At 44.2% G+C, this 72,089-nt stretch overlaps 2 non-coding genes across 2 annotated transcripts; one reads left to right on the top strand and one right to left on the bottom strand.

Moving 5' to 3' along the window:
• Positions 1–37,969: 37,969 nt before the first annotated feature.
• Positions 37,970–38,051, top strand: trnal-aag (transfer RNA leucine (anticodon AAG)). Its single transcript has one exon. It is a non-coding gene; the product is annotated as a tRNA-Leu (tRNA).
• A 23,169-nt stretch (positions 38,052–61,220) lies between these two features.
• Positions 61,221–61,302, bottom strand: trnas-uga (transfer RNA serine (anticodon UGA)). The gene has a single exon. It is a non-coding gene; the product is annotated as a tRNA-Ser (tRNA).
• Between the last annotated feature and the right edge of the window lie 10,787 nt (positions 61,303–72,089).

The raw sequence follows: 72,089 nt of genomic DNA, 5'->3' as shown, positions 1-72,089 counted from the left end.
AGACATTTGTTGATGTTAGATGCTGAGGTTCTGGAAATTATATGGACAGGAAAGCTGGACAATCTGTCAGAGCTTAGAGAGACAGGAACAGCAATAGAGCCTGGAGACACTATACAAAGAGGGGGCATTGCAGACACTGGAGGAGTTTTCTGTGTTAGGGATGGTTGTAGGGGAATGTAACGTTTACACAGATAGGGGTGTAAGAGCTGGAGAAGGATATGGAGATAATTAGATTGGTGGGGAGACTGGAGGAGCTTACATTGACAGGGCTGGTGTTAGCGACAGGAGGATGTTACATACAAAGCGGGTCTTGTAGAAACTGCTCGGGAGAGTCAGAAGCATTGGAGTTGGTTCCACAGATCGGGGTGTTGCAGGGACCTGAGAGGATTATGTTGATAGGGACGATTGTAGGATGCCCACATTTTCAGAGTGTTCCAGGACTGGAAAAGATTACACAGTTAAGGAGGGATGTTGGAGCTGTGGGAGTTCACAGAGACTCGGAGGTTTGAAGAGTTTGGGGCTGTTTATGGATAAAGGGATATATTTAGGAACAGTAATATGGAACACAGAGGGAGAGTTTAGATTAGATTCCCTACAGCATGGGAACAGGTACTTCGGCCCAACAAGTCCACTCCAACTCTCCAAAGAGTAACCCACCCAGACCCACTTCTCCTTGACAACTAACACTTTGAACAATTTAGCATGGCCAATTCACTTGACCTGTACATCTTGACTGTGGGAAGAAACCAGATCACCGAAGGAAAGTCATGCAGATACAGGGAGAATGTGCACACTCCACACAGCCAGTCACCAAATGCTGGAATCGACTATGGGTACCTGGCGCTGTGAGGCACCATTGCTCACCACTGAGCCACCGCGTTGCCCCAAATTGCAGAATTATACAAATAGAGAATGCTTGAGGTGCTGGGAGGGATGTAGGGAGTGGAGGAACAAACAGAGATGTGGAGTGCTGATGTGGCTTGAAAAGGATCTGGAGGTATTTATACAGATAAGGAACTCGGTAGGGATTGGAGAAGGTTACCGAGGTCGTGTGGTGCTATAGGCTAGGAGGCAGGCGTGTTATAGGGCCTGCAGAAGGTTCCAGTGATATCATGTTCTCCTGGGGCTTGAGGAAGGTACACAGGTGGGTGTTTTGGTCCGGGCTGGAGGATTTTACAGAGACGGGGGCACTGTAAGTATTGTGCAAGCCTACAGAAGTAGGGAGAATTGGACTGAGTGCAGGATGGGATTATTGAGATTGGGCATGTTATCAACACTGGAGCAATTAACACACAGGGAGAGTCGTCAGCATTGGAGTAGGTTTCAAATACAAAGAGGAAATATGAGAAGGGTGGAGGTTATAGTAACCGGAAATTTTCTGGGAATTACCAGCATTCAAGACACTGGCACAAACAATTAGGACCGAAAGGAATGTTTCCTTGTTGAATGACTCTACCCCATGACAAGAGACAGCGTGAGGGGGGAATATAGAACAGAAAGATTCCAGGTTTCAATGCCATCTCCTGGGAGAGACCTGCTTCCCCCTCTGTTGTACTGATCCTCACTAAGACAGCACAGGCTTGGATTGATAACTGTGAACTTCGTATATTGACACAGGAAGGTTCAGTACAGAGAGATGAAAATTAACAAGAGGCTGGGACCATCACGCTCTGTGTTCATTCTCCAACACTTATCTATGTCATGTCTTCTGGACCAAAGTTCGATCCCTGAAATACACTCTGTTCTGTTCACTGTGAGTGATCTTACGTCACTGCAGGATTTACTGAATGCTCCAGATCTCACTCTCCATCTCTCCGGCTGATCAACTGTCTTCCATGTGGTGATGAACAAAACAGGAATTGGGAATTCTGCTGAGTCAGGAGCATCCCGAGTACGTACAGAAGACTGAGAAACAGACAGAATGGGAAACTAGACTGATGCAGTTAGGGTTACACATGGAGAATGGCACTGATTCCCACAGAGATCTGGAATATCCCAGTCTCCATCCCTGGTCTGTGTTGACCATCTCTCTGGTATGGAGAATTCTGTGGGCTCAGGATCTGGAATAGCTGCAAAAGGTGCAGTCACCGGCATCAATTAGACTCTCACAGTGACAGATACCACATGGAGAGATACTGAGTGATAACACCAGAGTGCAGGAAGGTGTCAGGATCAAACCATGGTCAGGAAGAAGGTGCACTGGGAGAGGTACTCAAAGATGAGGGAGCAATCAGTGGGCCAGGCAATGATCTCATGTTACTCTCACTCGACTGTTCATCCAGAATTTAATGCCGGTAGCAGGGACACCCATCTGACTGCGTAATACCCTTTAAGTAAGGAAATCTGTTATAGGCTGCCGGTCTGGTGTACATATAAATCCAGACCCAGAGCAAGGAGGTTTACTCTCAACTGTCCCCTGAAATGATCTGGCAAGCCACTCAGCTCATGGGCAGCTCGGGGTGGGCATGAAATGCTGGCCAGCCAGAGATAGCAATATGCCACGAGTGAATTAAAAACAACACTGCTGGGAGCAGTATCCTGGCCAATCATGCCGTTAGGTTTATGGACACGGCTTTAAACTGACAGAGAGGATGCAGGGACAAAGTTCAGATGAAAGGAGATTTCCAAATCCAAAGAGAAAAGGTGACACATCAGAACAGCATGGGGATGTGACTGAAGACGAGCAGAAAGGATCAGGAATGGCCAGTGAATTGGGCTCTGACAGGAAATTCTGGGAAAATGTCAATTACAGGTTTTTTTGGAATTGTCAAAGTATCGGAAAGATTTGGTCACTAGTAAGATGTGGTTACAGGAGAAACTGTGCTGTACTGTTCTGTGTTCCAAACAAGGAGGGTTACAATGGCAGGAAGAGGTTTCAAGAGACTGGAGAGGATGAGATCTGAATGAATAGACACAATTAGGAAGGTTTGCTCGGAGTGCCAGAGATAACAGAAACACCTGATCTGAAGCAGATGACCCAGACTGGGATGGGTGTGGGGATTGGAGGTGCTTTCACAGGGAGGGAGGACCAAAGAGCCATAGGAGGGAACAGAGATGCAGAGAGCTGTATGGTCTGCAGGAGTTCATGGAGATGGGGAGTTTGGGAGCGATGGGCCCGTTGACAGTGATAAGGATGTTGGTTGGATGGAGCAGTTTACACAGGCAGGAATGTTTTAGGCGAATCGAGCAGATTACAGCAATAAAGTGGGTTGTATTGACTGGAGGAAGAAACAGAGATATGGAGCATAGTCATGGCTGAAGATGTTTATAGATACAGGAAAGTTTAGACTCTGCCGATTATTTAGATATGGAGGGTGGAGTTTGACAGATTTTCCAGATGGGCAGTAATTTTGGTTGGAGACAGATTTTCAGATAAGGGAGCATTAGTAACCTCCTCCAGAATGGTCAAAGTGGGTAGGGTTATAGGGGATTTTCCCTTCACACTAACAGGGACATACTGCATTCTTGAGATCACTCTTTTAAAAGCCTCCCATTTGCTAGTTATTCCTTTTCCTTCAAACAATCTGACCCATGATTTGGACATGCCAGTGTTGGACTGGGATGGGCAAAGTTAAAAATCACACAACACTAGCTTATAGGTGCAATATGTCTATTTAAAGACACTAGCTTTCGAAGTGCTGCTTCTTCATCAGGTAGTTGTGGAGCACAGTCATAAGACACAGAATTTATAGCATTGTCATGGAATGAAATATTAAACATGTTTTGATTAAGTCTTTCATCTTTTAGAATGATCCCCAGCGCTTCAAAATCTAGCACTTCCAAACACAGAGGATCCTTGATTATCCAAATATCAATTATCCAAATATCTGATTGTCCAAAGGAGATCTCGAGGTCCCGAGAGGAACATTACATCAACGAGCTGTTTCAACCCTGATTGTGTTTTTTTTTGTTCACACTGATTAATATAGATCTAGACTCACTCAAATGCTGCCGAGAACAGTCCTGGACATCGAGCACAGATACCATCTCCAATTGACTGACCTCCCACCCTCTCCCCACACTTAGCCTGAAGTTCTACACAGGGGTAAATCCTAAAACCCCCCTTCCCCAGATATTCTCTCGAATATGTTCCTGTACAGTGCAGAGGTGGAACTTTTCGAAATGTTGCAGTAAAAAGTGGTGTGTACGTGTGTGTGTGTGTGGCTGTGTGCGTGTGTATGTGTACATGTGCGTGTGTGTACATGTGTGTGCGCGCTTTTTGGAGACTTAACCACCAAAGGCAGCAGCTGTCTTACGGTTGGTGTCCTCTCCGGCTGCCCAGGAGGGGGAGGAGATGATGGGGGCAGGGGCGCACAGGTGGCACGGCAGCCGGGGGTATGGGCGTGAATGGTGGGGGGCAGAGTTGGATGGGTTTGGGACCGGGTGGGGGCAGTGTTTGACGGGGGTGGCCTGGGGGTGGTGTTGGATGGGTTTGGGGGCAGGGGTGGGTGGCAAGTGGAGGGTGGCGTTGGACGGTTTTGGTGGCGGGGCCGGTGTGGGTCGGTGTTGAATGGGTTTTGGGGGGCTGGCGGCGCGTGAGGGCTTGCCCGCCCATTTCATTCAGATAATCGAGGATCCTGTGTAAAACAGCTGGATGATAGCCTGGTGTTGTGTGATTTTTACCTGCACCCAATCAACCCCTGCTCAATCCTTCTGAATGGCCCCAACATTGGCTCTCTTCCAGTTTAAGACCTTAATCTGTGGACCTTTCTGATCATTTTCCCATGGCGATGTTAAAACGAAGACAGTTGTGGTCACTGGTCGCAACGTGCTCTCCGAATGACACTTCAGTAACTTGGCTGACCTCGGTTTCTGAGGAGAGGTCTCGTGTTGCATCTGCCTGAGTAGCATAGAGCACTCTACATCTTCGTTCAGGAAACTTTCTTAGACACATTTGACAAATTCCACCCAGTACGGGCCTTTTACACTCTGGGTGACCCAGTCAACCCAGGAGAAGTTAAACTCTCCACCAATACCACTCTATTATTTTTATAAGTACCTGAAATCTCACTCTGCATTTGCTCATCTCATACTCGCTGGCTATTTGGGGATCTAGAACACCATCCCAGCAGACTGATCATTGCATTTTTGTTTCTAACTTTTAAAAATATGGCCTCATTCGAATACCGTTTAACAATATTGTCTCTAAGCACTGTTGCTATGTCCTCCCTAATGAAAGGGACAACTTCCCCTACTCACTTACTTGTCCTTCTGTCCAGCCTGTACCTTCTGTATCCTGGAACACAGGTCTGCCAGTCCTGCCCTTCTCTCAGCCATGTTTCTGTTATGCTATAATATGCTAGAATATCCCAGTTCCCAGAGACAATCCATGCTCTGAGCTCGTCTGCCTGACCAGTCAGGCCTCGTGCGTTGAAATAAATAACCTTTAAACCAGAAGTCTTTTTCCCTCCCTTTACTGTGCCCTAGATATCCTGAATAGGAAACTTGCGCTCGATGGCTGATGTATTTTCTCCTGAGTAGTTGATGGCCCCTCTCTTATTCAGAATCTCAACTCCCTGCCAAACTCGTTTAATTCCTGCCAGGTAACACGAGCAAATTTCCACTCAGGGATACTGGTACTCCTGCTTCTAGGGCAAACCATCCCCTTGGTACAGGTCACTTCTACCCCAGAAGACATCCTATTGACCTAAGAACTGAAGAATCTTGTCTGAATAAATCAATTCAGCTTTTTGATATGGTGTCCGAAAATATTGATGAGTGCAGTGCAGATGATGTGGGTTCCATGGAGTTCATTCCATGGGAGACAAGGTAGTGAAAGGGGCTGAAGTGTTTCTGGGGGAGCACATTTGAAAAGTCACCATAATTCCATTAGTTTGAAAATAGCAATGGAAAAGGACAGCCTGTTCCACGAGTGGATCCACAACTAACCTTGCCGCAGTCCAGAAGGTATTAGACAAGACCGTCCAAACGTTGATTCGTGGAGGCTATTTGCAAGTAGAGTGGGATTGTTTCAAAAGAGAGATAAATTAAGATTTCAGGGCCAGCATATTCCTGTTAGTGTGAAGGACAATGAAGACATAAGTGCGAAATACTGGATGACTGGGGATATTGAGGCTCTGGTCAAGACAAAAGGGGAGACATATCATATACAGCCAGCTGGATGAACTCAATCCCTTGAAGAACATTGTGGGTGTAGTAATACTCTTAAGAGGGAAACCATGAGGGTCGAAAGGGGAACTGACAGAGCTTTGGCAGAGAAGGTTCAGGAAAATCCAGAGAGATTGTACAAATATATTAGCAACAGAAGATTAACTCGAGACATAATGTGACAACTTAAAGTTCAGTGAAGCCATCCATGTCTGGAACAACAGAAAATGGTGAGATCCGAAACAAAAATTTCACGTCAGAACATACTGTGGAAAAAAACCCTGGAGAAGCCGGGAAATAAACAGTGATGTACACAGGAGATGCTAAAGGGTTTAAAATGCATTAAAATTATACAACTCCCTGGGAACTAATCAAGTACATCCCAGGACATTGGGGTAAGTTAGGAATCAAACTTACAATGATATTTCTATCAATGACAGCCACGGGGAGTGAGTTGGGTGCTTGGATCATGGCTCATGTTGTGCCAGTATTTAGGAAAGGCGGTGAGGCAAAGTCAGGGACATAAACACAAATTAGCTTGATGTCAGTGGTGTGAGTGATGTTGGAAGTGACTCTGCGGGACAGGCGTTACATGCATTTGGAAAGGCAATGATTGATTAGAGATAGTCAGCACAGCTTTGTGAGTATAAAGGAGTGTCTCTCAAACCTGATATAGGTTGTTTAAGAGGTGACCAAGGAGGTGGATGAAGGCAGAGCAGTAGACGTTGTCTATCCTAACGTCAGCAAGGCCTTTGACAGAGTTTATCGTGGTGCACTGCTCAGGAAGGTTAGATCACATGGGATCAGGGAGAGCGAGACAAACGGTCACAAAATGGGCTTGACAGTCGGAGACAGAGGATGTAGGAGAGGGTTGTTGTGCAGACGGGGGGAGGGGCTCTGACCAGCGGTGTGCCCTAAGGATAGGTGCTGGGGCCACGCATGTTCATTATTGACATAAGCGAGAATATAGGAATTAATTTTAGTAAGTTTGTGGATAGTACAATAAGTGTTATAGTGGGAAGTGAATACAGTTATCAAAGGTGATCTTTACCCACTGAGCCAGTTAGTCAAGAAATGCAAGGTGGGGTTGAATTCAGGAGCTGGATTTTGTTATAACAAACCAGAGACAACTAAAACAATTAATGAAATAGCTCTGGGCAGTGTTGTCGAACAGAGAGAGAGAGAAACCAAGTGTTTCAGTTACATTGTTCCTTGAAAGTGGCATCACAGGTGGAAAAGCCAGGGAAAGCAGCATTTGGCACATTTCCCCTCATGGGACAGAGCATTGAGTACATGAGTTGATACATCATGGTAAGGAGTTTCAGACATTGCTGGGTCTCCAGATGGAGTACTGTGTAGAATTCTGATCCTCCTGCTTTGGGAAGCATATTCTGAAACTGCAAATGGAGGAAAGATTGACAAAGATGTTGCTGATCCTGGAGGGTTTGACTTACAAGGAGAGGCTGGATAAGCTGGAAAACAAAACGATGGGATGAGATATATTTGACAGATAAGTTTAAGAGTATGCAAAGAGATCCTCCAGCATACACGTACAAAAGAGCAACTGGAGAGACAACAGATCAACGAGGCCATCCATGTGTGGAACCACAGGAGATGGGCGAGAGCCTAAATGAACATTTCATGTCAGAACGTACTATGGACAAAGACTTGGAAACAAAGGGAGAGAAACAGTGATGTCTTATAAAGATCCCCATTACAGAAGAGGTGGTGCTGGAGATCATAGAACGCAAAGGTAGAGAAAGCCCCAGGTCCTGAACAAGTGTATCCCAGAACATTGTGGCAAAGTTGCAGCAGAGACAGTGGCAGAGGTATTTGTATCGCCCCTCATATTTCACTTGGGCGTAGTTGGCTGAGGGGTGACCTTATAAAGGATTATAAAATCACAAGGTGTATACGTAGGGTGAATAGTGAAGGTCTCTATCCCCGGGTAGGGGATTCCATAACTAGAGGGCAGAAATGTGAGGTGAGAGAGGAAATACTTATAAGGGACCGGAGGAGAACATTTCCCACACAGAGGATGGTGCACGTATTGAATGAGCTGTCAGAGAAACGGGAGAGAAAAGTACAATTACATCATGGAAAATACATTTGTGTAGGAACATGGGGAGGAGAAGATTTGAAGGGATATGGATCAAATGCAGGGAAATATCACTCGTTCAGGAACCATGGTCAGCAGGGACTAGGCGAATTGAAGGTTCTGTTTCCGTGCTGCATGACTTTATCATTGGAGCGGGAGACTACCGAGATAAAGCATGTTGCAGAGACTGAAACAAGTTACAGCAATAGGGATGGTAGTCCGGAGTGCAGCACATTTCAAATATGTGGAGGGACTGTAGGGGAAGGGAGGAGGGTACAGAGATAGAAGCTGTTATATGAGTTAAAAATTATTGAAGACACTGGCATGCTGTAGATAAAGTGTTGGAGAGGGAATACAGAACAGAAAGATCCCAGGCAGCAAACCCTCCCTCTTGTGGGAGGCCTGCTTTCCCCTCTGTTGTACTGATACTCACTAAGACAGCACAGACCTGGATGGATAATTGTGAATTCTCTATGCTGTCTCAAAATAACAAAACTTACAGTAGGGGCAGTGATTGAGCCTGGGGTGTGTCTGTACCGTGCTCCCCCTCCAGCATTGTATCTGTGTCATGTCTTGTTAGCTGATGTTTGGAGCCCTCTCATTGCTCTCTGCTCTGTGCACCATGAGTGATCTTATCTCACTGCAGGATTTATTGAAGGCTCCAGATCTCCCTTCCCATTGTCTGCCTGGCTGACCAACCATCTTCAATGTGGTGATGGACCGGACAACCAGCAGCTGTGAATTCAATTGAGTCAGGAACTATCTGAGCAACTACAGGAGACAGAGAGATAGACAGAATGGGAAATTAGGCTGATGCAATGAGGGTTACATATGGAAAATGGCACTGAGTCCCACAGATATATGGAAAGTCCCAGTCTCCATCCCTGGCCTGTGCTGCTGCATCCCTGTGGAGTGGACGATTCTGTTGCCTCAGGATCTGGAGTAGCTGCAAGAGTGAGAGGCGCTGACAGGGGCAGCAATTAGACCCACACAGAGAGGGATACCACGTGGGGAGATACTATGTGTGATATCACCAGAGTGCAGGAAGATTTCAGAAGCAAACAACTGTGTAGGAGGAATGGGATCTGCTTTGTGGTGCACTGGTATTAGCGCTCAAATATGAGCAACCTGTGAGCAGGCGAAGTGATGGCCTTATGTTATTATTGCTTGAGCAAGTATCCAAAATCTCAGCTAATGTTCAGGAGAGACAGGTTTGAATCCCACCATCAGAAATGAGGGAAGTTCAATTTAATAATTTTCAAAATAATAATTAACAATCCATAAAGGAATATGAAACCATTGCTGATGTACTAAAACCCAAACACCTGTCTTTGGGAGAAGGGCATCTGCCCATCCTTATGTGATCTGCACGACATACCCACAGTAAAGTTTTTGCCTCTAAGTGACCCTCTAAATGGCCAAGCAAGTTAATCAGCACAAGGGCAGCTAGGGATGGGTAAGAGAGACCGGCCATCCAGAGACACCCACATCCCATACCTGACTTAAAAACCAATCCATTAGAATGGTTACACTGGAAATGCGCTGGGACCAGTGTCCTGGCCAATCATGTCGGTAGGTTTATGGACAGGGCTTTAAACTGACAGAGAGGATGCAGGGGCAGCATTCAGGTGAAAGGAGCTTTCCAAATCCGAAGAGAAGCATTGGAACAGCATGGGAATGTGGCTGAAGACATTCAGAAAGGAACAGGATTGGACAAAGTTTAACTAAAACTGTACATCAGTGAATATGGATGTGTCAGGTGATTATGGGAAAGAAGAAATTATGTTTTTCTTTGGAATGGACAAAGTCTCCACAATCAGTTGGATGGATTTTTGACAGACAGATAAATGAGATTTAGACACCAGGGAGATGTGGTTACTGGACGAATAAGAGGTGGAACGTATATAGTCGATGGTTCAGTCTTGCGGGGTCTTGAGCAGAATGGGAAAGGAGGGTTGGGTAACGCTGACAGTAATGGGCAACAAAGGCATTACAGAGAAATCATTTGGCCTCAGATCATGAAGTAGAGTCAGTCTGAATGTAAATTCTGGCTACTACTTGCCAAGCACACAAGTAGCTGAACAGTTTTAGTCACCGAACAGCATTTCATTGCTCATCACTACATTAAAATTATTGTAATTTTTAATAAAGGCACAGTGTTAATTTTGGGAAACTTCAAGATTGGTATAATCAGTGACAATTACACCAACAAAAGTGATATTGGAAGAAGGGTTCAGAGAATGTGTCTGTCACTGTTTCTTTGAATAACACATTGGGCAACTGGTTTGGGCCGTAACAATCTTAGGTTGACCACTGTGTCATGAAGTTGAGGGAATGAGTAATGTCACACTGAGAAGTCCTCCTGGAAATTGTGATAGAGTACAGTTTAAAGGAATATAAAATTTTTAGTGACTCATGGAAAGGGCATGCCACAACTAGAAACAAAAATAGGAGAAAGTGAGGACTGCAGATGCTTGAGATCAGAGCTGAAAATGTTTTGCTGGAAAAACGCAGCAGGTCAGGCAGCATCCAAGGAGCAGGAGAGTCGACGTTTCGGGCTCATGCCAGCCTCTCTACCTGTGATACATCTTCCAAAAAACTGTGTACCTGCATCCCTGGGTCATTGACTGACAACACTACCCAGGGCTTGAACATTAACTGTGTAAGTCCCACACTGGTTTATTTTACCAAAGTGGAACACTTCACATTTATCTAATTAAACTCCATCTGCTATTTTTCAGCAGTACTGTTAATCCTGCTGTATCACAGTTATCCTTCTTCACTGCCTACTATATGACCAATGTTAGCGTCACCTCCAAACGTAAATACCAGGAAACCAATATTCCCATACAAACCATTTATCCACATGAAAACAACAGTGGACCCACTACACCGCTGGTCACATGCGTCCAGTTAGAAAATCAAAACGTCTTCTAACACACTCTCCTACCATCAAGATAATTCTACACCTAATGGATACCATATCCTTTTACATTGACCTGATGTTATTTCCCAGTCTACCTCAAGGAATATAGAACGCAGATCAGTACAGGACCCTTCAGCCCTTGTTGTCATGCTGACCTTTTATCCTCCTCTAAGATCAAACGAACCTACACTTAACTCATTTTACTATCATCCATGTACCCATCCAAGAGTGTTTTCAATTAGTTCAATTTATCATTTCTCTGCCCATTTTTTCCAGCTGATGTATTTATTGGTTTATCATTTGATATCCTTACTCGTTATTCACAACTCCACCAAAATTGGTATCATCTGCAAAATTACTAATTGCACCATTGTCATTTTCATCTGAATTACAACAAGGGGTGCAGCACTGACCCTTGCAATACCCCATTGGAAACAGACCTCCAATCAGAAAAACATTCCTCCAAACCCCGCTGACTTCTTTGTCCAAGGTAATTTTGTCTCCAACTCCAACAAGATTGTTAAGATTGGGTGAGGTTACAGCTGTGGAGAAGGGTCAGGTGGTTTGATAATGTTACACAAAGGGAGGATTGGTAGGAAAGGCTGTCGGGACTGGAGGACCTTATACAGATGAGGAGGTTGAGAGGAATGGTAAACGGTTAGAGGCAGTGAGGTGTATACGACAGGATAGAGGATTCCTCTGATGACTGGAGATAGTTACAGTGATGTCATGTGCTTTGGAACGTGGATAAGATACACAGATGTGGAGGTTGGTAATGTCTGAGGGATGTCACAGAGACAGGATGGGCTGTTGGTACTGGACATGATGACAGAGATTTGGATTAGATAGATTTCTGGGGATAGTGACTATAACTCTGTAAGTTGAAATGTCGTTGTGTAACGGGGTAAGGATTGTGCAGAAGCTAAGTGTCTAAATTTGGGAAAGGCCACTTATAATTTGATTATCATTATCATTCAACTTAATCACTGTCATTAGACAGGATCGGACAACCAAACACTGGGAGGAATTATATGCAGTTGAGGATACAAAACGAAAGTGGGAGTATTTTAAAATGATACAGTGAGAATTCAGGGCCAGTATGTCCCAGGAGCTGTGAATGGAAAAGGCAGCAGTTCCGGGGAATACTGATTAAGCAATATCGTGAATTTGATAAAGAAAATACAGTGAATTAAAAAAAAACACAGGTGAAGCCCTTCAACTGTAAAGAGAGTGCAAGGGGGATCTTAAAAAAAGAGGAGCAATCAATGGGCATGAAATATCTTTGGCAGATACTGGTAAGGAAAAGCCACAAGGTATGTTATTAGTTTTGTTACAGTAAAAATGTTCCCAGCTAAAGGGTACGACCTGTTAGACACCAAAGGGACATTCTGTGCATGGAGCCAGAGGAAGTATGTGAGATCTTCAATGAATATTTCCCACCTGTACTCACAAAGGGGAAAGACATTGTAACTGTGGATTTCAGTAGGGATGATCAGGTTCTACAACATGGTAAGATCAATAAGAACGAGGTATTAAATGTTTTCACATGCGTAAAGTGGAGAAATCCCTGGTGCCCAATGAAATGTATCCCAGGCTGCTTTAGGATGTACGGGAGGAGATTGCTGGGGCCCTTGTGGATATATTTAATATCTTGCTGACCACCGGCAAAGTGCTGAATGACTGGGGGATAGCTAATGTGGTGAAGAGGTTTCTCCTTGTCTCATTTCTAAACAGGCTTCCAATTACTCGACTCTGGTGCCTTTCGGATCTTAATCTTCAATCAAGCCAATCTGAGGAAGGTGTTGCCCAAGTACCACCAGGACATTATCTGCCCATCAGGGGCCCGCACTTTTTAGACCACTGCTACACCACTGTGAAAGATGCTGACCACTCCACCCCCCACCCTCATTTCAAGAACTCGGACCACAGTGCCGTGTTTCTTCTCCCAGCTTACAGGCATAAGCTCAAGCAGGAGACCTCCTCGCGGAAACAGGTCCAGTGCTGGTTGGAGGAGGCAGAGGATCAACTCTGGGGCTGTCTGGAATCGGCTGATTGGGTCATGTTCAAACAGTCCGCAGGTACTTTGAACGAGTATGCTACCACTGTCACAGTCTTTATCAGCAAGTGTGTGGAGGACTGCACACCGAGGCAGTCAACCCGGGTGTTCCCCAACAGGAAACCTTGGATGAATCAGGATATACAGAACCTGCTAAAAACAAGGCGTGAGGCCTTCTGATCAGGCGACCCACTTGAATATAAGGATCCCAAGTATGGCCTTCGCAGAGCCATTAAGAGAGCCAACGGCCAACACCGATCCGGAGCCCCAGACAGACACCCGGCGACTATGGCAAGGACTGAGCAACATCAAAGGTTGTAAAATGAAACAGCAAAAGATAGCAGATGCTGACATATCCCTCCCAGATCGTCTCAAGACTTTCTACACTCGCATTGACCAAACATTTGACGGAGAGGTAGCATCTATTCTGACAAGACCTGACAAACCTATTCCAACCGTCACTGCATCAGAGGTCAGACTTGTTTTCCTTCATGTGAATCCAAGGTAAGTGTTAGGACCAGACGGAATACCAGACCATGCACTCAGAGCATGCGCAGATGAATTGGCAGGGGTCTTCTCGGATATCTTCAGCCTCTCTCTGCAGCAGGCCACTGACTGTGCCTGTTTCAAGAGGGCCAACATCATCCCTGTGCCTTAGAAGGTTCATGCAGCATGTCTCAATGTCTACCGCCCAGTGGCCCTAACCTCAGTTGTCATGAAGTGCTTTCAAAGGCTGGTCATGGCATCAATCAACTCCAGCCTCCCCAGAACTCTTGACATACTCCAGTTTGCCTAACGGACCAACAGATCCACGTCAGATGCCTCATCACTGGCCCTTCACTCCTCCCTAGAACATCTAGACACCAAGAATAGCGACATAAGAATCTGAATCATTGATCAGACTTCAACACTATTATCCCCTTGCGACTGATTACTAAGTGATTTCAGACTAAACCCCACTCTGCAACTGGATCCTCAGAGTCCTGACCCACAGTCCACAATCAGTGAAGGTTGGGGACAATATTTCATCCTCACTAACACTCAACACGAGAGCCACCCAGGAGTCCTTACTCAGCCCTGTAATGTACTCACTGTATATCCATGTCTGCGTCGCCAAATACCAGACTAATGCCATGCACAAGTTTGCTAATGACACCACCATAGTCGGTCAAATCTCAGATGGTGACAATCCAGACGACAGACAGAAGGTGGAAGACCTGGAAAAATGGTGCACTGAGAACAACCTAGCTCTCAATGCTGGCAAAACCAAGGATCTCATTATTGACTTTCGGTGGGATGTTACTCGTGTCCACCTACACATTAACAGCACTGAGATGAAACGAGTGGAGAGTGTCAAGCTCCTGGGAGTGTTAATCTACAACAAACTTTCTTGGACTCTTCATGTGGCTGGTCTGGTTACAAAGGCACAACAACGTCTCTTCTTCCTCAGGCTGCTGAGGAAATTTGGCATGACGGTGAATACACTTGCCAACTTTTATAGGTGTGCCAACGAGCGAATTCTGTCTGGATCTATCACTACCTGGTTTGGCAACTGTAGCATTCAAGATCCGAGACGGTTACTGAGAGTGGTGAACTCGGCCCAGACAATCACAAAGGCCAACCTCCCATCTTATAATCCATCTACCATGACGCTGTCAAGGAAAGGCCGCCAGTATTCTCAAAGATCCATCACACCCTGGCAATGGTTTACCACAATCTTTACCATCGGGGAGACGGTACAGAAGCCTGAACATACGCACCCAGCTGCTTTCACAACAGTTTCTGTTTTGCTGTTAGGATATCGAATGGACTCACAAACGCTGAACATTTGCCTGTACCTGTTTTTTTGTTTTTGCCGCTGTTTACCTATTGTTTACTTTTCTATGCTACTTAACTCTGTGACCTGCCTGTATTGATCGCAAGACACTGTGCCTCAGTAAACGTGACATTCCATTCCATTCAATTCCATTCCCTCTTTCCAGGTCGTGCAATATTCTGTAAGATTCAAGTACATTCCTCCTCATCCTTCTAAACTCCATCGATATAGACACAGAGTCCTCACACTTCTGATTAAAGTCTCAGAAATACACCCCTACCATAAGATTCTAGTCTTTTCGAGATGAAGCAGAACATTGCATTGGCGTGCCTAATTACCAATTCAATCTGCTAGTTTGTCTTAAGGGAATCCCGGACTGATTCTGAATTTCCTCCCCATTTGGAAAATAACTCATGCCTCTATTTTTCTGACCAAACTGCATGACCTCACACAATCCCATACTATATTCCATCTGCTACATCTTTGCACACTCTCCTAATTTGTCTAATGTTTCTGCAGCCTTCCTGCTTCCTTAGTACTACCTGCCCCTCCATTTATCTTTGCAAACGTTGCCATATTACTTCATCCAGATCATTTATGTCTAAGGTGAAACGCTGTTGTATCAACACTGACCCTTGTGAACCAACACTGGTCAAGAGCTTCCACCCTGAAAAGGACTCTTTTATCTCTACCCTCTGCCTGCTGCCAGACAGCCGAGATTCTAATCGTGCTAGGACCTGGCCTCTGACACCATGGACTCTTATCTTACTCAGCAGCTTCCTGTGAGGCACCTTGTCAAAGGCCTTCTGGAAGTCCAGATAGATAACACTCATTGTTTTCCTTGGTCTAATCTGCCCAATAACCTCTCAAAGAATTCGAACAGATTTGTCAGGTCTGACCTCCCCTTGTTGAAACAATGCTGCCCTATTTTACCACGTACTTCCAAGTATTCAGAAATCTCCTCCTTCTGCAGTTCCTTATTGGAGGGCAGTCGAGACTGGGTCATCGAGTGTATTTACAGCTGCGATTCAGAGTTTAATCAATTAGGGAAACAAGGGTCACGTGGAAAAGGCAAGAAAGTAGAGTTGAGGAATATTAGATCAGCCATGGTCTCATTGAATGGTGGAATATATTCGATGGGCCAAATGGCCGAATTCCAGTTGCACATTGCATGGTCTTCACGAAATCAGTTTCAAAATCAATTAAAGATTGAACAATATTAAGGCTAACGAAATAAAGAAACCCATGGTCTAATCAGACAGGGATGGTGGTAGGGCCTCACAGACTGAAGGTGTTTTAGGGACTGAAAGAGATTATGTAAATTGGGAGGACTGTATAATCTACAGGAGCTTATGGAGAGTTGAAGAGTTGGAGCATTTTACAGAGGGAAGTTTATCACACAGGAGCAGGTTACAGATAGTGAGGGTTGAGTAACCGGAGTAAATTAAAGAGGGAGAGTATTCAGGTCGGAAAGAGATTACTCTGATAGGGATAGTTGAAGACACTGAATCAAAACTGCATGGAGAAGGTTACACAGATAAAGAGGGATGTAGGGACGGAAGGTGAATACACAAACATGGAGGGTTGTATTGTTCGACGGAGCTTAGAGGGATAGGGACTGGTGTAGAGATTTACACAGATAGGGAAGGTTGTGTTTTTGGAGACGGTTACATGGATACATATAGTGTTAGGGAGTGTTTAATGGACTGTAGAGGAGCTCAAAGACAATGTATTATGGGGACTGGAGGAGATTACAGACACAGAGATGGCTGTGGGGTTGAAAAGAGCTTCTACAGATCCTCAGTGCGGTAAGGCTGGAGGGAGAGAGGTGATAATAGTGAGTGTTACCAAGACTTAATGACTTATTTGATATAGAGCAGGTCTCAGCACATAACTGTCAAAGGGGATTGAGGCAGTCTATATGAGTTTACGGAAATATAAATCTATATGGGAGTTTCAGAAGGAACAGTGATTGGGCATGCTGTAACAAATGGAATTAGCTATAGTGAGGGTTCAAAGAGCAGGAAGAGGTGACAGTCATATCAATCTTTGGAAGGACTGGGGAAGCTTACGTAAACAAGGAGTGTTTTAGACACTGTCGGAGATTACAGAGATAAGGACAGTATTGGTGATGAGGCAAGGTTCGAGAGGAAGGGATGGCTGACAGGGCTGGACGAGGATCTGAATTGAATCTCCACAGTGTGGAGACAGACCATTAGGCCCAACAAGTCCATACCGTCCCTCTGAGCAGTATCGTACCCAGACCCACCCTCTACCTATCCATTAAACCCTGCATTTCTCATGATTAACTCACCTAAACCACATATTCCTGAATACAACATTCAATACTACGGATCGTGCAAATTTTGGACTGTGGGAGGAAACCAGAGAACCTGGAAGAAACCCACACACTGAGGGGAGGATAACATATCAAGTCCACACAGACTGTCAGCATGAAGCTGCAGTGCTCAGCACTGATCCACGTGCCACCCCTGTATTTGATGAGACAGAGCACTACAGAGTTTGGACCAGGTCACGAAGTTCACAAGTAGTTATTGGATCAGAAGGAGAATAGAGTCAGGAATGGGAGAACGTTACATAGATGGTGTCCATGAGAGAGTTTGGAGGAGGTTGCAGCAATAGGGAGAGCTGTGGATTCTCTAGACTATTACAGAGGTAGGGACGGTTGGGGAGACTGCACGAAGCTAGTCATGCTCAGAGTTGTACACACTGGGTAAGGTAACCGAGTTAGCAAGGATTCTATGGACTGGCTGAGGTTATGGACAGAGGCAGTTGTGGGAATGAAGGTTGTTACAACTATTAAGAGGACGGTTTAGGCACATGGATGATTTTAGTTGCTGCAGGGTGTTCGAGAGCAAGGAATTTTAATACTGACTGGAGGTGCTCAGAAGTAAGGAACAATGTAGTGATACGAGCAAGTCACAGAGACATCGAAGATTGTCGAGAGACGGCAACGTTACGGATCTTGGGAGGGTTCATGTGGCTTCAGAACGTTACACAAAGGGAGGGTTGGCAGGAAAGATTTTAGGAACTGGAGGACTCTGTACAGACAGGGAGGTGAAATGGATGGTGGAAGGTGAGAGGTAATGAGGTGCTGTAGGACAGGATGGAGGAGTGCTGTTGGGGCTGGAGAAGGTTGCAGTGACATCATGTGATGGAGAGGCTGGAGGAACGTAGACAGATGGGGAGGTCAGTAAGGGCTGGATGTTACAGACAGGGTGGGCTGCAGTTGCTCGACACGATGACAGGCAGGATTTTTGTAGCGATTTGTCGATAGTGGTCATAACACTAGGTTTCAGAGTCATTTTGGATGAAGAATAGTGAAGAAGCCAAATTTGGAGAAGCCCCCTAATTGTTTGAATATCGCTGTCACTGGGCATTATCACTATCACGAGACAGGATCTGGCAAACAAAGACTGGGAGGAACTATTTGCAGTTGGCTTCATATTCGGAAAGAGGAAATATGTTAAAGTGATACAGTGAGAATTCAGGGACAGTGTGCTCCCCAATGAGTGAATGACAAAGGCAGTAACTCCAGCGACTACTGGTCAAGTGATATCGTGAGCCGGGTCAAGGAAGTACATTGCAATGAAAACAGAAGAAGACCTACAAACGTACAGAGTGTGCAAGGGATTCGTTAAAAATGAGGGGCAAAGAACTGGCATGAAATATCCTTGAGAGATACTATTAAGGAAAGTTCACAAGGTATTTTATCAGTATAGTTAGATGAAGAGGATTCCCAGCAAAAGAGCAAGGCCTGTCAGAAACCAAAGGGACAACCTGTGCATGGAGCCAGTGGAAGTAGGTGAGGTTTTCAATGAATACTTCCCATCTGTATTCACACAGGAGAAAGGAATTGTAGCCAGGGATTTCAGTCGGGATGGTGAGGTTCTGGAACATGGTAAGATCAATGAGTTGGAGGTATTAACTGTTTTTCACATGCATAAAGGTGCATAAATCCCCAGTGCACAATTAAATGTATCCAAGGCTGCAATGGGAGGGAACGGAGCAGATTTCTGGGACCCTGGTGGATATATTTAATATTTTGCTGACCACAGGTGAAGTGCTGAATGCCTGGAGGATAGCAAAGGTGGTTCATTTTACAATGAGGGCAGCAGGAATAGGCCAGGTAATTACAGAGCAGATAGTTTGACAGCAGGGGGACGGAAATTATTCGGAACTATCGTGAGGATGAATCAGCACTTGCACATGCAAGGACCAAGCCAGCTGAGTGATCACGGATTTGGTAAAGGAAGATACTGTCTGAGGAATTCAGTGAAGATTTTGAAATGATGTATAAAAGTGTCGATGAGGACAGGGCAGATGATATGGTTTACATGGACTTGAATAAGGCCTTTGACAAGGTCCCTCATGGAAGGCTGGTCCAAAAGGAATGAACCATTGGGTTTCAAGGTAAGTTGGCAAATTAGATACAAAATTAGTGGATAGACCTCTTCGTGTTTGAAATTCTTTCAACAGTGGGTGTACCACAGGGATCTGTGCAGGAACCATTGCTGGTTAATATGTACATTAATAAGTTGGATGTGAAATCAGAAGGTATCATTATTAGGTTTGGCGATGACATGAAACGTGAGAGTGTTGTCCACAGTGAGGGGGATGGTCTCAGGCTACAGTCTGTTGTCAATAGATGATAATCTTGGCAGTTTTTATTTCTGATCAATGTGAGGTTATAACTTGGGGGAGGTATGATAAGTGAAGGATAGACAAAATGAAAGGTTGGTCCTTGTGGAGTACTGAGGAACACAGGGACATTCATGGACAACTTCATAGATCCCTGAAGGTGTCAGCAGAGGTTGACAGGGTGGGAAGGCACCTGAACTGGGAGCAGGAGAGGAATGCATATTCTGGTGTGGCGAATTGTTAGAGACTGCTTGAGAGGATATAAACCAGTCTGCCAGAAAGATTGAGACTGGTACAGAGGTTAAAGAGAGCAAATTCAACAGACAAAGCAGGTAAGAACATAGCAGAGAATGGGGTGAAAACGGGCTATTAAACTGCATTTATTTCAATGCAAGGGGCCTGAAAGCTAAGTAAAATGAACTCAGGGTATAGATTGGAAGATGGGACTGGGAGATTATAGTTATTAGAGAAACACAGCTGAGGGAGGGACAGGATTGGCAGGTCATTGTTTCAAGATGGAGATGCTCCAGGAAGCATCGAAGGGGCGGTAAGAGAAGACACGTGTTGATGTGTTTTGATTACATGAATCATCACAGCAGTACTGAGAGAGGATATTCCTGTGGGATCACCCAGTGAAGTTATGTTAGTGGAACTGAGAAATAAGAATGGGTCATAACTTTGATACGATTGTCCTACTGACCCCGAATAATCCATCGCAGACTGAGAAACAAATATGTTCGGAGATCTCAGATATCAATCAAAATAATTGGTTTGTCATGGTTGAGGTTTTAAACTTTCCAAATGTAGACTGGGGCTGCCAGTGTTCAGTGTTTGCAAGGGAGGAGTTTGGTAATTGCGTTCCAGAAAACTCCCAATCAATATTTAAATGGCCTGCAAAGAGAAATGGGCAAAACCTGACCTCCTCTTGACAAACAAGGTAGGGAAAGGAATTGAGGTGTTAGTGGGAAAGCATTTTGCCAAAGTGAGTACAGTCCTATTAGATTGAAAATGGCTCTGGAAAAGGACAGGCCTGGTCCACAAGTTCAAGTTACGAAATGGGGCCAGCCCAGGAACATTCAAAAGGTGATTGTGGAGTCTATTTACACGGAAAGGGAAGTCTGGCAAGTGAGAATATAGTGATATAAATTGAATGTTCAGCACCAGCATGTTCCTCTTACTGTGCAGCTCAATGCTGAGAGCATTCGGAAACACTGGCTGTCTATTAGAGACAGGTAAAGGAAAAGGGGGCACATGTCAGGTATAGACAGCTGGATCAAGGGAATCCACGAGGATCACAGGGGCTGTAGGAATACACTGTGGGTAGAAATCAGGAATGCAGAAAGGGTACATGAAATAATCTCAGCAGAGAAGGATAAGGAGAATCCAAAAGTGATTGCATTAATATATTAAGAGTAAACAAGTAACTCGAGACAAAATAGGGGCCCTTAAAGATCAATGAGGCCATCGATATGTGTAACTGCAGGACATGGCTAAGATCCTAAACATATTTTTCAGTCCTTACTGTGGACAAAGACTGAGCAACTCAGGGAACAAGAGTAATACATTAGACCACAATTGGCGTTCTCTGCAATTCCAGTCTCCCTGCTATAGGAAGGATGTTGTGAAACTTGAAAGGGCTCAGAAAAGATTTCCAAAACGTTTCCAAGGTTGTTGCTGAATAAGCTCGGACTATTTTCCCTGGATAATCGGAGACGGAGGGGTGACCCTATACAGGTTTATATAAACATGAGGGGCATGGAAAGGGTTAATATTCAAGGTCTTTTCCCAGGGGTTGGGGAGTCCATAGTTTTAAGGTTAAAGGGAAAAGGTTTAAAAAGGTCCAAAGGAACAGGTCTTTCATGCTCACAGTGAGAAAGTAACGGAGACTGATACTATGACAACATTTTAAAGATATCAGGATGGGAATATGAATAATAAGGGTTTAGACGTACATGGGCCAAATGCTGGTAAATGAGATGGATTTGTTTAGATCTTCTGGTCAGCATGGATGAATTGGACCAAAGGGTCTGTTTTCATGCTGTCTATCTCTGACTTGAAAAGAGTGTATTTTATAGAAGAGGTGGTTCTGGAGGTTTTAAACCACAAAGATATGGAAAGCGCAAGGACCTCATTAAGTGTACCACAGGACAATGTGAGATGTGAGGGAAGACATTGTGGAGCCTCGAGCAACCGTACTTGTACCATTGACGGCCATATGTGATGTGCCGGAAGGCTGGAGGGTGCAGGGTGAAGGAGTTTTGCTCAGATTACAAAGGGATCTTGATGATATCGTTGAATGGGCTGAAAAACCGTAGATAAAATTCAATCTCAATAAATGTGAGGTAATGCATTTGGTACAACAAACAAGGGTAGAGCTGATACAATTAATGCTTGGGCCTCGGTTAGTGTTATAGAGCAGAGGGACCTCCAGGTTCAGGTACATAATTCTTGAAGTTTGCATCACAGGATGGATAAGGCAGTGCTTGGCATGTTTGACTATTGCTCAGTCCATTGAGTGTAGGATTTGAGACGTCATGTGGAGATTGCACAGACATTTGTGAGGCCTGTTCTGCAATACTCTGTCCAGTTCAGGTCGCCCAGTTATCAGAAGAATATTATTAAGCTGTAGGGTGTTCAGAAGAGATTCTCCAGGATATTGTGGGGTGTGGAAAGCTTGAGTTCTGAAAAATGGCTGGATAGGCTGAGTCATTTTTCACTGAAGCCTGGAGATTGAGAGATGTCCTTATAGAAGTTTATGAAAAAAATGATGGTTATAGATAGAGTTAATGTAAGTTGCCTTTTCCCCAGGAGGATGTAAGTGGGGGGGGGGGGGGGGGGGGGAGGAGTCTCAAGAGGAGGGGCCACATTTTAAAGATTGGAGGAGAGGTATGTTGAAAAAGAAGACATGAGGAGCAAATTGTTATACAGAGGGTGGTTTGAGTGTAGAATAAACTTCCTGAGGAAGAGGTGGATGGTCAGTACAATTACAATGTTTAAAAGATATTTTGATAAATACGGAAATAGGGAGGGGTTAGAGGGACATAGGCCAGCAAGAGGCAACTGGGAAGAGTTTAGTTTGAGGTTACGGTTGGTGCCAACAGAAGGGTCAGTTTCCATGCTTCTAAGTGGGTGGCACAGTGGTTAGCACTGCTGCTTCACAGCGCCAGAAACCCGCGTTCAATTCCCGCCTCAGGCGAGTGACTGTGTGGAGTTTGCACGTTCTCACCGTGTCAGCGTGGGTTTCCTCCGGGTGCTCCGGTTTCCTCCCACAGTCCAAGGATGTGCATGTCAGTTGAATTGCCCGTAGTGCTAGGTTAGGGGTGTGGGTGGGTTGCGGGTCGGTGTGAACTTGTTGGGCCGAAGGGCCTGTTTCCACACTGTAATGTAATCTAATCTAATTAACTATGACATGCATATAGCTTTGTTCCATCATTTAAGAAAGGCTTTGATGAAAAGTCAGGGAAGTAAAGACCAATTAGCCCAATGTCAATGGTCGGTAAATTGTGGAAGTGATTCTGCCAGACAGGAATTACATTCATTTGGAATGGCAAGGATTGATGGAAGATAGTCAGCACGGCTTTGTGTGTACAAAGTCAGGTCTAACAACTTGATTGCTTTTGCTGATGTGTTGACCGTACATTTTCTACACTAATGTCAGCAGGGCCTTTGACAGGTTTTATCATGATATACTGGCTCATAAGGTTAGATCACGTGATCAGGGAGAGCTCACCAACTGGATACAAAATTAGCTTGACAATATGAGACAGAGGGTAATGGGAGAGGCTTGTTGTTCAGACTGGAAGCCTGTCAACAGAGGCATGCCATCAGCATGGGGTCTGGGTCCACTGATGTACATCATCTACATAAAAGATGTGGTTGTGAATATAGGAGTCAGTGTTAATAAGTTGGTTGGTGATCAAATTAATGGTGTAGTGGGTAGTGAATACAGTTATTAAAGGGGCTCTTGACCAACTGGGCCAGTGGATCAAGGAATGAAAGATGGAGTTGAATTATGGCGTTGGGTTTTGTTAAGACAAACCAGGGAAGACTAACACAGTTAATGGTAGGGCCCTGGGCAGTTTTGTTGAACAGAGAGAGGCCAAGGGGTACAGTTACATTGTTCCTTGGAAGTGGCATCACAGTTGGACAGGGTGAGGAAAGCGTCAATTGGCACACTTTCCTTCATTGTCCAGAGCTTTGATATGAATTGAAGATATTTTTAACAATGTCTTAAATATTTCACTTGAGCAGAAGATGCTACAGGGTGACCTTATCAAGTTTTTCTTAGGGCCTAAGAAAGTGAAGTGAGTGAGCAAGGATTTAAAGAGGGAGCTGAGGGGCATCATTATCCACAGAGGACAGTGCAAAGACGGAATGTACTGCCAGGGTCACATGGGAGAAACAAGAACAAGAACAACATAGAAAAGACATTTGGGCAGGTACATGGAGAGGAGAAGGTTTGAAGGGATATGAGTCAATCAGTCAAAAGCGACTCAATCTGTTTGGGAAACGTGGTCAGCATGAACTCCTCTGACCAAAGTTCTGTTTCCGTGCTGCATAACTCTGTCTCCAGTTGAAGAAGAAGAGACAACTGAGATAAGGCAGTTGTAGACGCTGAAGCAAGTTAAAGCGATAGGGATGGTAATCTGGAATGCAGCACATTTCAAATATGTAGAGGGACTATAGGGAAGGGAGGAGGTTACAGGGACAGGAACTGTTATAGGAATTACACATTTTTGAAGACACTGGTCCATGAGATTTCCATAGATACAGTGTTGGAGAGAGAGAACACGGAACAGAAAGATCCCAGGCAGCATTCCCACTCTCTCTGGAGGCCTGCGTCCCCTCTGTTGCACCGATGCTCACTAAGACAGCAGAGGCCTGAATTGATAACTGGGAACTCCTGATGCTGTCTCAGTACAACGTAAGCTAAAGTAGAGGCGGTGATTGTTCTTTGGTTGTGTCTGTCGTGTGCCCGCCGTCCAGAACTGTCTGGGTCATGTCTTGTTGGCCGATGTTTGGAGCCCTCCCTGTTCTGTGCACTGTGAGTGATCTTACCTCACTGCAGGATTTATTGAAAACTCCAGATCTCCCTGCCCTTTGTCTCTCTGGCTGACCGACCACCTTCAATGAGATGATGGATGAGACACCCAGCAGATGGGAAGTCTATTGAGGCAGGACCTTCCTGAGTACCTGCAGGAGACAGAGAAACAGACAGAATGGGAAATTAGACTGATGCAGTAAGGGCTACACATGGAGCATGGCACTGAGTGCCACAGAAATCTTGAAAATCCCAGTCTCCTTCCTTGGCCTGTGCTGCTGCGTTTCTCTGCAGTGGAGAATTCTGTTAGCTCTGGGTTTGGAGTAGGTGCAAGAGTGAGAGACACGGACAGAGGCAGCAATACGACCCACACAGTGAGGGATACCACATGACGAGAGACTGAATGATAACACCAGAGTTCAGGCTGATTTCAGGATCAAAAAAGTGTGTAGGAAGAACAGGTTTAGCTTCATGATACATGGTGTCAGTGCTCAGGGATGGACAACCAGTGAGCAGGCGAAGTGATTGCTTAGCATTACTCTTACGAGAGCATGTATCCCAAACCTCAGCTAATGTTCAGGGGAAGCAGGTTTGATCCCACTTTCAAAAATGGTGGAATTTGAAATCAATAAGTTTAAAAAATGGTAATTAACAATCCATAAATACGTATGAAACCATTGCTAATGTACAAAAAACCCAAACACTTGTCCTTTCGAGAAGGACATCTGTCCATCCTAACGTGGTCTGCACGCCATACCCACGTGTTTGCCTCTAAACTACCCTCTGAAATGGCCAAGCAAGTTACTCAGCTCAAGGGCAGCTAGGGCTTGGTAAGAAAGACTGGTTAGCCAGAGACACCTACATCCCATACATGATTTTAAACTAATAATCCATTAGGATGGTCCCACTGGAACCGTGCTGGGACCAGTGTTCTGGCCAATCATGTCGGTAGGTTTATGGACAGGGATTAAACAGAGAGAGGATGCAGGGCTAAGGTTCAGGTGAAAGGTGCTTTCCAAATCCAAAGAGAAAAGATGAGGCATTGGAGCAGCATGGGGATGTGGCTGAAGGAACAGGAAGGGACAGAATTTAACTAAAGTAGCACAACAGTGAATTGGTTAGTGACTGTAACTTGTGGGAAAAAGTAATTTTTTTTGGAATGGTCTAAGTCTCATCAATACCGTAGATGGATTGTTGACACAGAAATAAAAGAGATTTAGACACGAGAGAGATGTGGTTACAGGGTGAACAAAAATATTCAATGGTTCACAAACTTGTGCAAACTCAGGCAAAATGGGTAACACTAACAATAATGGATAACAAAGGCATTACAGAGAAAGCATTTGGCCTCAGATCATGAATTAGAGTCAGTCTGAATGTAAATTCTGGCTATGACTTGCCAAGGACACAAGCAGCAGAACATTTTGAGACAACAGAACAGCATTTCATTTCTCATCATTGCATTAAACTGGAACTCATTGAAATTCTTGAATTCAACACATTGTGATAACTTTGGAAAACTTCAATATTTGCATAATCTGGCTCAATCACACTGACAAACGTGATATTGGAAGGGTGTTTGGAGATTTTTTTCAGTATTTCTTTGAATAATACATTGTGCAACTGGGTAGGGATGTAACTATCTCGGATCGACCGTTGTGTGATGAAACTTAGTGGATGACTAATGTCACTTGCAGAGATCAAAGACCGCTAATCATGAATGGACCCGGACCATAGAACAGGCTGTCACTATAGGACAGAACAGGACAACACATCGCAAAAAAAGGCACTAAAAGAAAAACTGGCCAAACTAACACACAAAAAAGAGGACACTACAACACATACCTGGGTTAAAAACCTCTCCCACAGACAGCTCACAGACATGGAATGAACTATATTGGCCAAGGTACTCAACTACAACCACAGGGACGCCAAGACAGCAGACTTCCTAGCAGCACTAGAATGCACACTCAGGAACAATGGACTGACTGAAGAGACACAACAAACAGTGAGACAAACGGTCGTACCTATGATGATAAGAAAAACACAAACACATAACCTCAACACCAAGGAGAGGGAAGCACTGAAAGCACTAAGAAATGATAAGAACATAATCATACTACCAGCAGACAAGGGCAGAATGACTGTCATCCTAGATAAATCAGACTACATCAAAAAAGCAAAACACCTACTAGCAGACACCAACACCTACCAAATGAAGGATTCTGACCCCACACCACAACTTACCAATAGAATAAATAACACACTAAGGAATCTACAAAAAAACGGGCAGATAACCAAAGCGGACCTACGAAGAATGAAACCGGAAAGCAACAACACCCGCAGATTCTATGGACTACCCAAAGTACACAAACCAGACATCCCACTCAGACCCATGGTATCACTACCAGGGACACCAGCATACAAACTGGCCAAAGAACTACAACAGAAACTGAAACACCTGGTCAGCGGATCCAAACACTCCATACAAACAACACAGGAATTCTTGGACGCCATCAGGAATTAACACATAGACAAAGAAGAAACCATGATCTCATTCGACGTGACGGCACTGTTCACCTCAATTGACAAAACCCTAGCCAGAGAAACAATAGCCAACCTACTGGACATACATAACAGAAAACAGGAGGCGGAAACTATCAACAAAGACAGCATACTTAAATTACTGGACTTGTGCCTCACTACACACTTTACATTCAACAATCAGATATACGAACAAATCAACGGAACCCCCATGGGGTCACCAGTCTCGGGACTCATAGCAGAGGCAGTTATGCAAAGGTTAGAACAAACAGCCCTACCACACCTTCAACCCATACTCTGGGTCAGATATGTCGATGACACTTTCGTAATCATCAAAAACACGGAAATAGAAAAAACACACCGGATTATCAACGCCACACTCACAGGAATCCGATTCACGAGAGAAGTAGAAAAGGATAGCCAACTCCCATTCCTAGACGTGATAGTACAGAGAACACCGAACGGAGAATTCACCACAAGGTTACACAGGAAAACAACACAGACAGACCAAGTCCTAAACTATGAAAGTAACCACCCCAACACACACAAACGAAGCTGCATCAGGACACTATTCAAAAGAGCTACAACACTCTGCAGTACACCAGAACTGCGAAAAGAGGAAGAGGAACACCTGTACAAGGTATTCACCAAAAACGGATACCCGCGCAACTTTATCAACAGATGCTTAAGAGATAGACCACGGAACGAGGACATGCCACAACCAAAAGGACTAGCCACACTACCATACATCAGGAGCGTTTCAGAACTGACAGCCAGACTACTGCGACCCCTAGGACTCATAATGGCACACAAACCAACTGCCACGCTCAGACAACAACTTACTAGAACAAAGGAGCCAATACCCAACATGAGCAAAACTAATGTAGTTTATAAAATACCATGCAAGGACTGCACAAAACACTATATAGGACAAACAGGAAGACAGCTAACAATCCGCATACATGAACACCAACGAGCCACGAGACGACACGACCAGCTATCCCTAGTAGCCACACACTCAGACAACAAGCAACATGAAGTCGACTGGGAAAAAAAACTACTATCATAGGGCAAGCCAGACAGAGAACAGCCAGAGAATTCCTAGAGGCATGGCATTCATCCACAAACTCCATCAACAAACACATCGACCTGGACCCAATATGCCAACCACTACAGCGGACAGCTGAAACTGACACCCGGAAGCGGCAAGGACAGACCACTATAAATGCCGGAAGAAACATCAAAGAAGCGCTTCACAGGAGGCTCCAGAGCACTGATGATGTCTCCTAGCCAGGGGACGAAACGTTTGCAACAAAAACTTCCAGCTCGGCGAACAGAACCACTACAACAAGCACCCGAGCTACAAATCTTCGCACAAACTTTGAACTTGCAGAGATCCTCTTGGAAATTTTGATAAAGTGTAGTTTAAAGAAATATAAAGTTTTAGAGTTATGCCCAAAAAGGACAAGCTACAGCTGGAAACAAAACCTCGCCAATGACATGAATTTGAGAGTAGAACTGACCAAGGTAAACAGGCTCAACAGACTGAAACATGTATCTGCAAGTAACAGTGGAAAACATTTTAAGGAACAGTGGAAAACACTCAACAAAAGGATATTCCATTGAAATAGACAAACCTTAGCAAGAAATTCCTATCCGTCCCTTACTCAGGACAAAATGGACAATATTAGATTATGAGGCTGAGAAGATCACCAAAAAGTAATTAAAATCCTGAAGTGAGAGTATTTTAGGAGTAAGTGTTAAAGAGACTGCAAAGAGTGAGCGAGCAGGAGGAGGACAGTTGGAAGGGGATTCATTATCAGGTTTTAATGTCACAATTGGAATAGGGAAAGTTGAAGGTGCTGGATGGGGTGAGAGTGTTACAGAGAGTGCTACGGGCTGAAAGGTGTTGCAAAGCTCGTATGGATTGCTGCAGCTGGAGAGGATTGCAGTGGTAGGGAGGGAAGGGATGTACTTGCATTTATTCATTCATGGGATGTGGATGTCACTGATTGGGCCAGCAAAGAAGGCTCTTTGATATGATGTTATGGAAAACCATCTCGTATACAATCCAGGATTCCATCTAGTACAGTCCTGATACTCATTAGTTATCCATTCGGGATGGAGACTACTGTCACAGACAGTTACTGTACTCCCTTTGATGCAAGTATATTCAGTCTCCTGACAATAACCATATTGACATTACCTTCAGTGCCTGGTGCCCACAAAAGAATTCCTGCTAAGGGCTGCTGCTGCTTGTTTATTCTCAGCTCCATCCAAATAGCTTTTAACTTTTGACCTTCAGATCCACATGATTGTCTCATTAATGCATTAATCTCAACCTTTCTTCACAACTTGCTGGCTTTTTGCCTGTCCTGCCGAGATACCAACAACCCTTCAATATTCCCTTCCCAGTGATGGTCATTCTGCAGCTACATCTCGGGAATGACGGTTCCATCATATCTGTTCACTATCATTCCATCTGCCTTATGGCGAATGCAGGGAGACATTCCTCGGTATTGGGGGGGTTGAACACATGGGAAGAGGTTACAGAGATAGGAAGGCTTACAGGGGCTCGAAGATGTTAGAGTTAAACATAGTTACATCTGGTCAGGAATGTCAGGGGGACAAAGGTGTTTGGGGACTGGAGGAATTTACAGTGATAGAGGGAGTTGGATTACATTCTGGAGATAGGGATAGGTATGGATGTAGGGAGAGGCAGGCAGATTGAGAGGTAGAGACAGGGGGTGTTGCAGGGAGAAGAGAACCGTGTATACTAACAGAGATATGAAAGGTTGTAATGACTGAAGATGCTTACAGATACAAGAGGGCCTCTAGGTCCTGGAAGCTACATAGATAGGAAGGCAATGGAGAATGCCAGGTTAATGGGTTGGAGACAGTTACACAGATGGGGAGGATTGCACAAACTGAAAGAGGGTCCCGTGGTCGGGAGGGTGGGAGGAAAGACAGTCAAATTTAATTCAATTAACATGAAAGAATTGGAGAAGGATAAGGAGATTATAGATGGATGTAGAGACTGGATGAGTTGTCACTGAAAGTGAGTCTTATTGGAACTGGACAGTCACAAAGATTGCAGTTGGTGATAAGATCAGGAATTCGTTAGGGTCTTAAAGTGATTACACAAAAAGGGAACATTAAAGGGGCTCCATAGATTGGGCATGTTGACAGGACTGGAAGAGGTTATACAGAAGGGGACAGCTTTATGAACTGTAGATGTTTATGGAGATAGTGGACAGTTTGGAACAGTTTTTAGGACATTACTAAGATACACAGGCTTTAGTTAATGCAAACTTGGGAAGCTTAATGGGACTGCAGGACTGAAGAAAAGTACACATAGCAGTGATGGCTGCAGATGTTAATGGATTAGAAAGAGAATTGCAGGTTAGAGTGAGTGTGGACTTCAGATTCTGACAAATATTGTCGGAAATGGAGTAGCCTTGGCAAATGGGGTGCTTGCATTTATATACGGTGCTGAACGGGCTGGAAGTGGGAAAAGATGTAGGGAGGGTTGTAGAAGCAGTTGGTGATTAGAGATAGGGAGGGCTGCAGAGACTGCATGGTATCAGACAGATGGCGGTTTCGAAGAGGAGGGGAAAGTGACAGAAATAGAGAAAGTGCAGTGCCTGAAGAGGATTCAGCAAACAGGAGGTTGAAAGATGCAGGGCACTGTTACAAAGACAGGGACTGTTGTATGGATGGGAGGACCATGCAACGGCAGGGAGGACTTTAAATCCTGTTGGATAGTATTTTGCAGAGATAATGAGAGTTTCACAACTAAAAGTAGTTAGAGCGATCAGGAGAGTTAGAGGTTATGTGATCAGCTTTGAATGGAAGGATTTTTTCCAATGATAAGGAAAATTGTGGAGGCTGGAACAGGTGACATAGATAGGGAGCGTTTTAATGAGGATTTTCAGAAAAATGGTGGGCTGTAGGGATGGGACATGGTGAGAGTCACAGACAGAATTCGGGCAGCACATGACGGTAATGGAAATGACTATTGTAGCCGTAAGGGGAGGATGTTAAAGGTTCAAAGATTTGTAGTGACCAGCATTATATCTGAGTTTTGTCTTCCGGGTCGAAAGTTAGAGGCCACTAACTCCTCCCTGCGCTGTTTACTGTGAGTGATTTTACTGGTTGCAGGATTTACTAATGGCTTTAGATCTGCCTCTCGATCTCTCTCTGGCTGACCAACCATCTTCAATGTGATGATGGATGAGACAGGAGTTGGAATATCCTGAGTATCTGCAGGAGACAGAGAAACAGACAGAATGGGTAATTAGAATGATGCAGTGAGGATTACTCATGTAGAGGAGCACTGAGTCCAACAGAGATCTAGAGAAAGCCAGTCTCCGTCCCAGACTTCTGCTGCCTCCTCTCTCTGGAGTGAAGAATTCTGTTATCTCATGATCTTAGACCAGCTGTAAGAGCGAGAGGCATTGACAGAGGCAGCAGTTAGACCCACACAGTGAGGGATACCACATGGAGAGTTAATGAGTGATAACACTAGAGTGCAGGGAGGTATCATGATGAAACCATGGTGTCAAAAGAAGTGGTTCTGCTGCAGTGAGCACTTCTACCAGTACTCAGGGAGGAGTCAGCTATTTTACAGGGATGGTACAGCGCTGGGACCTGGACTCATATGACCAGGATTATGTAGAGTGCTTTAAACTTACACAGAAAAGGAGGGACAGGGCTCAGCTGAAAGGAAATTCCCAATTCCATAGAGAAATGTTGAAATATTGAAACATGGGGATGTGGCTGAGGAGAAACCGAAAGAAACAGGAAGAGACTGAGTTTAACTGAAATTGTACATCAAGAGATAGGTTTGTAACAGGAAATTGTGATTTTAGAAGTAAATTAATGCTTCTTTATTTAAATGCATGAAGCATTTGCAACGAGGGATTTGCTCGTGTGACTTGTGATTTCTATCCAATCACCATCACGGAGACACGGTCACAAGGTGAACAAAAAGGTGAGGTACTAATATTCACAGGACACAACATTGTGGAATGTCAGGCAGAATGGGAAACAGAATGGGGAACTCTCACCATTAGAGATTACAATAGATGGCTAAGATAATATGTGGCTTCAGATTATCAAACTGTCGGAGACCAAACTCTGGGTAATAAGGATCAGAACACAGAAGTGGACGGACAGGTGTTCAGGGCCCCTTATAAGCATTCCAGTTTTAGACACTGCATTAACAGGGAATTATTGGAATTTGTAACAAATGCACTGGGATAATAGTGAATGGATTCAATCTTCCTATCTCAATCTTCCTATCTCTTGGTAATGGGTCACAGACAAGGCTGATTCTGTCCCACTCTCAGGGGAATCTGTTGGTGGGTGCACAGATCGATGTGGCCTTCCACAGACTCTGTTACACTTGGGGCAGAAGGTGACCGTGGGAAGGGGGTGGGTGGGGCATTGGTGTGACAGCGCGCTCCTTGTACTGTTTTCTCCAGGATTCCCCTTTTTCCCCACAGCAAATCTCGAGGTGCGCAGCCCCTACCCTGCTGCAGGAAGTCGTGGTTGAGAAAGTTAAAATCCCCGACCATTACCACCCTATCATTCTTACAGATATCTGAGATCTCCGACGTATTTGCTGTTCAATTTCCCGCTGACTACTGCGGACCTGTACTACCATCATATCAAACTGATCGTCCAGCCGTATTTCTCAGTTCCATGAATAAAGCTTCGCTGGCCGTTCTCAAGGAATATGCTCTCTAGGCGCTGCAGTGATGTTTTCACTGATCAAAATCACCAATCCCCCTCCTCTCTTGCTTCCCCTTCTATCCTTCCTATAGCATCTGTGCCCTGGAACTTTGAGCTGCCTGTATAGGCCCTCACTCAGCTGTGTTTCTGTAACTCCTGTGATTTACCATTCCCATGATCCCATCCAATCGAGTGTTCATCTGCCTTACTTTTCAAGCCTTTCACATTGAGGTAAATGCAGTTTAATTGATAGTTTTCCCATAATGCCTGCTCTGCTCTTGCCTGCTTAGTAATTGAAATTACTCTCTTAAAATTCTGTCTGAGCCTCAAACTACAGACTGTAACCTGAGACCATCCTCACACTGTGGACAACACACTCATCTTTCCTGTCATCTGAATACCTAATAATGATATCTTCTGCTTTCACATCCGAGCAATTAACGCCCATTATGCACAGGTCCCTGTGGCACATCAGCTTAACAAAGACTTTCAATCACAGAAACAACCAACATTGCCAAGTGTCCCTGCTGCAATGATGGTAATCCTTTAAAACCGGTGTAAGCAACACAGCGTTATTGGTGTACACCGCGTGGAAACAGATACTGCAGTGTATCTCAGACATGCTCGCGACATAGCCAAACTTAAACAAGTCCCATTCCGCAGCATTTGGCCTCAATCCCTCTGAACCCATCCTATCCAGAAACTCATCCGATTACCATTGCAATTTTGTGAGTGCAACAGCCTCCTCCACTTCCTCTGGTAGCTCATTTCATGCACGCACAACCTTGTGTGTGGGAAATGTGCCTCAGGTCCTTCGTCAATTTCAGACCACTCACCTTAAAACTATGCTCTCGAGTTTTCAACTCACCACAGCTTGGGTAAAACTCGAAAATACTCAGTTTACAGCCCTTCCATAACATCATGTTGCAGCGTTACGCTGCCGGGAAAGATGTCCAGCCTATTCCACCACAACCTGAGTCCAAAAATTGACGACATCCTTGGCTCTATTTTGACAGCAATCTCAAGTGTCTTTTGTTTTAGCTTTTTCAAAATGTCAATTACCCTGGACAACAACGAGCTGTTGGAAACAGAAAGGTGAAAGGTAAGTGAGTGGGAAAGTGAGGCAGTTGCAGCTCTGGTGAAACTCCTTCTTTGTGAGTCACTCAGCAACAAGAGACGTGAAGGTGACTCAGGCGTGAGAGCTCTTCACATCGAGAACAAAAAGCAATCAAGTCCAGTTAGCACCTCGCCCGGAGTGGGGGTGGAGTGAGATAATTACCTTTTGACTTCAGTTACTATGTTCAGAAACGGCCTTTTAGATTGAGGTGAACAGAAATTGCATTTCTAATAAGCACCATGGAATTTAGCAAGATTTATTGAGCCACTTCTCGTCGAATCCCCCGTAGGTTTCCAACTCAGTCGGTATCGATGTGGCTCATGTCCAGGTGTGAACATCCCTGCAGCCAATTGCATGGTTAAGGTAAAAGGCAAGGAAAGTGGCATCTCGAACTGGCCCCGAGGTCAGAGCATCCTCACAATGTGATCTGTCGTTCTCGGATTGTCATGCTACCTCCGATTTTAGGGTGGAGAACATTCTTTGGGACTCTTATTCTGCAAAACAGACACAGTGACTGAAACTATGCTGCACGGCCTGCTCAGCTTTGTGCATTTTCCCTGCAGTCTGGTGTGTTTCATGTTCCGTGTAAACGTGAAAGTTGTCCTGTTTCGACCAATGGGTGAAATCATTTAGCAAAGTAAGAATCGAAATTGCAGTAATATCAAGCAGTTCATGGTTATTTGACCAAATCATAAGGGAATATGTATGCTCACGCACTCACAAATACATTTGTAGCTGAAAAGAGTCTGAGAAGATAGCCTCAGCTTACCATTGATTTTGATCCGGATTGAAGAGCTATCATTATTTGTTACGAAATTGATATTGTAGCCGGCACATCCAAGCAGCCGTGCGAGTCGGAGAGGGATCATGGAACCCTTTTCACGTGACTTTCCATCTGTTGTCACGCAGGAGCTCAATTGGAAATGCAAGAAAATGGGCACTTTGCGCCGCCGGTAGTTTTGACGAACGGTCTAAGGCGCTGGATGAAGGCTCCTGTCGCGACTGGGGCGTTGGTTCGAATCCCACCACTGCCATTTCTACTGATCAGCTGCAACGACACAGCTTGTTAAAATGCTGTTTCCATCCCCGATGTACTTCAGTTCACAACAAAATTCGATTTGCTTCCCGGGGAATTAACTGTGGAGCGGGAAAGTGTCTCTGCTGTCTCGATCGTGTTCGCCTCCCGCGTGGAAAATTGCGATCAGCTCTACTGTTGCTTTATATTCCAAGCATGTTGAGATTTTACTGGACCCGAATGGAGACTGCTATTTCATCGCTGTTGTGAAACAAAGTCCTGCGGTGAGTCGATTCATCGTTATTTGGCTTTCTGGCGAATGGGAAAATCGTTCCGATGAATTTTGATGTCATATGTTATTGAACTTCTCCAATTTCCTTCGTTTCCGTCCCGGAGACACCGGAAGGGAAAGGTAATCTAATCGAGACTGTGATTGGTGAAAATCACTTTTTGTGGCCCATTCTTATTATGTTCTTTCTTTCTCTCTTTTCAGCATTGTCTGGGATATGGTGGTGCACTAAGGCTCAAGTATCATTGAAAGAGTAGTTTGGAATTGCCCTGTTGTTAGTTGTGAGCTTACTTTATGGCTCATGCCCTCGGAGTGTCTCACATTTAGCATTCATGCTCACTGTATCTGAAAATGCATTTGGTTTGCCAGTTTTGTTTGTGTTCCGAGTCAAATGTTTTCTGTTTTGCGATTCGTTCAATACATTACGAATTAACAGGCTTTCTGAGGTAATTTCCAGCTGCAAAAACTCCTCAACTGAGAATCTGGGAAAATTTCACAGAGTATGGTCAGTTGGAGCAAAAGTAAGGAAGTCGTTCGTTTCTGCAGTGTTTCACAATACTACCTTTGCAGTGAGCAGTCGAACAGACTAAATGATTGTGCCAAAGACTGCGACGGCCAGCTCGGCTAAAAAGTTATCCTTTTAAAGCCGGTGAAAGCAACACAACGTTATTGGGCTACACCACGTGAAAACAGATACTTCGGTGTATCTCGTCCATGTATAGCACATAACCAAAATTAAACAAGTCCCATGAAACAACGAGCATTTGGAAACAGAAAGGTGAAAGGTAGAATGTCTTCAACTTTCAGTGTCGGATACCACTGAGCTGCAGCAGGGACGGCTGTGGGCTTGTTTCTGTAGCATAGTGATCATCACGTTCACCTTCCGCAAGATAGGTTCCCGCGGTCGAAACTGTTTAGTTCTTCATCTGCAGCCTTTTACGTGGACAAGAACGGAGCTTTCTTGCTTGCTTTCCCATCTGCAAACCTGCCTTCGAATTTGCTTGAACAAATCTGCTCTCGTAGTGAAATGCAATGCATTTCCATTTGATTACTGTGCGGAGCATTGTAAAGATATTCTACAAACTGCTTCTGATCATGTGCCATTCAGTTTGAGAGTGTAGTTACCGATCCTTCCACGAAGAGCAATACTGCATTTGCATTCCTTGCTGAGGCGGCCCGGTTCAAAGACAGGGAAGAAGGTGATGCGCTGGTGTCACAGTGCACCACGGATTCCTGAACTATTCTGTCTGCCAAATGTACCCCAAAGTCGTATCTGAAAGGCCTCATTTGGAAGCTGTCTGTCGTTATTCAAAGTGCGAGAATTGGCACCAGAGGTCCTGAATCATGTTTTGGAGCAGTTCGCACGTTAGTGGCTCATTCAATCAGCAACAGCAATGAAAGAAATTGCACTCTCAGAGGAAGCTCTGGACCTGTGCTTTCAAAGCTAGTATTAAGGTGCGCCCCGAGATCTAAGCCATGTTGGAATTTAAACGGAGGAATCGACAAAGAGGCTGCAGAATAACATCGCATCCTTTTGGTTTTCTTTAAATCACTGATGAGCAGGAAAATGTCAACGGGGAGAGCGACTGGGAAAGTGAGGCAGTTGCAGCTCTGGTGAAACTCCTTCTTTTTGAGTCACTCAGCAACAAGAGGCGTGAAGGTGACTCAGGCGTGAGAGCTCTTCACATCGAGAACAAAAAGCAATCAAGTGCAGTTAGCACCTCTCCCGGAGTGGAGGTGGGGTGAGATAATTAGCTTTTGATTTCAGTTACGATGTTCAAAAACTGCCTTTTAAATTGAGGTGAACAGAAACTGCATTTCTAATAAGCACCATGGAATTTAGCAAGATTTATTGAGTCGCTTCTCGTTGATTCCCACGCAGGTTTCCAACTCAGTTGTATCGATGTGGCTCATGTCCAGGTGTGAACATCCCTGCAGCCAATTGCACGGTTTATGTAAAAGGCAAGGAAAGTGGCATCTCGAACTGGCCCCGAGGTCAGAGCATCCTCACACTGTGATCGGTCGTTCTCGGATTGTAATGCTACCTCCGCTTTTAGGCTGGAGAACATTCTTTGGGACTCTTATTCTGCAAAACAGACACAGTGACTGAAACTATGCTGCACGGTATGATGTGGAACACGGCCTGCTCAGCTTTGTGCATTTTCCCTGTAGTCCGGTGTGTTTCATGTTCCGTGTAAACGTGAAAGTTGTCCTGTTTCGAGCAATGGGTGAAATCATTTAGCAAAGCAAGAATCGAAATTGCAGTAATGTCAAGCAGTTCATGGTTATTTGACCAAATCATAAGCGAACATGTTTGCTCACGCACTCACAGATACATTTGTAGCTGAAAAGAGTCTGAGAAGATAGCCTCAGCTTACCATTGATTTTTATCCGGATTGATGAGCTATCATTATTTGTTGCGAAATTGATATTGTAGCCGGCACATCCAAGCAGCCGTGCGAGTCGGAGAGGAATCATGGAACCCATTTCACGTGACTTTCCATCTGTTGTCATGCAGGAGCTCAATTGGAAATGCAAGAAAATTGGCCGGCCGCGCAGCTGGTAGTGTGGCCGAGCGGTCTAAGGCGCTGGATTAAGGCTCCAGTCTCGACAGGGGCGTGGGTTCGAATCCCACCACTGCCATTTCTACTGATCAGTTGCAACGACACAGCTTGTTAAAATGCAGTTTCCATTCCCGCTGTACTTCTGTTCACAAAAAAATTTGATTTGCTTCCCGGGGAATTAAATGTGTAGTGGGAAAGTGCCAAATTGTCTATGCTGTCTTGATCGTGTTCGCCTCCCGCGTGGAAAATTGCAAACAGCTCTACTGTTGCTTTATGTTCCAAGCATGTTGAGATTTTACTGGAACCGAATGGAGACTGCTATTTCATCGCTGTTGTGAAACAAAGTCCTGCGGTGAGTCGATTCATCGTTACTTGGCTTTCTGACGAATGGGAAAATCGATCCGATGAATTTTGATGTCATATGTTATTGAATTTCTCCAATTTCCTTCGTTTCCGTCCCGGAGACACCGGAAGGGAAAGGTGATCTAATCGAGACTGTGATTGGTGAAATTCACTTTTTGTGGCCTATTCTTATTATGTTCTTTCTTTCTCTCTTTTCAGCATTGTCTGGGATATGGTGGTGCACTGAGGCTCAAGTATCATTGAAAGAGTAGTTTGGAATTGCCCTGATGTTAGTTGTGAGATTACTTTATGGCTCATGCGCTCGGAGTGTCTCACATTTAGCATTCATGCTCACTGTATCTGAAAATGCATTTGGTTTGCCAGTTTTGTTTCTGTTGCGTGTCAAATGTTTTCTGTTTTGCGATTCGTTCAATACATTACGAATTAACAGGCTTTCTGAGATAATTTCCAGCTGCAAAAACTCCTCAACTGAGAATCTGGGAAAATTTCACAGAGTATGGTCAGTCGGAGCAAAAGTAAGGAAGTCCTTCGTTTCTGCAGTGTTTCACAATACTACCTTTCCAGTGAGCAGTCGAACAGACTAAAGATTGTGCCACAGACTGCGACGGCCAGCTCGGCTAAAAAGTTATCCTTTTAAAGCCGGTGTAAGCAACACAACGTTATTGGGCTACACCGGGTGAAAACAGATACTTCGGTGTATCTCGTCCATGCATACCACACAGCCAAAATTAAACAACTCCCATAAAACAACGAGCATTTGGAAACAGAAAGGTGAAAGGTAGAATGTCTTCAACTTTCAGTGTCGGATACCACTGAGCTGCAGCAGGGGCGGCTGTGGGCTTGTTTCTGTAGCATAATGATCAACACGTTCACCTTCCGCAAGATAGGTCCCCGCGGTCGAAACTGTTTTGTTCTTCATCTGCAGCCTTTTACATGGACAAGAACGGAGCTTTCCTGCTTGCTTTCCCATCTGCAAACCTGCCTTCGAATTTGCTTGAACAAATCTGCTCTCGTAGTGAAATGCAATGCATTTCCATTTGATTACTGTGCAGAGCATTGTAAAGATATTCTACAAACTGCTTCTGATCATGTGCCATTCAGTTTGAGAGTGTAGTTACCGATCCTTCCACGTTGATGCGCTGGTGTCACAGTGCACCACGGATTCCTGAACTATTCTGTCTGCCAAATGTACCCCAAAGTCGTATCTGAAAGGCCTCATTTGGAAGCTGTCTGTCGTTATTCAAAGTGCGAGAATTGGCACCAGAGGTCCTGAATCATGTTTTGGAGCAGTTCGCACGTTAGTGGCTCATTCAATCAGCAACAGCAATGAAAGAAATTGCACTCTCAGAGGAAGCTCTGGACCTGTGCTTTCAAAGCTAGTATTAAGGTGCGCCCCGAGATCTAAGCCATGTTGGAATTTAAACGGAGGAATCGACAAAGAGGCTGCAGAATAACATCGCATCCTTTTGGTTTTCTTTAAATCACTGATGAGCAGGAAAATGTCAACGGGGAGAGCGACTGGGAAAGTGAGGCAGTTGCAGCTCTGGTGAAACTTCTTCTTTGTGAGTCACTCAGCAACAAGAGGCGTGAAGGTGACTCAGACGTGAGAGCTCTTCACTTCGAGAACAAAAAGCAATCAAGTGCAGTTAGCACCTCTCCCGGAGTGGGGGTGAGGTGAGATAATTACCTTTTGACTTCAGTTCCTCTGTTCAGAAACTGCCTTTTAAATTGAGGTGAACAGAAACTGCATTTCTAATAAGCACCATGGAATTTAGCAAGATTTATTGAGTCGCGTCTTGTCGATTCCCACGCAGGTTTCCAACTCAGTTGGTGTCGATGTGGCTCATGTCCAGGTGTGAACATCCCTGCAGCCAATTGCATAAAAGGCAAGGAAAGTGGCATCTCGAACTGGCCCCGAGGTCAGAGCATCCTCACAATGTGATCGGTCGTTCTCGTATTGTAATGCTACCTCCGGTGTTAGGGTGGAGAACATTCTTTGGACTCTTATTCTACAAAACAGACACAGTGACTGAAACTATGCTGCACCGTATGATGTGGAACACGGCCTGCTCAGCTTTGTGCATTTTCCCTGTAGTCCGGTGTGTATCATGTTCCGTGTAAACGTGAAAGTTGTCCTGTTGAGGTCAACATGCTTGGAACGTAAAGCAGTTTGCAATTTTCCACGCTGGAGGCGAACACGATCATGACAGCAGAGACAATTTGGCACTTTCCCACTCGACACTTAATCCCCGGGGAATCACGTTTTTCTCCCATCAACGACCTGTAATCCCATTCTGACTCCGTTGTCCAGGCATTGGCCTGTGATCCCGTTTCGTGACTGTTTTCGTAGCAATATGATCTGATCCCAGCCCCATTTTGCTTACGTCGCAACAATGTGTAACTCAATCCCCACTCTGCTCCCCCAGGAATTACCTGTGAAACGTTCTCCACTCTGTTCTACGACTGATGGCCTGTTAAATCATTCTGTTCCCTACCAAGAACCTGCAACCCCATTCCCAATCTGTTGTCTTGGAAACAATCTGCGAACACATCACTCCATATGTTGCCCTAACAGCAGCTTGTGTCTTCATCCCTGCTGTTTTCCACGAACAATTGCCTGTGATCTCTTCACGATAGAAGCAAAACCAAGCATCACGTAATTCAGAGACATGGAGATTGGTAGGTAGAGAGAGTGCAAGATGGAGAGTGAGTGAAGGAAAACGGCGGAGGATGTGTAAGACCAGAAGCGAGAGCAAAGACAGCGAAACTCAAACCCAACTCTCAAACCCGGTCCCCTCCACATCCTTGAGAAACAGGACTGGGGTTAAAACTTCACGAGAAGATTTGTAACTCGGTTGCTCGTTGTTGTGGTTCTGTTGGCCGGACTGCGAATTTTTGTTGCATACGTTTCATCCCCTGACTATGTGACATCCTCAGTGCTTGGGAGCCTCCTGTGAAGCGCTCCTGTGATGTTTCCTCCGGAATTTATAGTGGTTTGTCTCTGCTACTTCCGGTTGTCAGTTCCAGCTGTCCTTTGCTGTGGTCGGTATATTTGATCCAGGTCGATGTGCTTATTGATTGAATCTGTGGATGAGTGCATTGCCTCTAGGAATTCCCTGGCTGATCTCTGTTTGGCTTGTCCTAGAATAGTAGTGTTGTCCCAGTCGAACTTATGTTGCTTGTCATCTGCGTGTGTAGCTGCTCAGGATAGCTGGTCGTGTCGTTTCATGGCTAATTGGTGTTCATGGATGCGGATCGTTATTTGTCTTCCTGTTTGTCCTGTGTAGTGTTTTGTGCAGTCCTTGCATGGGAGTTTGTACACTGTGTTGGTTTTGCTCATGCTGGTAATCGGGTTCTTCGTTCTGGTGAGTCGTTGTCTGAGAGTGGCTGTTGGTTTGTGTGCTGCTATGAGTCCTCGTGGTCGCAGTAATCTGGTTGTCAGTTTTGAAACATTCTTGATGTATGGTAGTGTGGCTACTCATTTGCGTTGTGGCATGTTCTCGTTCCGTTGCCTTTCCCTTAGGCATCTGTTGATGAAATTGCGGGGTTATCCGTTTTTGGTGAAAACATTGTATTGGTGTTATTCTTCCTGTTTTTGCAGTCCTGGTGTACTGAAGTGTGTTGTTGCCCTTTTGAAGTGTGTTTTGATGCAACTTATTTCGTGTGTGATGGGGTGGTTACTTTCATAGTTCAGGACTTGGTCTGTGTGAGTGACTTTCCTGTATACCTTTGTGGTGAATTCTCTGTTCGGTGTTTTCTGTACCATCTAGGAATGGGAGTTGATTGTCCTTTTCTTCTTCTCTAGTGAATCGGATTCCTGTGAGGATGGAGTTGATGATCGGGTGTGTGTTCTCTATTTCTGTGTTTTTAATGATTACAAAGGTGCAATCCTCATATCTGACCCAGAGTTGAATTTGCGGTTAGACAGTTTGTTCTAACCTTTGCATTACCGCTTCTGCTATGAGTCCAGAGATGGGTGAGCCCATTGGTGTACCGTTCATATATTTGGTTGTTGAATATGAAGCGTGTTGTGAGGCACCGGCCTAGTAGTTTAACTATGCCATCCGTGTTGAAAGATTCAACGCCCTGTTGTCTGTTCTGTATGTCCAGCAGGCTGGCTATTGTTTCTCTGGCTACGGTTTTGTCGATAGAAGTGAACAATGCCGTTACATCGAATGAGACCATAGTTTCTTCCTTGTCTATATGGATATTTCTGATGATGTCCAAGAATTCCAGCGTTGACTGTATAGAGTGTCTGGATCCGCTGATCAGGTGTTTTTATTTCTGTTGCAGTTCTTTAGCCAGTTTGTGTGATGGTGTCCCTGGTAGTGATACTTTGGGTCTGAGTGGGATGTCTGGTTTGTGCACTTTATGTAGTCCATAAAATCTGGGGGTGTTGTTGCTTTCAGGTTTCATTCTTTGTAGGTCAAACCTGGTTATCCCTTGACAGTTTTTCCTTTGACAGTTGAAGGCTGTTTATTTTCAGGCCCTGCAGAAGGGTCACTCTTTCAAATTTTGATGTGCTGTTTCGTTGAGGTCTCTATTCAATCCCCTGTGAAAGAAGATATAAGTGACATTGTCAGCTCAGGAAAGAAATTCACGAAAGAAAGTCTGAGAACCTTAGAGGAGAACAGATTAATTGAGCAGAAGCCAAACTCAGGGAAAAAGATTCCCCAGAACGTTCTGTCTCAAAGGTTTCCAGTGTTCAAGCACAACCGGAGAAGAGAGACTGACAGCCAGTGAGCACCTCGACCTTTGGGCCACGTGGTCTAATTTATAATGTGTTGCTTAAAACAGGATAGAGAGTGGGTCCAGGTGACAAACTAATGAGTTCTCTAGCTTCCTTCCTCCACACTTCCTCGCTTCCTGGATTCAAAACCATATGCAACAAATTCAGAATTTACATACTTTCCACTGTTTTGTTTCCAATTGTTTATGTCCTTTATTTTCTTTCAGTTGGAAGCTGGCCCCGGCACACACTTTATTTCTCTTCTCCGGGCTTAATGGCTCTGATATTCCATTGTTCCTGTGTTCCACCCTAACTTAGAACTTTCTTTTTTTTCTTGATACAAACCACTTATTGTTAAAGCCTGTTCAATGTCTAGCATTCCCAGATCTATTGAAACCATCTTGACGTCTCTCTCTCTCTCTAACTCTGCACCCCCTCTCCCTCTCTATCTACCCCTCTCGCCCTCTGAGTTTCTGATTATTTTCCAGCGTTTTCAGGTAATCAAGGTGTGTATTTAAGATCAAGTAACTCGAAATGAAATCTGCAGCTGATAACAAGCTGTGTATCTAAACTGAGGCAAAATGCAACTTGACACAACAAACATTGCAGAACACACAGTTTGGGCACTTAGTTAGCATATTAGACCATAACATATAGGAGCAGATATTAGTCCATTCAGACCATCAAGTCGTCTATACATTTCAATCTTGCATGATACGCTTCCTCACCTCATTCTCCCGCTTCTCCTCGTATCCCTTGATTCTCAAGAACCTATCTATCTATCTCAGTCTTATACATACTCATCGGCCTGGCCTCCACAGCCTTCTGTGGCAATGAATTCCATAATCTCACCACTCATTTGATGAAGACTTTTATCCTTATCTCTGTTCTATTTGGTCTTCGCTTAACTCTAAGTCTATGCCCTCAGGTCCGAGTATCTCCAACTAATGGAAACATTTTCCCAACATCCACTCTGCCCAGGACATTCAGTATTCTGCACTTTTCAGTTAGATGCCTGTTCATCTCTCCAAACTCCACCGAGAATAGAATCACATTAACCAAACAGTAAAACAGCAACTAATGAAGTTAGAAGACCCCATCCAGACAACAAGCAAAACTAATACAATTTACGAAATAACGTGCAAGAACTGTAACAAACAATATATTGGACAACAGGCACAAAACTAGCCCGACGATACATGAACACCAACTATCCACAAAACGATATGACCTTCTCACTAGTATCCTTACAGATGAGGAAGGATACCACATCGACTGGAACAACACATCCATCTTAGGACGAGGCAAACAGACGCAATCGGGAATTCCAAGAAGCTTGGAATTGCAGCCAGAACACTATCAACAAACAAATCGCGTTATACCCCATCTACCACCCCCTGAGGAAAATAACAAGAAATGACATCACCACAGGAAATAACATCACCAACCCAAAGAAACCCAAACATATAAATAGAAAACAGGAATCATGTTCACTGATTCGCCTGAGGCCCACTGAAGATTTACCAACAGAGTGATGAAACTTCTGAAATGAACCTCCCAGCTCAAGCGAGCGAACCTAACTCCACATCCATGCCTCAGTCCTGAGAACATTCTCATGAACATCCTCTGAACACGATAAAAGTGCAGTGGATTCCTCCTGAGATATGGGACACAAGACTGTCGAAAATAGTCCAATTGTAAGAATGTAGAATCTGTTTGTTTAGATATGAGAAATTGTGAGGAAACAAGTCACCAGCGGGTGTAGTTTGCAAGCCCACTCACAGCAACTATGATGTGAAATAAAACATATGAGAAAAAAAAAATTGTGTGTGATAAATAAAGGATGGCAATAATCTTCAGTGATCTTAATTTTACTCGCCCAGTCTCGGCTCTTTTGTAAAGAAAGTTCAGAGAACATTAAACGATGCATCAAATATGTCCCATCGAACAAAACGAAACTTATCATAGTCTTCGATTAATTTACAGATTCCTTAGTTCCAGTGATTTCCTGGAAAACCATCTCATTGCAAAAATTAGAGAAGGGTATGGATCTTTTTGCCAGAAAATAATAAATCAATCGCTCATCTTTGTTTCATGCGTTAGAACATCCAGATTCTTCTGCACCACATTTTATTGCAGTTTCTCTCGATTTTAATAGTTTTCGGACTTTGACTCTTCCTACCGAATTCATGGCCTCACATACCCGACTGGAAACTGCATCTGTCATTTTTTTTTCCTTACTCAGACGATCTACATACAGTATATCGCAAAGCAGATTCCCCAACCTCATCACAAGATGTCCTCCAATCTATTGTGCATCATCAGCAAAACTGGACAAATTTCACTCTGCCACTTCATCAGGTCGTTAATACAGAGAAACATCATTGAAGCCATATGCCTGACATTACTGCATTTCACGATTTACATTTTACAACTTCAAAAATTACACATGATTCGGTGGCGTGTGTTCAGTAAATAATGGACAGTCAAAGGTCATTTATTACACAACACCATGAACTCTTAACTTGTTCAACGACGTTTTATTATTTAGCCCCATATTGAGTCTCTGCTAGAAATAGAAATAGTGTTCATCTACCTGCTTCCTTGATAAAATCTTCATGTCATGTCAGCAAAAAATCTCTGGCAAATTGCCAAAGTGTGATTTTCCTTTCAACGAAAGATGTTGACTGAGTTTACAATCATCTTTTCTCAACTATCTGCTTTACTTCCGTTACTATGGTCTCCAGCATTTTCAAATTCACAGAAATGGCATTGGTGCAGATGGAAGCCATTTGGGCCATCCCGTCAGCGTCAACGTTCAATGAGATCCTGGCAGATTTGTTTTATCCTCAACTCTGAAAATGTGTTGCTGGTTAAAGCACAGCAGGTTAGGCAGCATCCAAGGAACAGGAAATTCGACGTTTCGGGCCAGAGCCCTTAATCAGGAATGAGGAGAGTGTGCCAGGCAGGCTAAGATAAAAGGTAGGGAGGAGGGACTTGGGGGAAGGGCGATGGAGATGTGATAGGTGGAAGGAGGTCAAGGTGAGGGTGATAGGCCGGAGTGGGGTGGGGGCGGAGAGGTCAGGAAGAAGATTGCAGGTTAGGAGGGCGGTGCTGAGTTGAGGGAACCGACTGAGACAAGGTGGGGGGAGGGGAAATGAGGAAACTGGAGAAATCTGAGTTCATTCCTTGTGGTTGGAGGGTTCCCAGGCGGAAGATGAGGCACTCTTCCTCCAACCGTCGTGTTGTTATGTTCTGTCGATGGACGAGTCCAAGGACTTGCATGTCCTCGGTGGAGTGGGAGGGAGAGTTAAAGTGTTGAGCCACGGGGTGGTTGGGTTGGTTGGTCTGGGCGTCCCAGAGGTGTTCCCTGAAGCGTTCCGCAAGTAGGCGGCCCGTCTCCCCAATATAGAGGATGCCACATCGGGTGCAGCGGATGCAGTAGATGATGTGTGTGGAGGTGCAGGTGAATTTGTGGTGGATATGGAAGGATCCCTTGGGACCTTGGAGACAAGTAAGGGAGGAGGTGTGGGCGCAAGTTTTACATTTCCTGCGGTTGCAGGGGAAGGTGCCGGGAGTGGAGGTTGGGTTGGTGGGGGTGTGGACCTGAAGAGGGAGTCGCGAAGGGAGTGGTCTTTGCGAAACGCTGATTGGGGAGGGGAGGGAAATACATCCCTGGTGATGAGGTCCGTTTTGAGGTGGACCTCCAAACCTGCACCTGCACCTCCACCTCCACACACATCATCTATTGCATCCTCTGCACCCGATGTGGCCTCCGCTATATTGGGGAGACGGGCCGTCTACGTGCGGAATGCTTCAGGGAACACCTCTGGGACGCCCGGACCAACCAACCCAACCACCCCGTGGCTCAACACTTTAACTCTCCCTCCCACTCCACCGAGGACATGCAGGTCCTTGGACTCCTCCATCGGCAGAACATAACAACACGACGGTTGGAGGAAGAGCGCCTCATCTTCCGCCTGGGAACCCTCCAACCACAAGGGATGAACTCAGATTTCTCCAGTTTCCTCATTTCCCCTCCCCCCACCTTGTCTCAGTCGGTTCCCTCAACTCAGCACCGCCCTCCCAACCTACAATCTTCTTCTTGACCTCTCAGCCCCCACCCCACTCCGGCCTATCACCCTCACCTTGACTTCCTTCCAAATAACACATCTCCATCGCCCCTCCCCCAAGTCCCTCCTCCCTACCTTTTATCTTAGCCTGCCTAGCACACTCTCCCCATTCCTGATTAAGGGCTCTGGCCCCGACACGTCGAATTTCCTGTTCCTTGGATGCTGCCTAACCTGCTGTGCTTTAACCTGCTCTGATCTCCAACATCTGCAGACCTCACATTTTACTCGAAGATTTAATCCTCAACTCCACCGTTCTGCCTTAACCTCATGGTCCTTGATTCCCAAAGTGCGTAAATGTCTCTTTACCTCAGTCGTGAATGTACCCAGCCTTGTCAGTCCTCTGATGTCAGGAAATCAACAAATTTGCTGCCCTCTGAAAGAGAGAATATCCTCCTCATTTGTGTCTTAAATGGGCAACCCCTTCCTCTAACATTAGACCCTCTGGTCCTACACTATCCCACGTTTAAATCAAAGCAAAACAAATCTCTAAAGTTAGGTCTGCACTCACTCTTGTGTCCAGTGGCAATTCTGAGCATTGGAATTATTTTCGCTTTTGACCTCTGGTTAAACAATCTGCCCTGATTTACAAATTCGATTTGCCGATGACGATTCTGCTTCAAAAACACTTCATCAGCTGTGATCCATTTGGCGCTGGCCGACACTATACAAATGACACGACATATTTCTTTCTCGATCCATTACCAAGTTTATTAATCTCACTGCGCATGAAAATGGATTCTTCCCATCCACTCTATCCAACATCAATGTGTGTCGTTCAGTTCAACTCCCATCAGCCTCCTCAGTTCTTAACAAATATATATGGAAAGCAAATATTGAGATCATTGTGCAGACAGAGCAAGCCAGGAAGCAGTCTTTCAGGTTGGAAGCCTCCATTCCAGAAGCAGTGCTAAGGGTCACCATGCCCCATGTAGCTGCGGCTGTGGGGATAAGGTCATGCGTTAGCAATCCTTCCGGGGTTTCTCTGCATTGGTTCGAATTCTATCGGCTACAACTTCGCAATTTGAGTTTCGACTTCCCTCCTGCAGTACGAATTATTTTTCAAACTTCAAAACCCAGTCGCATCAAACAGTTCTGGACATTTGTCTACATTTAGGAAACTCGAGGTCTGAACCCCAAATACACTCCTGTTTCTCTTTCGATGGATACTGCTCGATTGTCGAATATCTGCAGTAATCCTTGCATTTATTCTGCGCAGGTGCTGCCTTCCATTCAAAAATCTTCAATCCCAGTGCTCAGGTAACTGGCCCTGGTGAGTGGCAACACTTACTACTGTTCATCAAATTGCCCATCCTCACTGGTCCTTCCAACGTCATTATGAACAGTCAGTGGAAATATCCGGCTCACCTTTCCTCCAAAAAAAGACCTTACCTCCCTCAGCAATCTGTCCAGAAAAGGGTATTTCCTCATGCCTGGTAATGTTGTAAGGCGGAGGTTTGTGAATGAATTTGGGAAAACATTGTCAGTTGGAAGGTGGATTTTTTTACAACGAAATACAACAGGAAATCTAGTGTGCACTTTTGTGAATCCTTACGACCAGATTGGGAAGCATAGAATTAGAGGGAAATGCAGTGTGAACTGCCCAACTGAGCAGAGACAGTCCAGACATGTTTCCCTTCTTTAAGAGGCCGGACCATCGACTCTGATGTTCTTCAGACATGCTCAGATCTGAGATATTGAAAGGTTTTGGAACAATGAGAAAGCTCTGGTACAGACAAGACACTGAATGGTTCAAACGGATGCAGTCCTGGTTATAGAAGAGCCGGTTACCGGTGACATGAATGTGTCTGCAGAGGGTGCGATCAGACTGTGACCTTGTCTCCACAATGAATATATCAGACTTTATTTTGGGCAAGTAATAATCATAGAGGAAAATTGACATTCAGGGAGTGGCAGGCCAAACTTGAAATCAGTAACAGCCAGTTTTAGAGGCCCATGCAAGCTCTGGATTCAACAGTCTCTCTGCCGAAATTGGTCAACACTTGCGGCTGATAAACGAAAGGTCGGTTGTTTGAGATCTTCAGGCGCGGATCTATGACTGTTCTCACTTCATCCGCCTTCTTTCCTACACAGTTCTGGGTTTTAAATTGGGTCAGCAAAATGTTCCCTAAAACAGTAATCTTATCCGGAACCAAAAACGTGTTTCTGTATTCTTTTAACGGCTAATGTTATAGACTGCGGATTTCGGGACACTGAAAGAAAAAACAGAAACTTCTATGTCCATTCCATCTATTGGCATGGAGGATCCAGTCCCACCATATACCAACACTTAGCCCTTTCGGAAGCTTTGATCTTTGAATTCAAATGAACCCAGCAATGATTAACTCTGCCTCAGCTCCACGGAGAAAGAGAGAACTGGAAAGGTATACTGCCGGCCTGGTTCTGCTGCGTGGGCGAATAGTTAAAGTGTTCGACTTGAAATCCATTGGGAATTCCCCACGGAGGCTGGAATCCTGCCGACTACGGCTGAGTGCAGAGAAAACCGAAGTTTCCTACCCATCCTATTGTTTGGGATCAAATCAGGCCGTGAGGATTCAATTGATCCAGGTAAGGATTGGTGCAAATCTCCAGCACACTCATCAAACCGTTCAGTTGCACATATACATGGGCAAATACGTTTGAACTGATGGAACACAAAATTGGAAAAGAGATGTGAACAGTGAAAGTGCCAAAAGACATTTTCTGTTCTGTAGACCTGTGACCAACTGCAGTTACTGGACAACTTTTGCAAAATGTACCTGAGCTGGCAAGGGGTTGAACTGATTCTACCCGATCTGTGTTCCAGATACGGTATCGATTGGATTATTGAGACTGGGTATAACTGCCACAGTGCATTCTATGAGAATCGGGAAGATAAGATCCTGGTATCTCTTTATCTTGCCGTGTGCAAGCACATACCTTCTCAATACTCGATGTTTGATATTCCATAGCCCCGCTTTCAGGTAGTCATTGGATTTACGATCTTCCTGCGTTTATATCAAACAGCTCGGTGACTTTGGAATTGGATGGTCAGAAGGAGATGGAGATGAAACAGGCAGAGAAGCAAAACGAGACCCGACGTGAAAGTGTTTCGAGTTTGCCGTGTGTCAGTTGATTTAAATGAGGCTTATTTGCTTGTCGCTGTTCTTTCAGATTCTCAGGTGCCACAGATCGGTGGATTTTGGGAAATTGAACATTACACATGAACAACCTGTGGGAGTATTACAGTTCACTGTCGATTTCATATCACAGCTCACTGCAACGTTTTATATTAACTGGAAAATGGGCTTGTGTTCAACCTAAAGCTGCGTTTTGTCGAAGAAACTTTAAACATGAAGCACATGGAACGTGTATAATCCTACGACCTCTGCCCCTGTGGGGAGATGTGGCCGTATATCTTCCACTGTGGCTGAAAATGAGGATGAGTTTCTCAAGGGGGTTACAACATAATATGAAAATGTGTTGGTGGAAAAGCCCAGCAGGTCAGACAGCATCCAAGGAGCTGCTGCGCTTTTCCAGCAACACATTTTCAGCTCTGATCTCCAGCATCTCACTTTCTCCTACAACATAGTATGACCATGTCAAACTTCAGTCCCATTATTCTATCACTTACGATCACAGGGAGAATTTCATTGGCATTTGCCCTGGAAACATCAGAATAAACGAGATTATGTGGCAAAAACGAAAAGTAGGACGATAATAGAATGATGTCTCTGAGCCACAAAGCGTGATGGGCCAAGTGGTCATTTTTCAAAACTGTAAAAAATGTAAGACGGGGGAAACCGATCTGCAGCGAGACTGATCCGAAAGGAAAATGCAAAAGCAGTGTCATTGAGAAAGGAGACAGTGTTTTCTGTCGCCCTCGTTGGTGAAGTAATCGTTATGGATCTACTCACTCACTGCCGCGGCACACATTCAGTTCCCAATCTGGAGATGGGAGTTCGGCACTTCCCGCCCATTGTGATGACAGTGTTTGTGAAACAGGAAATGAAGTGTGGAGCTGAGAATTGATTCACTTTTATGCCAAACGTGATTCATGCTAACACAAAATAAATAACTACGGTTGATGGAAATCTAAAACAAAATCAGGGATTGACTGAAAGATTATGCGCCTAGCAGCATGTGTGGAGAGAAACAGTGTTAATGTTTCAGATCAACAGAAACAGATTGCTATATCATGATGCCGGGGAAATGACCAGTTTTGTCAACATTTTTATCAAAATTTCTCATTCGCTGACACCCGTCATTTCGACATATTTGAAATGGTTTCATCGACTGTAATGCTGTTTCCGTTGCCTTTCAGCTGCTGAAGGTTTGTGCTTATATTGTTACTTTTTTCTTTTACTTTGTCTCACTCAGCAGCCATGTCGCATGGAGAATTGGTCCCCCCTTTGTATAAATCAATGGAGTCTGTATTTGTCTCTTTGTGTGATGTATGCAACACTCTGTTTCACATTTTCTGACGCTCAATCTGTTCATATTCCTCATTTCCCATTTCTGGTCTTTGAAATGTCTCACACTCGGAGTCAAGTTGCTGAGAGACTATGTCCTCCCGCCAATGGCTGGATTGTGTATAGCTGGGCCCACATTCTCCTGATAATGTATCTGTTACTTAGGGCTGCGGTAAGGAGACATTATTTACTCAACATGTTATGAGTCTTTCGAATTCTAAATGCAACATCTTTTCCTCCGGAAATAAAAGCAGTTTCATCCGAAATATTGGATGACAATGATGTATTTACTGTTGGTGAAAGATCGCTGTCTGCAGAAAATGAAGATGATCTGCTCTTGGTGTCTGTGCTATGGCCACAACATTTCCCGACAAATCTGCAGTGTCTGCTGCCTCAACTCGGTCTTCCCATTAAAAGTAGGAGTGAAGGAACGAGCGCAACAGAAGAGAAGAAAATAATTTTTGTGGGACAATGGAGAGAAATTCCAGTTTGTATTAACTGGAAGAAACAATATTCATTGGTGGAGAAAAAAGGAGGGAATAACTCTAGGTGCATCAAATCGCAACAGGCTGAGCTCAAAGTCAGAAAGCTGCGGGATAAGCAATATGACATCTGAAGAGGATGAAACAATGAGCCTTTCAAAGAGTGGACATCTGAATTTGAATCCAAGTTCTCTTGTTTACTAGAGAAGCACTTTAACGAACCGAGTCACAGTGCCTACACTAGGTGCGTGTTCACCATCCACACTTGTATTTCTCTAAGCACTTCATCACAAAAAGTTTGGAAATGTTTTTCTTTTTTGTGTAAAATGTTGTTTGGTGAGAATTGCAATCAATGCCTGCTTTTGCACAGACATTTCACAGTTTAACATTCTCTATTGAAAATGTACAGGGAAAGTCAATGTGCACTTACATTGGTTTCAAACTGTACTGTTCATCTGTTTAAACGGATAGAATAAGGAGAATGTGTCCATCCTTTCTTGGCACATTGACCGCGTTCACACACCCAGAGGGATCCTCAAAGCAAGAGGAAGAGGGTTATTGTGGTGAATTGACCTGGAGTGAGTGTGAGCCAGAATCAACAGTGGGCAGTGTAGGCAGACCCATTGGCATCAACACTGAGCCTAACACCACCAGCTCCACGATTACTACCTGCCTCATGCGTTCCAGTCATCATTGCCATGCACTTTTATTTGACTTTCCCACTCCGCTTCTTCACTTGTTCCCGACCTATTGCAGGTGTCTGCTTAGAACCTGACACTTTTAGAAACATGTCTATATCAATGAGATATGCTTCACTGATCATCCGAAGATACCCTGGAGAAGAAGGGAATGACTTAGTTTCTTGAACCTTTCAACTCATGAGCACGACGAATCGTCATGCTGCTGCTAACGATGGATTGCTTGGATTTAGACCCAACAAAACTGAAAGAAACAGCGAGATGATTGGCGTGGGATTTGCCGTGGTAGTTTCTCCGGATATCTGCTACCATAGTCCTTCTAATTGGATGCAAACAATCCATACCTGTTGTAGAAGTGAAATGGAAAGTAATTACAATTAATTGATGTCTGAAACTTTGTTAAGCTGCTCTCATACCTTGTCTTGAACATGCGCAAACGTGTACAGCAGCAATTATCATCCTGGTAAGGAGTGCAGTTTCCGTCCCCTCACCCTTTCTGTAACAAAGGTACCGCGTTTGCTTTCAGTGCGAAGGAAACACGGTTTGAAAACAAGGTAACACTTATCTTCTGGTGTCACAGTGCACCACGGATTGTTGATGTCGCCTCTCTGTCAAATGAATCCCAAGATAGTCTCTGAAAGGCCTCATTTTGATTTTGTCTGCTGTTTTTCAACGCGAATGAACCAACATCAGAAATCCTGAATCATGCTTTGGTGCAGTTCGCATGTTAGCGACTCAGTCATTTCGCAACAGGAATGAATGGATTTGCAGTCAAACCTTCACACGTGCTCTGAAATCGAAGCCATGTTGGAACTGGAACTGAGAAAGTGATAGACACGAAATGACGTTGTATCATTTACCTCATAGAAGAGCAGGAAAATGTAAACCTGGTCAGGGGAGGAGGTGGGGACAGCAAAGTGAGACAAGTGGAGGTCTCGTGAAACCTCTTCTTTCTGATTCAGTCAGCAACAAGAGACATGAAGGTGCCTCAGGCAGGATAGCTTTCCCATCTCGAACACCGAACATTCACGTCGAGTAAGGACCTCTTTGACACCTCATTGTTTTGTTCTGCTAATTCTATTTGGAGTTTCTTACCTCGGTTCTAGAAGTGCTTTTGTTTCACCTCCTCGTTTATTCTCCATCCTTCATTCTCAGTTTGTTGGGAAGAACGAGGTGAGGCAGGAATCAGTGCGGATATCCCACGCTGATCATTCTCTGCTGTAACTGTTCATTAATTTTACACCAAAAGCAAAATATTATGAATTGTATTTGGAACTTAAAAGGAAACATGTCGAAGGCCTCAGGCCTAAGTGACAGATATATTATCTCGAGAATGTGAGCCCAGTTCTCCACACTCCAGTCAGCGGGAGGAGAAATTGCCTCATCAGCTGCACTTTCACACTGTCTTCTGCAGTCAGAGTTTCCAAAGACCAGAAATGGAAAATGAGGGATTTGGACAGAGACTGTGAAAGAAGGTGACAATGAACAGACATAGAAAGACAAATGGAAATTCACATTGTGGAAGGCACTGAAAGGGTCAATTGTCCACTTGACATGGTGCTAAGTGACAGAAAGGAAAAGAAAAAGGTAACCATTAAAGCACAGCTTGTCACCAGCTCATGGAAACGGAAGCAGCATTACCGCCATATAAAATCTTTTAAATTTGTAAAAGTGACGGTTGGCAACTAATGAGAAGTTTTGATAAATATGATGATCCCACACATAATACTGAAAATTTGCCTGCATTACAATGTTGAAATACCGAACGAACCTGCTTCTGTCGATCTGAAACACTAACTCTACTTTGCTCCATGGATCCTGCCAGGCGCTGAGTTTCTCCAGCATTCCATGTTTTTGTGTCACATTTCCAGCATCCGCAGCTCTTTGTCTTATGTTAACCTGAATCGTGTGTTTGACAAAACATGACCACTTCTCAGCCACATCCATCATTTCCTGCTTTAGGAATGCTGCCACTACGACAAACGAGCACAGGAAAACTCCCACTCCGTGACTGGAAATCGAACTCGAGCCAGAGCGCTGGGAGCACTGAATCAGAAACAGTAGAGCACCACAGAAAACAACAGACCCTGTCATCCCTTTCATCAGTTACACTGCTGTTGTAAGGTTTGTAACTCAGATTGAGGTTTCGGGTGTAGGTTTGCTCGCTGAGCTGTAGGTTTGAGATCCAGACGTTTCATTACCTGGCTAGGTAACATCATCAGTGGGACCTCTAAGTGAAGCGAAGCTGTTGTCTCCTTGCTTTCTATTTATATGTTTGTGCTGGATGGGGTTCGTGAGGTTTGTGGTGATGTCATTTCCTTTTCGTTTTCTGAGATGTTGATAGATGGTATCTAGATATATGTATTTGTTTATGGCGTTGTGGGTGGAGTGCCAGGCTGAAGAAACCGACAGCAACCGACGTCACAGTCGAAAGAAAGGACAACGGAGAACTACAAACCTGCGTATACAGAAAACCGACAAACACTGACCAAATACTTAACTACATCAGCAACCATCCCAACACACACAAACGAAGGTTGTCAGAACACTATTCCAACGAGGTACCATACACTGCAGCACAGACGAACTTCGGAAAACAGAGGTGAACCACCTATACAACGTATTCATGAAGAACGGACACTCAAAACGTACAGTCCGCAGATTCCCCGAGAACAAACCACGACAAGCAGACCAAACACAGCCAGAAACACTAACAACCTTACGATACATCAAAGAAGTTTCAGAAATGACAGCCAGACTAACAAGAGCCCTCGGAATCCTAGTAGCAAACAAACAAACACTCTCAAATAAAAACTAGCAAACTTAAAAGACCCAGTACAACTCATGGTCAAAACCAACGTCATCTACAAAATTCCATGCAAGGACTGCCACAAAGACAACGTAGGACAAACAGGAACAAGGTTAGCCACCAGGATACACGAACACCAGCTATCCACAAAAAGACACGACCCTCTCTCCATCGTAGCCCTACACACGGATGAAAAGAAAACATTTCGACTGGAACAACACATCTATCCTGGGACAGGCTAAGCAAAGATATGCCAGAGAATTCCTAGAGGCTTGGTACTCCAAACACAACGCCATAAACAAACATGTAGATCTGGATACCATCTGTCAACCACTCGGAAAACGAACAGGAAATGACATCACTAGAAACCGCAGCAACCCCATCCAGGACAAACCTATAAATAGAAAGCAGGAGACAACAGCTTCACTTCACTGCGAGGTCGCCACTGATGATGTTACCTAAATTAGTCTCGAGGAAAATGGAGTGAGAAGATAAACAAAGCGAGAGAGAGGAAAGCGAGAGGGAGAGAGAAAGAAAGGGGGGAGAAGAATGAGAAAAAGTTAGAGAAGAGAAGGAGAGAGAGACAGAGAAACAGAGAGAAGGGAGATATAGAGGGAGGAAAAAGAGAGAGAAGTTCCTTGGATGAGCAAAGGGAGATAAGAAAGGAACAGAGAAGAGAGAGAAGGAGAGAGAAAATTTGAACTTGAGAAGTTGCGACTTTTCAGCAAAGTCAAGTTAGCAGGATGGAAATTAAAAGAGAAATTAGTGATATATGTAAATGTGTCACCACTCCGCAACATTTTGATGAGGATGATGTTGAAGCCTTCTTCATTTCAATCAAAAACATGGCTAGGCAGATGGAATGGTCCGAGGATTGATGGGTAATACGAGTTCAGACTAAACTCGAAGTCAGAGCGAGTAAGGGATTTGGTATGATATTACGTGAGGTGTGAAAAGATTATGAATGAGTAAAACAGACTCCTTTGAGTGCTTCTGAACCGGTACCAGATGTATATCGAGAGCGTTTCTGAAACACAGGTCAGACTTATGTTGAGTTAAAAAGAAATAAACACAATACTTTGATGGATGGATTCTTATTTGGATAAAGAGAGGATATTTCAGGCTATTAGAGAGATAATTCTGCTGGAGGAGTTCAAAAATACATTTTTAGAGATTGCAAGAATTCACGTGGAGGAAACAAAGATTTCGGAAAGTCAGAAGGACAGCAGAATTAGTAGATGAGTACATGCTGGTGCATAAGACAAGCTTTTGAACAGATATTCGTCCTGTGAAAGATCCAAATTGGCAGAAGGGGAGATTCATCATTACTAAACCAAGAACCTTCCTGCACTTGGAAGATATTAGAGCAGGACAAAAAGAAGTCCAAGAGAGTCGAAAGGAGGTGAAAGGACTTAGCTGTTTCCATTCTGGCAAAGTTGAATACGGAAAGTATTTGAATACGGACAGTACTTGTCGTTAATTAAAGCCGATGTGGAAAATAGAAGTGTTTAAAGAAGCTAAACTGGTGGCACGAGAGTGACACGATCTAACCAGTTGCTGGTAGTAAGAGATGGGCGAATATGTACCCTTTCATATCTATTTCCCATGAGTGTTGTAATTTGAGGTATATATGAGCAGAAATTTAGCGTTCCCTTATGTAAGATCACGTTGGAGCCCCAATTTAAGCCGGGGAAATTTTCGGTGGGCGTGATAGACAGAGTGTCAGTTCCACGAATTCAGCTTGTGCTTGGAAATGATTTGGCGAGATCCAAATTGGAAGTGACTCCCCTTATTGTGGAGAAGCCCAAGGAAGACGAAGAAACTGAGGAGTTAAAACAGAAATATCTTTCTATTTTCCCAGACTGTGTGTTGAACAGATCCCACTCTCAATAGGCACAGCACCAAGTGACAAGTAAAAAGAAAGATGAAGGAGTTGAGTTTAGGTCAGCTGATACACTACTTGATGTGATTCGTGCAGTGGGCCGAAGTACACAAGACTGTGTTGCAGCTACAACATAGAGAGGAAGTGTTATGGGTAGCACATGAACTACCTATAGGGGGTCCCCGAGGGTGACGAAACACGCAAGCGAAATACTAAACATTTCTCTTGGCCTGGAATGCACACGGGATGTGGTTGCTTTTTCTGACAATGTCATACATGTCAAATGGCAGGTAAGTCTCAGGCGGCAATAAAAACACGCCTTTGTTGCCAATTACCACAGTTGGAGAATCTTTCAGGTGGATTAGAATTGATTGCGTACATCCCCTTCCGAGAAGTAAATGTCAGAACCAGTGCTTGTTGACTACCATGGATGTGTTATCCATATTTCCAATGGCAATTCCTTCCCGGAGTATCAAGGCCACAATTCTGGTAGAGGAGTTAGTAGCTTTCTTCACACGCTATGACCTAACTAGTCAGATTCAGTCAGACTAAGGGTCAAATTTTACTACTCGACTGTTTAAGGAGGTTATTGATAGCTGAGATACAACACTTTAAATCTAATGCATATCTTCCTGAATCCTTGGGAGCTTTAGAAAGATGGCTTAAGACCTTGAAGACCATGAAGAGAGCATACTGTCAAGATTACCCGAATCATTGGGAAAATGATATCCCATTCGTATTGTTTGCCATTTAGAATGTTCCAAACGAATCCACTCAGTCAATTCCTTTTAAGTTCATATTCGCACATGAAGTGATTGCCCTTTGGAATTAATTAAAGAAACAAATGACAGGGTCAAAGTCGAAGATCACACAATTAAATCATATATCGGAATTGAGGGAGAGACAAAATTTAGTCGGTGATTCAGCAAAACAGCACCCAAAGATGGCACAGCGTAGAATTACGCAGGTGGCAGATAAAAATCTGGGACTCAGAAGTTTTCCCACAGGGATAACGTGTCAGTACTGTTACCAATCATAGGTGATCCCTTTAAAGTTAGGTTTACTGGTCCCTGTGAAAAAGTTGAGTCAGTTGAACTATTTAGCAAAGATGTCAGATAGAAAATTAAACTGTATTGGGTATGTCATGTGAACATGTTGAAAACGTATTACACATCAAAGGAAGAACTGGAGGAAGAGTTGTTCGTTACTGCCCAGCAGAGTGAGGAATCGAATTCAGTTGCTTTGAATTTTGATGTACCTCAAAACAGATTCTAAAATGATGAAGTCCTTGAGGAGTGGGATGGATTAGAAAGCTGTCTGTCTCAGGAGCATAGAAAAGGGTTGAAAGATTTTTTGTTCCGACAGAGTCAGGGTACATGCAAGAATCACATGGAGAGGACGAAAGCAATTGAACACGAAGTAGATGTGGGGAATTCTGCTGCGATAAAGCAGTTTCCCTCTCGACTTAATCGTCTCAAAGGCTAACAGGACTAGATGCAGGTGAACACCATGCTCGACGAGAACATCACTGAACCAAACCAGAGCGCGTGGAGTTCGCTGATTGTCTTAGTTACCAAACCAGATGATTTGTGTTGAATTTCGTGTGGATTATGGAACGGTCAACGCCGTTACAAAATCGAACTCATATCCAATTTCTAGATTAGAGGACTGCATCCAGAAAGTCGGACAAGCCAGTTACATCACCAAGTCGGGCATAATGCGTGGCTACTGGAAGGTACCATTGTCAAAGTTGGTGAACAAATCTCTGCGCTTGTAACTCCATATAGGCTATATCAGTTTAAAGTGATGCACTTTTGAATGAAGAACAAGCCCGGCACACCCAAAGACACTTGTACAGAGTTGTGGCCGGGTTGACAAATTGTGTAATCTATTTGGACTATGTAGTGATCCTTAGCAATTCAAGGCATGATCACAAGGGTCTGTTGGCAGAGCTCTTTGAACGACCACGAGAAGCGAAACTGATGACAAACATATAAAAAACAGAATTCACGGAAGCAGAGGTGATGTTCTTGGGATGTAACATCGGTCATGGCAGGTTGAGCACCATCTGGAACGTGAGGACGAAGGCTTCTGAGGAATTGCCATGATCAACCTCGAAGAAAGAGTTTCTTTAATTCTTCAGACTCAGCGGACTCTATCAGAAGTTTGTTCCAAACGGTACTAGTGTAGTGGCATCGTTAACGGATTTGCTGAAGAACAACACAACTTTTCGGTGTTCAGCAACATGGCACGTGGCAATTGACCATTTGAAGTCGATATTAACCACCAAACCAGTATTACCTGCACCAAACATCTAAAAAAACTTTTAAAGTAGCCATCGATGGTCGTTAGAGTTGGAGGTGTACTCCAACGGGAAAAATGAGCATGGGGAAGAACTGCTAGTTGATAACTTTTCATAGAAAATCAACATCTATCAGAAGAAATGCTCCACAATCGAAAAAAAAACTATTGAGTTTGGTACTGGCGTTACACATTTAATGTATGTGCCACGAATAATGGATCGGAGAGGTTATGTACACAGACCACAATCCGCTAAAACGTTGTATATATGTAATAATATGAGACTATTTCGTTGGCTTCTTATGGAAGAGACGTTCACTTTAAAAATCATGCATGTTGTGGGTCAGTAGAATGAAATCACAGATACGTTATCGCAGATTCAACTGATGGTGTTCAGATGAGATTGTCTTTATTTCATATTTTATATGTTTATATAGGAAAAAACTAAGTCGAAATTGTATGAAATTTATCGATATGTTAGGGTAAAGTATTATTTTTAAAAAATGAAAACATATCTTCATTATGATGGTTCATTGTTCCCTGTAGGGGTGAGGTGTTTTAAACATATTAGTGCACGGTAAAGAGATTTAAAAGCAGCAGAACAACCAGACACAGAAACAAGTGTTCCCAATAAGACAACGACATAATCCTGGGTCGAACAATTCAATTTGTTCATTGCCTGGAGACATAAATATTTCGAGTTTTGCCACTCAGTTTAAATTTTAATCAGGAAAATATATAAATTTCAATTCAAATTTTAATTGCGTCTCTTGAAAGTCTTTAAAAATAAACAGGGACCCAATCAGATGCTCTGGGGTATGAGATGGGGGACATTGAACAGTTGAGAGGAGGACTGCCAGGAACTTGCATGTAACAATCTTCTTGAAAAAAATATATATGTGGAAAATAACTTTTCGATCCGTGATCTTTGACACAGAATCTCCCAACAGGGACAAAGAAGAGACAGGAAGATCCGAAGACAAGAACCCACAGCTGCCTGGTTTTGATAAAGAAGTGCTGTTTTGTAAACCTTAACTGGGAGTTTGATTTGAATAGCATTATCGAATGGAACAACAAAATGGGTAATAGAAATACATTGGTTTGTTAATTAATCTCTCTCTTACTTTACAAATGAAGTGCTCAATTTTTACTTCGTGTCGTTCTTGGCCAATCGAATTGTTGCAGATTCCTGTACAGCATAAATCGTTTCTGTGTTACTGGTTTTATCGTAAGCTGGAGGGTTTATGCTGTGTCATAACGAATCTAAACAAATTTGGCTAAACAAGCGTGCATCTGTGCAGTTCTTTGAGTGAACTGGAGATTTGCACCATTCATGACCTGGATGAAGTGATTCTCCCCGCCGTGATCTGAATCTCCAAAAGCAAAAGGCTGCCCAAATTCTCCGTAGTTGACAGGATTTGAACCTGTGTGGGAATGCTCCAATGGATTTCAAGTCCATCGCCTTAATCACTCGGCCACAACTACAAATAGACGCGCAGAATCGTCATTTCCAGGTCTCTGTCCCTGAGGAGCTTAGCAGTAGTGAATCATGGTTTGGTTTATTTGAATTCAAAACCCACAGCTTTCAAATCGATGAAATGTCTGGACAAAGTGGGTCCGGGTGTTCCACCCCGATAGGTGGGATCTATATTCAACTTAAACGATGGCGGAAAATGCAGACAAATACTCAGCAGGTCGAGCAGGATCTGGGCTGGGAAAAGGCGATTCAATGTTTCAAAACTTCTTCAGAAGTCCGTTTTCTCCAAGTAGTACTGACAAACCTGTTGACATTCCCCAGAATTTTCTATTTTTTTTTACATTCCCAACATCCACAGTCCTTTGCATTAGCCATTAAAACGATACAGAAATTCCTTTGCGATTCTGGATAAGATTCCTGTTTGGGGAACATTTTCCTGACCACATTAAAATCCCAGAGCTGTGCAGGAAAGAAAACCGATGAAGTATGAGCAGTGAGAGATCCGACCCTGGAACGTCCCAAACCATCAACCACTCGGTTAATGGATGAATGTGTTGACCAATTACGCAACAGAGACGGGTAAACTTACTCATTGCACGATCCAAAAACAGTAAATCCTGGGACATTCACTGCAGTGAAATGGCAACAATCCTGTACCAGCTGCAAACACATCCACGTCACAGCAACCAACTTTTCTCCAAAACGATTCCTGCTCTCTTTGAGGCTTTTTCTTAACTTGTTTGTACCTGAGTCTTCTCGTGGTCTTGTAGCTGTGGCGAGGTTTGAAATCCTGACTTGCAGCAAGGCAATTCCTTTCAATATCTCAGATCAGTTCATGTCCAGAGAACAACAGAGTCAACGTCGCGGCCACTTGAAGACTGGCTGTGTTAAGTGGAGCAATCCACCCTTCGTTCACCTCTGATTTCGCTTCCCAAAGAGATTATAAAGTTTTCCAAAGCTGGAGACATGCGTTTACTGTTATTTTTCCTTGTTTTCTTTAACTTAACAACTGGCGATATTTTCCCAAAATATCTTCACAATCCTCCGCCTTGCATTATGTCCAGCGAAGAGCAAACCCCTTTTGTCGAGAAATTACTGAGGTTGGGATTCTTCTCTTTGGAACAAAGAGGTTAACTGGAGACTTTTATGGTCTATTTATAATGATGGGGGAGGGCGCAGTGCGGATGGGTGGGTTGATGTCTGGAGGAAATGTTGCCAACAATCAGGGTCAGTTTCTAGAGGACTGGGACTAAATATATTTAATGAAAAACGAAAAACGAAATTTTCGAAGAGTATATAGAGCCTAATCTTAGGGGAACCATTAATCATTTAAGAGACAGATGAGGAGGACATTCCGTCTTTTAGAGAGTAGCAAATCTGCAGAATTCTTTCCAATGAAGGGCTGTCAAGACTGAGTATAATCAAGGCTGAGACAGCCGCCCAATTAGTCACTTTGGGAATCAAAAAGAATGGGGATAAGGCGGAAAAGTGCAGTTAACAATTAACCAAATCAGACATGACCTCATTAAAAGGTGGAGCTGACGTGATTGGACGAATGGCTTCCATCTGTTCCAATATTGTATCTGACATTTGGAAACTGCGAGAGACAATTGTGAAGAAAGAAATTCCAGGACGCTGAGAAAAGATGATTGGAGTCAAACTGAGTCAACATTACTTCTTGAAAGGAAAAACACTTGACAACTTCGCCAGAGTTCTTTGATCATATTACAGGCAGAGTTGATCAAATGTGAGTAGTCATTCCATAAGAGAACATATCAAAAGCCATTACATAAGGTAGAAGTTCACGGTGTTGTGTTAAAACAAGGCCAGGATTGTCCGTTGTTTATTTCATGGAAGACACATAATCTGGATTCTTGCAAATTTTTCAAGTTGTAAAAATGTAATTAGTAAAATGGTGGAATGATCAGTCATAGGACTGCAATGATTTATATCTGCCTTAATTACTTGGTGGAATTGGCAGAGTGAAATGTGCCCAGTTTTACTGACGATACACAATGGGTGGGAGGACATTTTGCAATGAGGGCAGCGGAATATGGAAATGGATAGTAACAGGTTGGGTGGGTGGGCAAGCAATAGGTGCACGGAGAAGGTTGTAAAGTTGATAGTTTGGAGAGGAGGGTGATGCACATGGTTGGGAAGGAAATGGCACAGATAGGACAGGTCATAAGGACGGTGCTGAGCTGGAGGTTTTGAAGTGAGGGATGGTGGGGGAGGGGAAATATGGAAACTGGTGAAAGCCTAATTGATGCCATGGGTTGGAGGCCCCCGATGAGGAGATTTAGCTTTAGAACATAGAACAATAGAACAATACAGCGCTGCACAGGCCCTTTGGCTTTCGATGTTGCATCGACCTGTGAACTAAGCTCATCCCCCTATATTATCCCATCATCATCCATGTGTTTATCCAAGGATTGTTTAAATCTCCATAATTTAGCTGAGTTAACGACATTGACAGGCCGGGCATTCCACACCCGTACTGCTCTCTGAACAAAGAACCTGTCTCTGACATCCGGCTGCAACCAATAAACCCTCAATTTGTAGTTATGACCACTCGTACAAGCTGACATCATCTTCCTTAGTAAAGGACTTCCACAGTCTATCCTCTATCTAATCCTCTTATAATTCTCGGGAGTAGGTTTGTTCGCTGAGCTGCAGGTTTCATTCAAACCTGCAGCTCAGGGAGCAGACCTACACGCTGAACCTCAACCTGAGTTAAAAAAAACCTTGCAATAACTTGTAACTCTCTGTCAAATGCGCTCTCAGACTTCTTATTTCCAATGATGACACACCCAAGTCTCTCAGATTTTCCTGATAAGACTTTTCCTCCAGAACAGGCAATATCTTGTTAAATCTCATCTGCAACTTTTCAAATGCTTCCACATCTTTCCTGGAATGGGGCGACCAGGCAGTTCAAAATATTCTAAGTGGAGCCACAGAAGTGTTTTGTATAGTTGCAGCATGAAATTGTAGCTCAGGAACTCATTCCTGTACCAATGAAATCGATAGCAACGCACCCTTTCGCAGTAGCACAGTGGTATGTCCTGCTGTATTACAATACTACAGACCCACGTTCAATTCCCGCTTCTAGCGACTCTCGATGTGGAGTTTGCACGTTTTCTGTGTGGGTTTCCACCAGATGCTCGGTTTTGCCCTCACAATCTAAAAAAAAGTGAAGTTGAGGTAAAGGTGAAAGTGTAGGAAAATGGGTCGCGCTTCGGCGGCTCGGTGTATCCTTGTTGGGCCTCAAGGCCTGTTTCGACACTATCCGTAAATCCAAAGGAAAATCATCCTGGCTGGAAACTATGTACGTGGACTCCAAGGTCACTCTGCACATCCACATTACCAAGAATCTTTCCATTAACTCAGTATTCTGCCTTCCTGTTATTTTTCCCAAAAGTGAGTCACCTCCCATTTAGCTTCATTGAACTTCATTTGCCACCTCTAAGACCAGTTCTGCAGTTTGTCCAAGCACCCCTGCAACCTGCAACATTTTTCTGCGCTGTCCACTACTCCACCAACTTTAGCGTTATCTGCAAGCTTACTAACCCATCCACTTATGCCTGGTCTTAGTCATTTACGAAAATGGCAAGCAACAGTGATCCCAAAACAGATCTTTGTGCCAAACCACTCGTAACCGGATTTCAGAATGAATATTTTTCATTAGCCACGACTTACTGCCTTCTCACACAAAGTCAGCTTCTAATCCAAACTGCGAAATCATCGTCAATCCCATGCCTCTGCATTTTCTCCAACAGCCTAACATGTGGAAGCTTATCAAAGGCTTTACAGATGTCATGTGCACCACATCAAATGGCTACCCTCATCCACATGCTTGGTCACCATCTCGAAAAACTCACGAAACCATGTTGACACTCTGAAATCAAATTATTGCTGGCTGATGGATTATACATGCAATCTCTCATACTCAGTTCCATATTTGTTTTTTTCTTACAAGAAATGTAAGGCTCACTGGGCTCTGATTACTTGGGTCATCTGTATTCCCCTTCTTCAACAAGGGAACAACTTTTGCTATCCTCCAATCTTCGAGTGCTATTCCTGTAGACAATCTCGAAATAAAGATCAAAGGCAAAGGCCCTGCAATCTCCCCACTGGCTTCCCAGGAAATCGTTGGATAGATCCCAGCCGACTCAGGGGTTTACTTATTTTCAAACCTTCCAGAATTGTTATGAAGTCCTCCTTGTAAATCTCATTTCCACCCAGGCTAGTAACCTGTATCTCAGATTCTCCTCGGCAATATTGTCTTAAACCAATATGAATACTAACGAAAAATATTCGTTTGGCGGCTTCCTACCTCCTCTGACCCCACACGCAATTCATCACTACTCTCTTTGACTAGTCCTAATCTTACTGTCGGCGTTCTTTGATTCTTCATACACACGTAGAAAGCCTTAGAGATTTCTAAGACTCTATCCGCAAGCAACTTCTCATGTCCTCTCCTGCCTCTTATGGACTCTCTGTACAGGTCGTTCCTAACTAACTTGTAACTCTCAATCGCCCTAACTGAGCCTTCACGTCAAATGCTAAAATAAGCCTCCTACTTTCTCTTGACATGAGCTTCAAGTTCCTTAGTAAGCCACGGCTGCTTCGCTCGACAACTTCCTTCATAAATGACAGGTGTATACTCATCAAGTACATACAATATCAGTTCCTTGAATAAGCTCCACATTTCAATTGTGCTCATTCCATCCGTTTCATTCCACATCTAGTGCAAACTAAATCTTGCAAATTTCATTCTAATTGCCTTTCCCTCAGATTTACTCTCTCCCTGGAGTACATAACTATCCCATTCTTTTGCTTACGTATACATACCGAACTGTGTTCACGATCACCAAATTGCTCACCTACCTTCACATCTAACACCAGGCCAATCCAAACCCAGTAACAAATTCAATGTGGCCTGTGACTGTTAATAAGATGCTGTCTGGCAGCAGTTTATGGACCTGTGTTGAGGATGAGGCAGGAATTCATCAAAGTTGAGAGTGACAAATACTTTTACTGCTCACCTCCCTCTGTTTCCCTCACTCGCAGGAGACTGCTATTATCATTTGGCTCAGCAATTCACAGATGATATCTTTGGCTGCTTCGAAACTTCTGAACACTGTGCACGTGAGTAAAGTAGTACACCAGGACCAGGCTCTAATGAGGGAGCCAAGAAAGTTTGCATTGTCAGAGGGCCGGAACTGACGGAACGGCGCTTTCTCTTTCCAGTGCAAAAGGTTAGTGCTGAAAGGGCAGGCGCTTTTGGACGTTCAGTGCTGAGGGAGCTGACGCTGTCAGAGCATCAGGACTGAGGATGCAGAAACTCTCAGGTGGTTAGTGCTGAAGGATCGGTCACTGAAATAGGATCAATTCTGAGGGAGTGGGCACAGTCAGAGGGTTAGTGTTGAGGGAGCAGGCACTGATGGAGAGTCGGTACTGAGCGAGAGGGTAGAGTCACAGGTTTAGTGCTGAGTAAGTGCCAGCGTCGCCCGTTCAGTGTTGGGAGAGTGGGTGCTGTCGGAGGGCCAGTGCAGAGGGATTATATTTAATTTATTTCATGCTAATACTTCCAGAAACAAATAAAATGGCAGCTGAATATGCAGACTGTTTATCAAAACATTCAATGGCAAGTCCGAACATAAATAAATAATCTAAAACCTCTCTGATATTTGAGGACATCCTGCCTGTTTTTGTCACACATGCGCTACCTGTCTGATCATACACATCTTCCCTGTATGGTCTCACACAGCCTCTGCATGTTTTCCACATACATCCTCCCACTCCCCATCTTACACACCCTCCATGTTTTTGTCGCACACACACCTTGACTGCTTGGGACAAACCCGAAGTCTGCCAGTACTGGAGTAGACTTCAGTTTACCCACCCCTAGGGATATGATTATGTAAAAATGGTTAGAAGTTGGAGGAATCCAAGTTCCACTGACCACAGCCCTAATCCCACCTTCCTGTCTGAACGGGGATAAGATCGCAGCGAGACATGACCGAGAGAGAGACAGAGGGAGAGAGAGATTCATAGAAATTGAATACACAGAATCAGATCCTTCAGTCCAACTTGTCCACACTGACAATATACCATGAATAACTTCCATCTCATCTCTCAGCATTTGGCCCATACCTCTCTCACCCCTTCCTACATATTTATCAATCCTGATGCATTATAAACTTTGTGCTTATACCAGCCTCTACCCCTCCCTCTGGCAGCTCATTCCACACTTGCACCACTCTGTAGGAAAATTGCTGTATGTGTGGGAAAGGATATTCTCAGGCTTCTGCGCTGCTGAGGCACCTGTGTGTTCACACCGGTGAGAAGCCATACATTTATTCCTTGTATTGGAAATGACTCAAACAATCATCCGATCTGCTGTGACATTTTGGCAGCCATGCAGATGATAAATGTTTTAGAACACTGACTATAGCTGTTAATTTTATTCAATGATAAGTAAACGTATTGGCGAGTGGAGAATACATAAAGAGACAGAAGCGACAGATATGAAATGCTTCAATCCTTCACGAAATCTATACCATGTATTGATTGATGTCCGTTTCTTCCTTCACCATGATTACCTTTTTTAATGTAGGAGGATAATTTAGGGATAGAAGTATTTCCTTAACTTTCCAAAGCGGTAAAATAATGCAGGACATACTGAGTTAATTTTCATCTGTCAACGTGTACTTTGGCAGGCTTAATAAATAAGATAAAAACATTTACTCACAAACAGTGACCATCAAGTGCTCACTGAAGATTATTGGATAGGGCATCGTGGACGTCGGTTTCCAGTGAAATTCCTTAGGGATCGGTGAGGGGAGCTCTGCTCTTTGTGATGTTTATGAATGCGTTGGATGAGGAAGAAGAAAGGTGAGGTAGTAAGTTTTCCGATGACATGGAGGTTGGTGGAGATGTCGATAGTGTAATCGGCTGTTGTGGATTGCAATGAAACATTGCCATATGTGGCAGATGGAGATAAACCCGAAAAAGTGTGGAGTCGTTCACTTTGGAAGTGCGACTTTCAATGCAGAACACAGGGTTAAAGGATTCCTGGCAGTGTGGAGGAGCAGAGGAATCTTGGGTCATATTGGCTGTCTTTAGAGCAAGTGTCAGGTGTTGGTCTATCCCAATCACCATGCAAGTTAAAATCTACTAAGGAGCTTCCAGTTTTACAAATAAAGTTACGAAATAGTTGTTCAAAGTGACAATCACAATGAAAGAACTTGTTTCTTATGTACTGTAGGAGAACCTTTGAATGTAGTACCCACCCAGATTACAATTAAAGTCGAGAAATGTGGGATGATTTGAACAGGTCGATATGCCTCCTTGGAGATATTTCGATTGTTTGCCAATAAAGTATGCTTTAGGAAGCTACATTTGATAATCTCGTCACGACCAATCAGGGCAGGACGACGGAGACAGCTGGTGTGACTGACATTTATTTTAATATATGCACCTGGAATTTCGGACATACCACGATGTTTAGCTTTCAGTAAATGTGCTGATATGATGTGTTATATATGAAATAAAGAACGTGTGATTTCACAGTGAACCTGCACTGGAATGGGTCCTAGATACATATTACTCTTCGAGGAAAAGCCGGACGTGAAACGACTTATGTGTCCCAGACAATGCGGCTGCATTTTGACATCATCGATACAGTGACACATTCTCCCGTAAGGCACTATCTTTAACCAATCAGAAGGTAAGCAGGTAAATGCTGCATTTTGCTTGTTTGTTTCTTTCGATCTAATTTTTAAAAGTTTATCTTTTAGAGGGATGGCAGCAAAGGCAGTGTAATGTTCCTCTTGCAACATGTATGAGGCGAGGGAAGCCATTAGCGTCCCTGCTGATTACACTTGCAAGAAGTGCACCCATCTCCAGCTCCTCCAAGACCGTGTAAGGGAACTGGAACTGGAGTTGGATGAACTGCGGATCATTCGGGAGGCAGAGGTGGTCATAGATCAGCGCTTTAGGGAAGTAGTTACTCCGAAATTTATAGAGAGATAGGTGACAGTGAGGGGTAGTGGGAGGAAGCAGCCAGTGCAGGGACTCCCTGCGGTCATTCCCCTCAAGAACAAGTATACCGTTTTGGATACTTGTGGGGGGATGACTTACCAGGGGTAAGCAATGAGGTTCAGGCCTCTGGCACGGAGCCTGTTCCCGTTGCTCAGAAGGGAAGGGTGGAGAAAGGTAGAGCGATAGTTATTGGGGACTCAGTAGTGAGGGGCACAGATAGGCGGTTTTGCAGGGGCGACAGAGACTCACGATTGGTATGTTGCCTCCCAGGTGCAAGGGTACGTGATGTCTCTGATCGTGTTTTCCGGACCTTAAGGGGGAGGGGGAGCAGCTCCAGATCGTAGTCCACGTTCGCACCAACGACATAGGTAGGAAGAGGGGTGAGGATGTTAGGCAGGCTTTCAGGAAGCTAGGTTGGAAGCTCAGAGCTACAACGAACAGAGTTGTTGTTTCTGATTTGTTACCTGTGCCACGTGATAGAGAGTCAAGGAATAGGGAGACAGAACAGTTAAATGCGTGGCTACAGGGGTGGTGCAGGAGGGAGGGATTCCGGTTTCTGGACAACTGGGGTTCTTTCTGGGGAAGGTGGGACCTCTATAAACAGGATGGTCTACACCTGAACCTGAGGGGCACCAGTATCCTTGGGGGGAGGTTTGCTAGTGCTTTTTGGGAGGGTTTAAACTAACTCTGCAGGGGCATGGGAACCTGGACCGTAGCTTTAGGATACAGGACCTTGAGTGTAGGGAGGTTAGGAACAAGGCATCGATCTCGAAGGAGGGTGCCTGTAAACAGGAAGGTGGCTTGAAGTGTGTATACTTCAATGCCAGAAGTATAAGAAATAAGGTAGGTGAACTTGCAGCGTGGATTGGTACCTGGGACTTCGATGTTGTGGCCATTACAGAGACGTGGGTAGAACAGGGACAGGAATGGCGGTTGCAGGTTCCAGGGTTTCAATGTTTTAGCAGGGTCAGAGATGGGGGTAAAAGAGGGGGAGGTGTGGCATTGCTTGTCAAGGATAGTATTACAGCGGTGGAAAGGACGATGGAGTAAGACTTGCCATCTGAGGTAGTTTGGGCTGAGGATAGAAATAGGAAAGTTGAGGTCACCCTGTTAGGAGTTTTCTACAGGCCTCCTAATAGTCCGAGAGAAGTAGAGGAAAGTATTGCGAGGACGATTCAGGAGAAGAGTGAAAGTAGCAAGGTGGTTGTTATGGGGGACTTTAACTTACCAGATATTGACTGGGAAAGGTATAGCTCGAGTTCGTTAGATGGGTCGGTGTTTGTCCAATGTGTGCAGGAGGGTTTCCTGACACACTATGTAGACAGGCCAACAAGAGGTGAGGCTAGCTGAAAATGTGTTGCTGGTTAAAGCACAGCAGGTCAGGCAGCATCCAAGAGGTGAGGCTATACTGGATTTGGTTCTAGGTAATGAACCAGGCCAAGTGTTAGACTTGGAGGTAGGTGAGCACTTCGGGGACAGTGACTGCAACTCGGTGACTTTTACTCTAGTGATGGAGAGGGATAAGTGTGCACTGCAGGGCAAGTGTTACAGTTGGGGTCAGGGAAATTATGATGCGGTGAGGCATGACTTAGGATGCGTGGATTGGAAAAATAGGCTTCAAGGGAAGAACACAAATGACATGTGGAGATTGTTCAAGGAACAGCTATTGGGTGTCCTTGATAAGTATGTACCATTCAGGCAGGGAGGAAAGGGTCTTGTGAGGGAACCGTGGTTTAATAAGGAATTGGAATCCCTTGTGAAAGGGAAAAGGGCGGCATATGTAAAGATGAGGCGTGAAGGTTCAGTTGGGGCGATTGAGAGTTATAAGGTAGCCAGCAAGGATCTAAAGAGAGAGCTAAGAGCAGCGAGAAGGGGACATGAAAAGTCCTTAGTTGGTAGGATTAGGGAAAACCCAAAGGCTTTCTATAGATATGTCAGGAATAAAAGGATGACTAGGGTAGGTATCGGTCCAGTCAAGGATAGTAGTGGGAAGTTGTGCGTGGAGGCGGAGGAGATTGGAGGGACACTAAATCAATACTTTTCGCCAGTATTCACTCAGGAACAGGACTCTGTTGCTGATGTGAATATTGAGTCACAAGTGATTAGAATGGATGACCTTGAGGCATGTAGGGAAGAGGTCTGGGGAATACTGGAAAGGATGAAAATAGTTAAGACCCCTGGGCCTGATGGCATTTATCCTAGGATCCTCTGGGAATCTAGGGAGGAGATAGCGGACCCATTGGCCTTGATTTTAATGTCGTCATTGTCTACGGGAATAGTGCCAGAAGACTGGAGGATAGCGAATGTGGTCCCCTTGTTCAAGAAGGGGAGTAGGGATAGCCCGAGTAACTATAGGCCAGTGAGTCTCACTTCTGTTGTGGGCAAAGTCTTGGAGAGAATTGTAAGGGATAGGATTTATGAACATGTGGATAGGAATAATGTGATCAAGTATAGTCAGCATGGTTTTGTGAAGGACAGGTCGTGCCTCACAAACCTTATTGAGTTCTTTGAGAAGGTGACCAAGGAAGTGGACGAGGGTAAAGCAGTAGATGTGGTGTATATGGATTTTAGCAAGGCGTTCGATAAGGTACCCCAAGTTAGGCTAATGGAGGCATGGCATTGAGGGTGCATTAGAGGTTTGGATTAGGAATTGGCTGGCTGGAAGGAGACAGAGGGTAGTAGTTGATGGTATAGGTTCATCTTGGAGTGCAGTTACTAGCGGTGTTCCACAAGGATCTGTTTTGTGACC

This window comes from Hemiscyllium ocellatum, unplaced genomic scaffold (genome assembly GCF_020745735.1).
Source record: "Hemiscyllium ocellatum isolate sHemOce1 unplaced genomic scaffold, sHemOce1.pat.X.cur. scaffold_710_pat_ctg1, whole genome shotgun sequence".
NCBI classification, from domain to species: Eukaryota; Metazoa; Chordata; class Chondrichthyes; order Orectolobiformes; family Hemiscylliidae; genus Hemiscyllium; species Hemiscyllium ocellatum.
The sequence above is the reverse complement of the archived record's forward strand: the minus strand, read 5'-3'. Positions and strand labels throughout refer to the sequence as shown.